General features: G+C 37.4%; 1 protein-coding gene across 1 annotated transcript; it reads left to right on the top strand.

Annotated features, from left to right (window-relative positions):
* The first annotated feature begins 19,591 nt into the window (after positions 1–19,591).
* Positions 19,592–43,788, top strand: CLDN16 (claudin 16). Its single transcript, XM_004713401.2, is given in 6 exon segments — positions 19,592–19,873; positions 19,875–20,006; positions 38,656–38,758; positions 40,654–40,818; positions 41,239–41,430; positions 43,162–43,788. Coding segments are annotated over 6 exon segments (924 nt in total). The 5' UTR covers positions 19,592–19,675; the 3' UTR covers positions 43,296–43,788.
* The last annotated feature ends 18,533 nt before the right edge of the window (positions 43,789–62,321 follow it).

Below are 62,321 nucleotides of genomic sequence, written 5' to 3'. Positions count from 1 at the left end.
GAATGTACAAATGTGCTTTACACAATTGATGTATGTATGGATTGTGAAAAGAGTTGTATGAACCCCCAATAAAATTAAAACAAAACAAAACAAAACAAAAAATCTATTAAAAGAAAAAGAAAAAAGAACGTGTTGATTTCAGGTAAAAAGATATTTCTTTGAGATCATCTATTTAAAGTTTTCTAAGATATATAAGGAATTTAGTTACTAGTCTATACATTAAAGGGAGCCCTGGTAGCATGGTGGTCAAATAGCTTCAAGTGAAAAGATCAGAAGTTTGAACCTCCAGCCATATGCAGAAGTAAGATGTGGCAGTGTGGGTCTCTAGAGCTTACAGACTTGGGAACCCTATGTGGGAATGCTACTCTCTCCTAGAGTGTCACAACGAGTCAGAGGCCACGTGATGACTTCAAACACATATTATGCCTGTTATTAATAACAGTGATGTTCTTTGACATCTCTGAAAGCTCTCATTAGTCACCTCTGATTACACAAAGTCCAATGAAATTTAATTATTTAAGCTTTTGCCATAAGCAAGATGTATGCGCAATGTTGCTGGTAATGAGTCTGAGACAGGTGCCTTCCCTGCCCTTGTGAATCAGACACAAGATGTGCAGCATGCGCAGTGTAAGAGCTTGGATCTTGACTCAATATTAGCTGAACCACACAAGACGTTTTCCTTGTGTGTTCTGTTTCCTCATCCATAAAATGAGGAGGGTGAGTATGATTACTTCAGGGTCCCTTCTAGTCTTAGCTGTGATTTTTCTAATGATCTAACAGAAAAAGTAATTGTGATAATACAAGGTAGACATTTATATCGCTTAATGACATCAGAATCACATAACCTGGAGTTCAATGGACAGGTTGAGATTATGAATCCATTACTTCCTGAGTGAATATAAGTTAAAAGATGACTCTCCGCATTTGTGCTTCATCCATAAAATGCCTGTTAATAACAATAGTAGCTAATTCTTATGATTGCCAGGATAATGAAAAGAGATACTACTGCATAAACAATTAGTGCAGTCCATGGTTAATTATAAGTGATGAGCACAAATGTCTTAGTCTCTTAATTCAAGGAGAGATTAGACAAATTTTAAAATCATAATGTGCCTCACAAAGAAAATAGCACCTGAGAGAAAGCTTAAGCTGAAAGACTACCACAGTAAGAACAAGAAATAAGAGACAAGAGACAGAGTAGATTTGTCTAAGAGAGGTTAGAGCAAACAAAGTTTCCACATAAGTGTAACACAGAACGTCAAATACAATAGAGGTTTTAGCCTTTCAGCTAGTGATGTCATTGTGTGTGATGTCATTCAATTTCACTGCCTCTCTGTAGACAAATCAGTTGAAATTGTTTCACTGAGAAATTCCAAGAAGTAAAGTGACTTGCTTCAGAGTTTCAGCAGAGAACCTTTGTAGTGTGATGATAATTCAAGTATTGTGTCATCCTCTTCAATGGTGAATAAGGACCTTACCTCGGAATCCTACTAGAGGAAAGTAGTGAGTCAGGATTGGGGGCAGGTGCTAGGTAGAGTAGCAGTCTGTCCCTGGATGTTTGCCAGTTTTCACCTCAGAAAGACGTTGATTGTCATGACTCACGGGCTCTCAGAGTTTCCATTGGACACTTGCCTGTGTAATGCTTTGTTTCGGCTCCAAAGCCTGATTCTTCCACTCCTAGCTCTGTCATGTTGAATACATCATTGAACACATGGTTCTCAGCTTTCTGTAAAAAGGTGACATGATGCCTTTGAAACTATACCTTTTAATAAAATTGAAGTAATAAATGATAATTAAGTACTATTATAGTGAAAATGTAAACAGAGAACTTTGTTAATTCTCAAAAATATGGTATATAGACATTTTATTCATTTGAAGTACTTGTTTTTAGATACTGTTGAGTTAATTCCAACACATAATAATTCTGCCTACAACAGAAAAAAACACTACCTGGTCCCGTACCATCCTCATAGTTGTTATGTTTGAGCTAATTATTGTAGCCACTGTGTTAATCTGTATCTTGAAGGTATTCCACCTTTTCACTGACCACCTACTTTATCAAGCACATCGTCCTTCTCCAGGGACTGGCTGTAATATGTCTAAAGTATGTGAGACAAACTCTTGTTATCCTTGCTTCTAAAGAAGCCTCTGGCTGTACTTCTTCTAAGACATACCTATTTTTCCTTCTAGTAGTCCATGATATTTTCAATGTTCTTCACCAACACCACAATTCAAATGCATCAGTTCTTCTCTGGTCTTTATTTTACTTTTCTTTTTTCAAAAATGTTTTATGGGCATATAATCCACATATCATACAAGTCAATAGTTCAATTTTAACAAGAATAATTGTCCGATTATTACTCCAATCATTTTTTTGAACAGTGTTCCATGGTTAAATCACTTTTTAAAAGTTGTATAATCACCATCAGTTCCATGACTGTAACTTTTTTTTAAATTGGGGTTCTCTTACAAATCTTATAATAATTCATTATTCAATTGTAGTAAGCACACTTGTACATATGTTGCTAACAACATTTCCAAAATATTTTCTTTCTACTTGAGTCCCTAGTATCAGCTCCTCTTTATCCTCTCCCTCCCACATCCTCCCACCCTCATGAATCCTTGATCAATTATATATTATTATTGTATTTGGTGTCCACTGTCCATTCGCTTCCTTCACCCACCTATTATTCATTCCCCTCAGGGGGAGGAGGCTATATATCCAACCTTATGATGGGGTCCCCCTTCTCCCCACAACCATTCCCCTAATCATGATATCACTACTCCCGCTACGGGTCCTGAGGGTTTTGTCTGTCCTGAATTCCATGTTTCCAGAGCTCTGATCTGTATCAGTATGTGTACTCTGGTCTAGCTGGATTTACAAGGTAGAATTGGGTCATGGTGGTGGGGGTGGGAAGCATTCAGGAACTAGAGGAATGATGTATGTTTCATTGGTGCTATACTGCACCGTGGTTGAATCATCCTTTCTTGTATCCATTCTGTGGAGGGATGCCCAATTGTCTACAGATTGGCTTTGGGTCTCCACTCTAATCCCCCTCTTTTACATCAATATAATTGTTTGTTTTGGATCTTTTGGATCCTGTCTATACCTCATGATCACACAGGCTGCTATACTTCTTGCATGTGGGCTTAGTTGCTTCCTGCTAGATGGCTGCTTATTTAACTCCAGGCCTATAAGACCCCAGACACTATATTTTCTAATAGCCAGGCACCATCTTAACCACATTTGTTTATGCACCCAATTTGTCTTCAGTGTTTGTGTTGGGAAGGTAAGTATCAAAGAGAAACAGGTTATTAAAACAAAGTGTTTTTGTATTTAGGGAGGCCTTGAGTAGAGGCCCAAAGTCCATCTGGTATCTTAATATTTACATATACATATATGTACATTGATCTCTATACCTCTATACCTATTATTATAAATTAATATATTTACATACATACATGATTATAGCTATACCTCTATAAATAGTTTTGGCATCCTGGTTCTTTCCTCTATTTCCTTTCAACTTCCCCTTGTCCCACTATCATGCTCACCCTTCATTTGTCTCTCAACAATTCCTCTTGGATACATTGCACTTGATCAAACCCCACCAGACATTATATGCCCTCCTTGTCATTGATTTTAGAGCTCTTGGTGTTCTCTTATTTCTGAGTTTGTTGGCACCCCGCTCCCCATTCCTGCTCCGTCCTCTCCCATATCACACCCCTCACCCCCCCCCCCCCCCCCCTGGAATGCCAGTCCTGTTGTCTTCTCCTCGTGATTGTTTGTCCTGCCTGGCTTATATAGATAGACATAGGGCAAAAGAAAAAACAAAAACAAAAAACCGAAAGAGAGTTCTAGGTCTGTCTGCTGACTCTTACAGGTATTTTCCAATTGGGTCTGCTGAGGTGCCAAGCCCTCCCCTGAGTCAGAAATCTGTTTTCAGGATTCCTCAGAGACTTGGTTACTTTGCTCCTCTTGCTGGCCTGTTGCTCTCCCTTCACGTTTCATCCCGCTGTGTGTCCACACACAGACTAGGCACATTTCCTGCCCAGTGTCTCCAGTGCTGTCCCCCGTAGCATTATGGGTCAGTAGTGAGGGAATGGGATGTTGTCCCCGGGGCTTGGTGGGCCATGATGACAAGATGAGATACTCTCTCTCCCTCTCCCTCTCCCTCTCCCTCTCCCTCTCATTCTCCCTCTCCCTCTCCCTCTCGCTTTTAGTTTACACCCTTGTGGTCTGGACAGACCTGCCAGTCTCCCCGGCTATATTCAGTACTGTCCTCTGTATTGCATTCTTCTGGGGAGGAGGTCAACATGGTTTGGGTTCGGCCTGGCGCAGTTGTCCTCTCTGTTGGTTTGATGCTCCATGCCTGTATGTTGCCTTCAAGACTTGGTGCTCTGGGATGGGGTCTGGTTTCTCTCTCCCTTTCCTGTGAAGACATAAACTGTAACATAAACATGGGGAGAGTTGGAGGAAATTATGCTAAGCAAAGTTTGCCAAGCACAAAGGGACAAGTATAACATGAGCCCACTGAAGTAACATCAAAAAGTACAGTGGGCATAGAGAATAAGCTACGTACTGCATAAATCCCGTGTCAAGGCCCAGGCACTTTGGCAGGGTCTGGTTGTGATAAGAGATGTAAGAGTCTCCAATAAAAGTATAAAAAACGAGGAAGAAAGCATATTTGTGATGAAAAAGTCATTAACTTTGAAAAATTCTATCATGTTATCTCCAGCTTCATTTCTATCACTAAGGCCATATTTTCCAACTATTGTCTCTTTCTCTTTGTTTCCAAACCTTGTATTCCAACTACCAATACTTGTCAATGAGTCTTGATTGTATATTTCATCAACCACAGACTAAAGAAGGTCTTAGAATTCTCCAATCTTTCATCACCAGTTTTTATTGGGTGATGAGCAAATTTGAATATTGTTAACTGGATTTCCCTGATGTGTATAGGTATTATCATATCTAGACAGCACTGTCCTTCTAGACAGATCTTGAAATGTTCTTTTTGAAAATGAATACAATGCCATTTTTCTTGACTTTGTCATTCTCACGATAGTAAACCACAGATAATCTGATTCAAAATTGCCAACACCAGTTCATTTCAGCTCACTGATGCCTAGTATTTTGGTCTTTATGTGTTCCATCTCATTTTTGACAACTGCCAATTTTTCTTGATTCATACTTCATGCATTCCATGCTTTGCTTGTTAACACACACATGCAACTATATATTTCCATTTTGAGTCATATCCCATCAGTAAATGACGGCTTTGTAAGCTTTAATCCAATAGAGCACAGTTCTTCCTCAGTGGTATATTGAGGGCCCGCTAACCTGAGGGCTCATGTTCTGGCACAATATCTGACAGTATTCTGTTGCTCTTTATACATTTTTAAAGTATATTTAACAATGTTCCACTGCTATTCATAAAAAAATCTTGTGGTTAATACAATGAATCATATTCCTTCTTTGTAATCTATTCTTAGTCTGGAAGCTCTGCTGAAAACGATTCGCCTTCATGGACCCTGCTGATATTTGAGATACTGGTGACATATTTCCCACTATTACCACAACATGCAACCATCACAGTGCAACAAACTGACAGAGAAATGGTAACTGGCTGCCTAGGTAATGGGGTGAATTTAAATTCTTCATTTGGGGGTCTGTATGTGGATGGTCTTTCCAAAATTGACAAATCCGTTGGACAATCTTTAAACTACCACCTTTTTTCCTACTATACTGTACAGCCCCTATTTCCCCCACTTGAAAAATATTTGAGGTGTACTTTGGACTATAGCCAGTTATCTAGGAAACCAATTCTAGTACTTTCTGTTAAAATACCTTGTCTCTGTAAAACAGAATATACATATTCCAAACAAACTATGTTAGTACTTGACAATATTAGAAGGACCTGTTTAGAATGCTCACAGTAAACATATATCTTTATTTATCAAAATAGATAAACAGTAAACATATATCTTTATTTATCAAAATCAATAAAAATAGCCATATACTCCCTATTTCCATGGGGATTAGATTATTGATAAAATTGGAAAATGAAAAACAACCTGGAGTGTAAGTCTCAACAATTATATCACCACAGAAGTTTGTCTTTTGTGCATTTACAAGTATAGTGGAAAAGTCAGGCCTTTGCTCCCAAGTTGCTTATTAGATGCCTATCACAAATGCTCATTAATGCAATATAATCTCATCCTGCCTTTACTTTTTTCAAGCTGCCACCCTGTCCCTTATTTAATCAATTTTTACTGATTGTTTAAGAACCAAATCAACCATTGTATCTTCCATTAATCCTTTTGTCATAATCTCACAGTGATAATAAATTCATAATTATTCCCCAATTAATGATTTTGAAATAATTTCCAGAAATATATATTTCAATATAAATATATGTGTGCGTATTCTCACATTTGACTGAAAACTTCTTGAATGATGTTTTTATTGCTATTTGGACCCTAACTGTCTAATCTTGGGTCTGACACATATTGTACTTTTTCACACAAGATATGCCCCTAGAAATAGCAAGCACGCACATTAAGTGCTCATGGCAAACATAGGGAGTTAATAGGTGAAAGGGTTTCACATTCTGCAAAAATCATATAATGAATGTGTAATTTGCATAAAAATATGGCATTGACTATTGATCATTTTGTTTGTCATGTTATGGATTAATAAATGTCAACTGATGGAACCAAACTATATGTATGTATACATATAAACATATTGTGATTGCTGCTACGTGCCACTGAGTTTGTTCTGACCCATAGCAACCCTGTCGACAACAGAACAAATGATTGTCCAGTCCTGTGTCGTCCTCACAACGGTTCCTATGCTTCAGCGCAGTTTTGCAGCTGCTTTGTCCGTCCATCTTGTTGAAGGTCTGCCTCTCTTTCCCTGCCCCCCCCTTTACCAAGCTCATTGTGCTCCAGGGAATGGTGTCTCCCGCACACATGTCCAGAGAAGGTAAGATAAGTTTTGCCATCCTTGTCTCCAACGAGCACTCAGGTACTCCTTCACCCAGGACAGGTCTTTGTCATTTTAACAGTCCATAGTACTTTCAGTATTCTTCTCCAGCACCTCAGTTCAAATGCATCAAATCTTCTTTGGTTTATCTTATTCTATACATACATATATATGTTACATATTAGCTGTGCATATATTATATATACTAGTCACATATATAAATAAGTACTACATATGTTTGTTAACAAATATAGATATTTGCTGTTGTTAAGTGCAATCTAGTTGGTTCTGCCCCATCGCAACTCTATGCACAACAGAACAAAACACAACAAACACTGCTTAGTCCTGTTTCATACCTAACTGATATGTCTGGCCCCATTGTTGCAGCCATTGGGTCAGTTTATCTAGTCAGTAGTTTGCCCCTTCCCTTCCAGTGTATATAAATACATTAGAGTCACACACACACACACACACACACACACATGGATAAATCAAAAAGTATTGTTACAGGATTCAAGTTCACACCTTGAATCAAGATTTGATTACAGACAAAATGTATTTAAATGTGTCTCTACAATCAGTGGATGCCTTTAGACAAGTTCTGAAAGGAAAACACTTATCCTGGGTTCCTTAAGATGCCTTCAAAAAGAAAAAAAATCCCAATCAAAATCGCGACCTCAGAGGGGAATTGTTGGAGTTTTAAAGGCCATGAATAGGGGTCAACTCTGAAGGTCACGATGACAGTTTTGGCTTCATTTTGTTTTGTTCCTGGGTGATTCTTCAGAGGGCATCTTGATAGCTTTTCTTTATGGACATCGGACAATCCTGAGGAGTTTTTTGAAGGCAAATGAAACACTGCATTGGTGATAAATAAACCAAGAAAATTGTGTCAAAGGATATTTTTCTATCACACTACACCTGCTTATTCGCTAGTGTACCAAGTGCTGTCCTATGAGAATTTCTTTAAACTTTTTAAGGTTTGCAATGAATGTGTATGGTATAGTAGACTCCAAGTCCACTTCAGTTTCATGTTTCCTCCTTTTTTAGCCACTCCGACCAAGATTGAGACCTGTGGGCTCAGGTCTCTAGAGGGTTGTCCTCTGAGAAATGTCATTGTGAAATCTACCCATAGCCATATAGCCATGATCTTTCCTCTTCAGACTTTTGTTGCTCCCCAAATTCACAGGACTTTTGAAAGGAACAAAACTTGTGTCCCAGCACAAACTCCACTCATGGGATCAATTTCAATATTCAGTGACCCCGTAGGAAATCCCCTTCGGCTCTCAAGACTGAATAAATCTTTATAGGAACAGAAAGCCTTGTCTTTCTCCTGTGGAGTGGCTTGGGGGTTCAAACTTCTGACCTTTGGATTAGTATCCCAACAGGTAACAATAGCAGTATCTATTGTCATGCAGAGCTTTATTTTTATTATTGTTACTATGTTTTAAACTACATTTGTGAGGTTGGTGCCAGATCGGGCGGTGTTTCATTCTCTTGTACGTCAGATTGCTATGAATTGGAACCAACTCAGTGACCGTATCCAAAACAGCCTTCAGGAACTGTTCACAAAGCTTCTTTTAATTTTTAAAAAGGAGTTGATACTTGCCCTATTAGAGAATATCTGGAGAAAAATCTGGAGAAAAAGCACTAAAAATGAAATGCAGAGTTGTTAGATAGCATTAATAACTGTCAGCGTACTGTGCTCCCAATCAACTGAAGAATGTTCACTTTGCAACATCAAACATAACGCAACATCAAACATAATGCAAACAAATGAGGGGCTTCAATGGGTTGATGGAAAAAAGGAGTTGAAAGATAATCAAATGTTCCTACAGTTTTTGAAGCTGCCTTGAAAGGGGAAGGATACAGACCATTCAAGGTAAACTTTCCTGTTAATATGGCTTGAAAGAGACTAAAATCCTAACCCTTAGCACAAGGTTTATTTGACCATCACTCTCCGGAAGCTCCATTGATGGTTCAGTCACACTATACAATGATGGACATCTTGTTTTTCCAGGTTAGAACAGCTGGAATGAAGTAATGGAGGTGGCACTGCTGCTTATTCTAAGGTATGAATTGTCAACGTAAGGAGTCCTGGTTGTTCTTACTTTTCATAGCCATCTAATGAGGCAGAATTCATAATTCCCATTTTATGGACTAGGAAACAGTCTCAGAATTATCAAGTAGTTTGCTCAAACTCTCACAGCTGTTAAATGATTCAACTTTCATTTGTACCTGGATCTTCCTAACTCTGAAATGCAAGCATTGAGCTGCCAATTTCTTGCACGTGGTGAATACACTCCGTAACTAACCAAAGGTCTGGAGCTCTGAGTGTATCCAGAGAGGTCTTGGAAGAAAAGCTGGTGACCGACTCAGGATAATCAGTCATGGACAACCCTATGGAATAGAGTTCTAGCACAGCACAGGTGGGATTGCCAGGAGTCAGAGCTAATTCAACAGCAACAGTTATTGTGCTGCTAGTTCTAGCAGATGCCCTTCCACAGCAACAACTCATTTTATTGTGTAAGGTTTGTCCAGTGAATACTGGACATCAGAAAGGAGAATATTTTTATAAGACTTGGTATACATTAGTTTATTCTTTCCAAGAGAATTAAAATTATCTTTATCTATACAGAAAGGACATTTTGTGACACTAGCAGACACAGGTTAACCCAAAGAAAGCATGTTTTAATCACCCGAAAGTGCAGGGCTGCTTCCATCTGCAGGCCGAAGTGACAACTGCATTCTTTCCAGTTAAGTCCTTTCATTGACTCACAGCCAGAGTGCTAGGCTGAGGTCGCCTCTCCCACCTGATCACCAGGTGGCTCTAAAACCTCAGGCAGGAGTAGTGAGACTGGGTGAGTGGGAGGGAACATTGGTAAGTATTTGTCTAAGGCAGTGGTTCTCAGCCTTCCTAATGCCTTGACATTTTAATACAGTTCGTCATGTTGTGGGGACCCCAACCATAAAATTATGTTCGTTGCTACTTCATCACTGAATTTTTGCTACTGTTATGAATAGGACAACCGCTGTGAAAGAGTCGTTGGACTTCCCAAAGGGGTCATGACCCACAGGTTGAGAACCGCTGATCTAAGGGTTCGTGCTAAACACACAGCTGTGGTTACAAAGACTATTGGGCCCCTTCTGCTGCCCTTGTAGACACCCTAAGTGTGTATTAGAAAAAGTCCAACATTCCATCTTTTTCTCTATAAAACGTTGGGTCTGTGAGGATTAAGTTAAATTATATATATATTTGCTATTGTCAGGCAGAATTTTAAGCACTTGAGATATAATGATGAAAAGGGACCTTACCCTACAATGCCATATACAGAGTAATAATGCTCTTCCATATTCTTACCAATTGGGAAAATGCAGATTTCTAATTAACGTGGCTATGGACTATTATTGGAAGTGGTACTTCAGCCAAAAGTCCCAAAGAAAACTCTTCACATTTTCCCATGTGCCAGGGTCAGGTCTGCTCACTGCAAGTGGGCTTCTCAAGGTCAGGGGCAGATCTTCAACGTTTTATTTGGCTCTGTATACCCGGGGTGGAGTCACACTATCGCTCTGGGTCAGTGTGGCCTCTCCAACAAGGTGTGCTGAGTTGAATGGAACTAAACTGGGGACAAGTTGATAACTTGGAGTCCAACACATGCGCTGAACGCATATCAAATGTGTCTGTGTTTCCTCCTGAGTGATTTCTTCTGCATTCTCCCCTCCAGACTCGCAGCCCATCATTGTCTTTCCTTACGTGTGCCTGAGCACCTGTGCGGTCTTTCCTACTCTTTTAATCTGAATGACTCTTTTATCTGATTTCCTAGACCCCTTAGCACATGCTTGACTTCACCACTAGAAATTAACATGAAGCAATAAGTCTTATGTGAGTCTCTAAAAGGAGCCTTGGTGGTGCAGTGGGCAAATATTTCATTGTTCTGGGAACCGGCTGCTCTGTGGAGGGAATATATGGTAGAAAGTTTCCCAAAGATTACAGACTTGAAACATCTATGGGCCATTCTCCTCTGATCTACAGGGAACTGTGAATCTGAATAGACTCAAGGAGAACAGGATATTTTCTGAAAATTGGAAATTTCTCAAAGTATGGAGTAGTTCTATTGTTTCTAAAACAATCTCTCTCTTGCTGTAAGCTCACATACTGTTCAGTACAGTATTGGGGGCAAACATAAATGATAGTCTAGATCTTTCCTGTGTAAAAGCCACAAAACATCCGAGATATGTGTGGATGTGAATGCTTGCATTTGGGCATGTGTGTATATGCTCAGTAGTTTTTCCTTCCTTATTTTTTCCATTATGTTTTCATATTTCAGTGTGGGACCTGTTATTGGTACTAGTTAGGGAAAAGTGAGTATTGAATTTGATCTTGATATTCCTCCATATCCATGGGTTAGTCAGGTATCTGTGGAATATTACTTGGTTGTTGTTTTTTTTGCCTTCTCTGAACTAGTGTCTGAAAGAATAGTGGCTTTTACTCAATCAGAATTTTATAAATGTATACATGTGATAAGATAATTCTATATGCTTAAAAGGGAGGCCAGTTAATGCAACTATTTTTCAAATTTACACACCAACTAGTAAAGTAAATGATCAAGAAATTGCAGAATTATACCAACATTTTTAGTCTGAAATTGATCAAATATGCAATGATACTTACTGCTGTTTGGAATGTGAAAATTTGACTGGAAGAAGGATCAGCAGTTGAAAAATATGATCTTGGTGAGATAAGCAAGAGAAGTTTAAAAGACAAACAATTTCTTCATTGCAAATAACCCTTTTAAAAAACATATACAGTAACATATACAGTGACTATGTAAGCGGGTCTCATCAGATGTAATGCATAAGAATCAATTGATTATATTTGTAGGAAGAGACAATAACATTCAGTGTCATCAAGCAGAACAAGTCAGTGGCTGACTTTGGAATAAATCATCAATTACTCATTATGAAAGTTCAAGTTGAAGCTGAAGAAAAATATTAAAAGTTCCTGAGGTAGAGACCCAAAGCCCATCTTAGGCAATTGGACATCCCCTTACAGAAGAGTCATAGGGAGGAGTTGAGCCAGTCAGGGTGCAGTATAACACCAATGAAACATACAATTTTCCTCTAGCTCTTTAATACACTCCCCCAGCATGACCCAATTCTACCTTACAAATCTGGCTAGACCAGAGCATGTACATGGGTACAGATAAGAGCTGGAGACACAGGGAATGGCACAGATAAACCCCCTGAGAACCAATATGGAGAGTAGCCACACTAGGAGGGGAAGGGGAAGGTGTGGGGAGAAAGGGGTAACTGATCACAATGATATACTTATAGCTCCCTGTCAGGGGGAGGACAACAGAAAAGTGGATAAAGGGAGACATAGGTCAGTGTAAGACATGAAAAAAAAAAAAAGATAAATTATCAAGGGTTCATGAGGGAGGGAAGTTGGAAGAGGGAGGGAAAAATGAGGAGCTGATACCAATGGCTGAAGTAGAAAGAAAATGTTTGAAAATGATGATGGAAACAAATGTACAAATGTGCTTGACACATGGATATATGTATGGATTGTCATAAAGTTGTATGAGCCCTCAATTAAAAATAAATTAAATTAAAAATTTTTTAAAGTTCCTGAAAGCCAAACACTACCTTAAGAAGGTCTCAAGTTTCCAGACCATCTAAAGAGCAGATTTGATCCATTTGACACTAATGATGAACAACCTGATGAGTTGGTGATGACAACAAGACTATGGTACAAGATGAAAGTAAAAGGTCATTAAAAAGAAATAAAAGAACAAAATGACTCTCAGAAAAGACTCTGAAACTTATTCTTGAATGTAGAGTAGCTAAAGCTACTGGAAAATGATGAAGTGAAAAAGATGAACAGAATATTTAAGTGGGAGCTGGAAAACATTAAAGTAAAAGATTATAATGCAATGTGTAAAGACCTCAAATTAGAAAATCAAAAGGGAAGACATGCTCAGCATGTCTCAAGATGAATTAACAGAAGGAAACATTTCAAGTCTCAAGTTGAAATAGTGAAGGATTCTATGGGCAAAATATTTAATGATACAAGAAGCATAAACAGGAATTCAGAATTACTGTTACCCAAAACAGTTGGTCAACATTCATCCATTTTAAGAAGTAGCATAGGACCAACTGATGTTATTGCACTTGATCTTAGCCAAAAGGCCGAGAAGCCATTACCAACTGATGTTATTGAAAGAAGTCCAACCTGTACTGAAGGTATTGATCAAACACAAGAATCCAAGACTTGATGGAGATTCAATGCAAATGTTTCAAGAAACTGATGTAGTGTTGGAATCACTCACTCACCTATGCCAAGAAAGCTGGAAGAATGGCCAACCAATGGTGAGAGCTCTATCTTTGTGCCCATTCCAAGAAAAATGACCATTGTAGCCACTGTTTCGATCTATCTCCTTGGAAGTCTTCTCTTTTCCGCTGCCCCTCCACTTTCCCAAGCATGAAGTCCTTCTCCAGAGACTATTCTCTCTGGACAATATGTCTAAAGTATGTAAGCGAAAGCTGGAGCTGTAGCATCCTTGCCTCTAAGGGGCACTATTGCTGTACTTCTTCCAAGACAAATCAGTTTGTCCTTTCAATGGTGCGTGGTACTTGCAATATTCATTCCCAGAACCTCAATTCAAATGCATCAACTCTTCAGTCTTCCTTATTCAATGTCTAACATTCACATGCATATGAAGCGATGGAAAATACCATGGTTTCAGTCAGGTATACCTTAATCCTTAAAGTAACATCCTTATTCTTCAATATTTCAATAGAGGTGTTGTGCAACAGATTTACTTAAAGCAACATATCGTTTGATCTCTTAACTGCTGTGTCCATGAGCATTAATCATAGATCCAACCAAGACAAAATTCCTGGGCAATTTCAACCTTTTTTCCATTTATTGTGATGTTATCTATTGGTCCAGTTGTGAGGATTTGGGTCTTCTCCACATTGCGTCATACTGTGATGGCTGCATACTGAAAGCTGCACCCTTGATCTTCAGCAGCAAATGCTTCAAGTGCTCCTCACTGTGAGCTAGCAAGACTGTGTCATCTGTATAGAGCATGCTGTTCATAAGCTTTCCTCCAATGCTGATGCTGTATTATTATTAATATAAGCCAATTTCACTGATGATTTGTTCACTATGCAGATTGAGAACTATTGTGATGGGATACAACCCTGATGCCCACTTTCTTGATTTTAAATCACGCACTATTCCATTGCTGTGTTCACACAAATGCCTCATGATCCATGACAAGTTCTTCATGAGCACAATGAGTGTTCTGGAATTCCCATTTTTCTCAAGATTGTCAGTCATTTATTATGCTCCACACAATCGAATATCTTGTCATACTCAATAAAACACAAGTAAATACTTTTGCAGGGTTCTCTGCTTTCAGCCAAGAACCATCTGACATCAGTAATGATATCCCTTGTTACACATCCTCTTCTAAATTTGGCCTGAACTTCTGAAAGATCCATTTCAGTGTACTGTAGCAAACATTATATGATCTTCAGCAAAATTTTACCTGTGTGTGATATCAGTTATATTCTGTTGTGTCACCGTTCTTCATGATGGGTACAAATACAGATCTCTTCCAATTAGTTGACCAAGTATCGATTTTCCAAATTTTCTGGCATAGACTAGTGAGTGCTTCCAGTGTTTCATCAGCTTGCTGAAAGATTTCAATTGGTATTCTATCCATGTGTGCAGCCTTGCTTTTGACTAATGCATTCAGTACCACTTAAACGTCTTTCTGCATTATTGGTTCTTGCTCATATGCTGCCTTCTGAAATGGTGGAATAGTTCTTTTTGGTACAGTTACTCTGTGTATTCTTTAGATTTTCTTTTGATGCTTCATGCATCATTCAATATTTTGCCCACAGAGTTTTTCAATATTACAACCCAAGGCTTGAAAATTTTCTTCAGTTCTTTTAGTTTCAGATATGCTGACCATGGCCTTCATTTTGGTTTTCTAAGATTTTGCTCACTATAATATTTGGCTTTGTTTTTTCAAGTTGTTCTTACAATTTTTTCAATTCAACCCTTTGACTTGTCCTTTCTACCATTTGCTTTTGCTGCTCTGCTCTATGATTAAGAACACTGCATGGTTAAAAATCTGAAAAAGCATATGTCAATATATGGATCGTTTCATTATATTTATTCAATCTCTTTGCTGAGCAAATAATCCAAGAAACTGGACTGCATGAAGAAAAGCAAGGCATCAGGTTTAAAAGAAGACTCCACACTAGCCCGTGACAGGGAGGTAACACACTCCTGCTGGCTGAAAGGCTAGAGGATTTGAAACATTTACTGAGGAAGATCACAGAATGAAGCCTTCAACATGCTGCACCTCAATGTAGAGAAAACCAAAATTCTCACACGTGGACCAAGAGACCACAGTTAAACAGAGGGAATATTGAAGTTGTTCAGAACTCTTCATTTTAGTTGGCTCCAGAACCAATGCTGATGGAAGACGTGTTTTAAAATAACATGAACTAATACTTTGGGAAAATCTACTGCACAAGACTTTTTTAAAGTGCTAAAGAACAAAGATGTCATTTTGAGGACCACGGTGTGCCTGATCTAAGCCCTGGTATTTTCAATACCCTCAGATGCATTTGAATGCTGACCAATGAATAACATACCCAGAAAGCAAGCTAAACTGTTTCTGGGGGTCCTACTGGCGGAAGACTGCTTTGAAGTAAAGATGAAGAGACTGTCTCACATATTTTGAATGTGTTAATAGAAAGATTCGTCTCTGGAGAAGGGCATCATGTTTGGTAGAGCAGATGGTCAGTAAAAAAGAGGATGTCCCTCCAGGAGACAGATGGCATAATAACTGTAACAATGGGCTCACACAGATAGAACAATCTGAGTATGGCACTGAGCCAGTCAGTAGATAAGGTTGTTATCAGCCAGAACCAACCTGAGGGCATTTAACAACAGTAACAAGCCACAGCAAGGACACAGGCAATGGCAGGAGGTTGGAGAGGCAGGCAGGCAGCAGACTATGTAGGGTACTGCAAAATATGGAAAGGATTGAGTTAAAGGAAACTCTCTATGCATGGTGTCCTATAGTTAGAGCCAACTCCATGGCACAAAATAAAATAATGTGAATGACTTACATCCATTGGCAACATCTTATATTCAAATCTCTGAGGATGAAGCGCTAGGGTCTACTGTGGCCTTAGATATTCCATTGTGTAGTAAGTTTGGGAACCACTGCTCTGGGGTATACTGTTAGCTGGAAAAGTGTGCTGTGGAAATTCCCTGGGTAGAAAGCTAGAGACTAAGCAGAGGCCTTTTCCTGTAATGGGTGTGTGCTTTTGAAATTAGGTTCCTTTCCCAGATCAACAGAGTATGAGCATTTCAGATTTTTGGACACAGGGAAAGAATCATTTGTGACTGAACAAAGCAGTATGCACATTTTATAGTTGCCTTATACTATAGGTGGCATTGAAGCTTAGTGTTTGAAACTACTAGCCACTATACAGGGGCAAAGATGAGGCTTTCTCCTCTGGTAAAGTGTTAGAGTCTCCTATATAAGTAGGCAAATCCACAAGGACATAGACCAAAAAGAAAAGAAAAGAAAACACAAGAGAAAAGAAAAACAACAACAAATACGCAATTCCAGGTCTGTCCACTGAAGAAAGCAGATGGTGCCCAGTTATCAAAAGATATAGCATCTGGGGTGTTGATGGCTGCTCGAACTTAATCAAGCAGCCATCTAACAAAGAACCAACATGCCCAAGTGGAAGAAGCACACCAGCCTGTGCGATCATGAGGTGTCGTCAGGACAGGGTAACAGGCATCAGAAGACCCATAACAAACAAACAAACAAATGAAAAACATATTGTTGAGAACAAGGGGATTCAGAGCAGAGACCCAAAGCCCACAGTAGAAAATGGAACATCCTCTCACAAAGGGGTCTCTGAGAAGAGATTAGTCAACCAGGGCACAGTAAAGCACTGATGAAACACACAATATTCCTCTGGTTCTTTGAGGCTTCCTCATCCCCTACTATCATGACCCTAGTACTGTCTTTTCCTGCAGGTTAGCCTGGAACATGTGCACAGATAAAGAATAAGAGATAAGAGTTCACAACATACAGAATCCAGGGACAGGAATGGGAACAGCAATACCAGAAGGGGAGGGGGAGGGAAAAAAAGGAGGGGAGGAAGGGGGTACCGATCTCAATAATCGACACATAACCATACACTCCGCCTCCAGGGGGATGAACAACAGAAATCATGGGGGAAGGGAGACAGTGGCCAGTGTAAGATATGAAAATAATAATAATTTATAATTTATGAAGGGGTCACAAGGGTGGCAGGGGGAGGGATAAATAGGAGCTGATACCAAGGGCTCAATAAAAAGTAAATGTCTAGAAAAGAATGATGGCAACATATGATACGATTGATGCATGGATTGTTATAACAGTTGTAAGACCCCCCAATAAAATGATTTTTTTAGTTAAAAAAAGAGAGAGAGAGAGAGTTAGTCTCAGAAACCCACAGGGGCAGTTGTACCCTGCACTACAGAGTTGCCATGAGCCAGGATTGACTCTGTGGTAGTGAGTTTGTTTTGGTGTAGATTTTACTATAGATAATTGCATTCCCTGAATGAGCACTTTAATCAAAATACAGTTTTTAATATTTTCTCCTTTCTTTTCTATTGATGCTTTTCTCTGTTTTACTTTGTTATCGTGTTTAAGTTTTTGTTTTTTGCATATATGCTATTCTGTATATGAAATCCAGAATAGGTAAACATTTAGAGACAGTAATTGGATTAATCGTTTTTGGTGGGTCTGGCAGAGGTGGTGAGGTAAATGAGATGCTAATAACAATAATCACACACACAAAAAGAAATGTTCTAAAATTGCAGCATTGATTGTACAATTCTTCTTAATATTATTGAACTATTGAATCTATGGTATGTGGATTATATGACAGTAAAACTACATTTTAAGTTGCTTTTCCAAGTTGTTAGGAAAAATAAACTAAAACTTTAAAAATGCCCTTTGTCGTGCAGTCATAGACTAGTGATCAGTACCATCAACATGGCATTGTTGCTCTGTGCCGTTGACTCACTTCCCACTCGGCAACAGCATATGGACAGCAGAGCAAACCACTTCCCAGTCCTGCAGTGTCTTCAAATTGTTGTATACTTGAGCCCGTTGTTGCCTCTGCTGTATCACACTATTAACATACATATTCTTACTTACGAGACTGATGGTGAGTCTGTTCTGACTCATGAGGACCCCGTGTGGGCAGAATGGAATTGTTCCATAAGACATCCAAAGATCGGAATATCCTTCAGATGCTCCTTCTCTGGCCTCTCTTCTAGGGCAGCTCTGGTGTGTCTGCCAGTCTTTCAACTGCTATTCAAATGTAGGCTATGTTTCACTCATAGCTTTTACATTCATTGTTTGCCTTTAAATTTACATTAAATCCCTTTGAATAAAAACAGATGAGAAAAAATCACATTTTGGTTACCAAAAGTTATTATCTTGACATGGTCTTTAAAAGATTTTATCAATAGTGCCTTTAGTCTTCTACCTTAAATACTATGATAAAATCATTAAAAGAGGGAACAAATTAATGATCCCTGTGATATGTTGCTACTCTGGCTGTCTTACTAGCTGATTTCTCCCATGGTGATGCCTTATCTAGAATTATTTTCTTTGCTTCTTTTTTTTTCCCTCTTTCATGCTCTCTGTGATTCGTGTTAAGTATTTTTATAAATACTATTTCAAATTATTTTAATATACACAAATTGGTCTGGTAATAAAATGAGGACAGACACACATAGTCTTTAAATTTTTGTTTTAATGAATGGTTATGAATCATTTATTCCCAAGATAGTCACCTAGTCAGGCATAGTTAAAACTCTAGTTGTTCCTGCTCTATCAAAATTCTTTATAAAACATTATTTTTATCTACTATGTAAAGGTGGTTTGTTTTTCCATTAGACACACTTTGAAGCATTTGCCCATGCGGGGAGGGGGTGAGTAATAATAAAAGGAATTATTGGTCATGTTAATATTTGCCATTTACTTATTACTGTAAGATACTTCTCTAAATGATTCAGATACACAACATCATTTAATCACCGCAAGCACCCTATGAAGAGGTATTAATAGCACCATTTTATAGAAACTGCACCCAACCTCCCACAGCCTGTAAGCTTCAAAACAAAGGGTTATGCCCAGAGCTGTCTAAATTAAAATGCACACTCTTTTCCACTCTGAGATGTCAAAAGGTTAAGAGTCAAGGAGCTACCTGCTTTCCAGGTGCTGGAAACCCTTCCTGGGGCTGCTGTGCCCAACACTTTGGAATGCAAACTCCCTTCAGCCAGCCCTGGTTTAGCATAGTTTCACTAGTGCCCTGTCTGTCTAAGGTAGTCAGCGAATATTAAAATAGTACTAATCATAAAGTAGCACTCAGTCAACCGTGCAGCCTTCTTACCGAGGGGAGGAGAATAGCTCACTTTCCCTGGAGGGCCTGAGAAAGAGCAGTGTATAGGCTCCCGCATGAGGTGGGACCCTCCTCTCCATCTTTGCACTTGCTCCTGGTGACCATCTTCTCAAATGAGCCACCCAGAACACAGTCCTTCCATCGGCCTGGCTTCGGATTGGAGGCTGGTGACTCGGGATAATGACCTTTAGGACCCCTCTATTGGTTACAGCCTGTTACTATTATTCCTACTACAATTCAGAATGCCTGCAACGGGGTGTGAGGAAAAGTAATCGACCAGTGATTTCACATCCTCAGGTAGCAGAAACACAGACGTCTCTGACAGAGCTCCAACTATCTGAGTGGTCCAGGGCTGACATCTGCTCATGTGTCCCTTCTGGACAGCGTGCTCACCGAAATGAGGGACCTTCTTCAGTACACTGCCTGCTTTTTTGCCTTTTTCTCTGCTGGGTTCTTGATTGTGGCCACCTGGACAGATTGTTGGATGGTGAATGCCGATGATTCCCTGGAGGTAAGAAGTCAATAAATTGTCTTTCTGGCCCAAGCCCACCCAAATTTTCTTATAGTTATTCTGCCATTCATTATATTTATTAGGATAAGCAATGAGAGTAGTAATAGCTAACCTAGACTAACTACTTAGTTACCTACTTCTTACTTCTCTACACTATTAGTTCAACTTCTTCCAGTAAATCTATGAGGCAGCTTTGTTTTCCCCATTTTACAGTAGAGGTTACCAAAAGACCACCCCCCTTTTGAAAATAAAAGCAAGTTCATAACAAGATAATTGCATATTCCTTATTTGTCATTGCTGCACCTACCCTTCTCTTAAATCGGAATTTGCTCAGCTTAGTTGAGGCTTTAAGAATAGGATGATGAACTTTCTTAAGAAATGGTAAAAGTCTAAGACGAGTAACTCAAGGCATATGGTTCAAGGCATATGACATGCACATTGTATCCAATAGAATAATTATATTTCAAGGACTTGCCATAGTCGCAGAAAATACCCCAAGAGAGAAAATATATTTCCAGTACATTTGAAAGAATAAGGGATATATCGGGGTTTTGAGAAATTCTCTCTTAAAAAAAGGAACTGCTCTTGGGAATTGACTACTATGAAAAAGGAAAAAAAATCACACTTGAGAATTTTATTTTTCTCACTCAAGAATCTCAGAGAGAAGTAGTTTTGAGTCAAAATCATTGCCTGTGGAGATAAGAATCTGAAAGAGATAGAACTGCATAAAAGAATAAATCATCAAAACCTGCTGCTATCCTATAGATATAAGGTTTAGGGAATTGTAGGTAGGTAAAAGAAATAACATATTAGAACTCAATAGATGTGTATATAGAGAACCTAATTTGCTCTTTCATGTATATCCTACACGTAACTATTTATCTGAACAAATGCTATACCATCGCCACTCTGCCATTTAGTCAAGATAGCCAAGAGGGAGTCTCTATCTGTCTGTCTGTCTATCTATCTATCTATCTATCTATCTATCTATCTATCTTTCCCCTGATTTTATTTAAGAGACTCGAGTTAGTGATATAAATGGTGAGTAATAATTTTTCTATAGTGCTGTGTATTATTTTTGCTGCTTATTGTTCTTGCTTTCAACTTCCTTCTGACCTACACATGGCATTTCAAAATCAATTGAGTTATAAATGCCTCTTTAGTGCTAGTGCTAGAAAATATTTCTTGAAATTGTGATAGATTGAAATACTGTCTAACATGCTTTTTATGAGTGAATCTAATCATGTATATTTTCTAGCATGCATATAAGTAGTGAATACACAAAAAAATTATACGTGGTGCTCAAATAATAGTGCAGATACAGCATTCTACTTCTATTAGCTTATGAGGGTCTAACTGCTAGTAGATTATGATTAATAGCAGAAATACGTTGGCTTTAAGTATAGTTAAATTCCATTTGTAAATTATTAAAGGATGCAAAATTAAATATTAAGGCTTTTTAAAACCTTTTCTAAAACAATTTGAAAATTGTTCTACTTAAACTGAGTGAATTGCCGGCTTCATTTGATGTGAAATGGAGTTCGGGGAAGGGTCAACACTGGCTGAGTGAGAGGTTGGATGTTCGGACCTTTGGATTGCCTTCTTGGTTTATTTAAGTACATCCAACCAATTTTCCACCTGCCTTGTGAAAGTACATTTCTAGTTAAAATGAATGAGATGTGCAGTTCAGGTTATTCATCTCAAGTAAATTCTTGTAAGACACAAGTTAGTATTTCTGAGCTTCTTTGTTATTTCTGGTACTTGAAATGTATTGAAATAAACATTTCCGCAGAAGCCTCCAAATCCTGTAAGAAAAAAGGTTCCCCATAAGAAAGTCCACCTTATTTGTAAGCAGTCTTTAATAATAAGCTCTCATAAGTCAACTGTATATAAAAAGATGAGATTATCACATAATAATTGCTTCTGGAATTGGCTGGAATATAAATGTATACTATTATTCATAACATTTGCATGTGCATAGAGTAAATGACTTAATTACATCACTTTCACCCTTTTTAACCCAACCACCATGTAAACATCGCCTCTTGTCTATATTAACCATCCACTTTAATCAACTCTTGAACAAAAATTGACACAACAAAGGTTTGAAACACAGGAAATTCAGGACCAGTGGCGATACTAGGAGGGTGGAGGAAAAGTGAACCGATTACAAGGATCTACATATAACCTCCTCTCTGGGGTATGGACAACAGAAAAGTGGGTGAAGGGCGATGTCAGACAGTATAAGATATGACAAAATAATAATTTATACATTATCATGGGTTCATGAGGGAGGGGGGAGTAGAGAGGGAGGGGAAAAATGAGGAACTGATGCCAGGGACACAAGTAGAAAGAAAATGTTTTGAGAATGATGATGGCAACAAATGTACAATTGTGCTTGACACAATGTAATTGTGTGTAGATTGTGATTAGCGTTGTATGAGCCCCCAATAAAATGATTTAAATAAAATAAAACAAAAAGAAAAGTACGCCAATGGAAAATGTAAACAAGAAGGGTGTTATAGGTTCCTAGCTTTGCTAGTACTTTAGAGGAATATAGGCATGAGAGTTGGAAGATGGCTTCTATTGCTCACTCAGAATAACACAATGTGAAATATACACCAGGTGCTTTGCTCATCCTCCGTTTTAAGAGGAATAGCAAAGTTAACAAACAAGGATAGATCTTCCTCAGAAGTGAATACTTAATCTGGAGGAAAGATGCATATGCAGCTATGACGAAAGAATGTTTCAGCTGTTACTTCGAGAAATAAGAGGCACGCCATGAAGGCCGAGGAAGCACGATTATTCTTTCCACCGGATATTTGAGGGTGCGTGTTGGAGGAAAAGACGTTTGAAAAAGACATTCTCAAGCGGCTGCAAAGGATTCTCCAAATGATCCCCAAAGTAGAAATGGCAGCAGATGGCGTTTACACACAGAAATTGCAGCATGGCCAAATAAAGAGTGAGGGAAAACCCAGGGTGTATTAAAAGACTGATATGAATAATAGAGTACACAGGCAGAAAGGAGCTCAAATTCAGGAAGCAGATGACTTATAAAGGAGGTATCATTTCTATTAGTCCATTGCAAGTCAGTTCTAATATAAGTCAAATACTTGAAAATTCTCATTCTTGTCTTTTGTTAACAGTATTCTTATAAATCTGACCTTTGAACATCTGAAAAGGATCAAAACAGAAAATTATATGATGCTACTTTAATATAGTATATATGACTAATAATTAGGTGTTCAAAAATAAGCCAGATTATTATTATAAGTGTGTTTCCTTATCATTTAAATGGGTTGTATGCTCAGCACTACTTCTTAGGACAGGCATGACTCAGGCCGGAGAGGTGTAGGGACTCCAACCACCAGAAGGCCAAGCATGGCAGTGCTCCGGGCCTATGGATGCTGGCATTTCACCCCTGAGCGAGCTTTCTAGGTGAAGAGGGACTATCGAGCTAGAACACCAAGGACTGGCTGCATCATCGGAGGGTTAGAAGTAAGCATGCTTGTGCATTTTTGAAAGATCAATAATTATGACCCTTCATGGAAAACAATTGGAATGAGGACGAAAATGAGATATCAGGAGAACTATTAGTTTGTTTTGGCGACAGCCCTGGAGGGACAGCATGGTGCCAAGCATGGAAAGACATATAACAATTTCAGAAACACAAAATAACCCAAATGGATATATTTGATAATTAATTGCATGTGGGGCAAGAGGGTAATGAAGAGGGAGAAGTCAAGGTTGATATCCATTTTAATGTTTTTAGGCAATAGGAGGCATAGTGGACACACTTACCTAGAATTTAAATGGAAGAAAATAAGCGACTATATACAAGTCATCATACATAACTACCTTCAGGCCATTCCCCCAATTGCCGTTTCTGATTTAACTTATTACACAATACCATGAGAGGTGTGGGAATATGATGATATTTACTGGGTATGCTCACAGATTGCACTTGGTGCAAGAGCAACCTGAGATTAAATTTACCCTTACCAAGCAGTAGGTGCATGGAGTTCGAGAGACTTTATAACTGCTATAAAGCACATTTCCTCTTCTGAAAAGAGAATAATAATATGTACATCATAAGCTTTTATATAAAGAATAAATGAACTTTTGTATCTGAAGCAATTACCACAGTACCAATCAAATACAAATATCCAAATATGTCTTTCTCTCCCCCCCTTTCTCTCTCTCTCTCTCTCTACACACACACACACACACACACACATATGCCCCACACTATAGCCTTCTCTCTTTTTTTTTGCTGTTATGGAGGAGGCAATGACATTTTGTGTAATGTTTGCTGAAGAGAAAGATATGAGATTGTAGTTTATTCCCATTTTCACTATTGATTCCTTTGAGGACATTTCATTACTGCTTGCTCTGAGCTTCAGTTTGCAATTTTTGTATTCATGACAGTTTCCTTTGTTTATAACCAAGAAGAAAAAATATACAGTCATAATACCAAGAATTGTGTGTTAAATGCTCACACTTAAATAAAATAAACTATGAAGTAACAATATCATTTATTTGTGAACTATATTGCAGTATCGGTAATTTTTAATTATTTATACTGAAATAGAAAAGAGCTTCTCAGATTTATTAATCTCTCAATTATAAAAAATAGAAGAATGTTTTCACACAATAATCTCATTTTCAGTTAACCTTTTTCTAAGTATTTACTGAGAATGTAAAGCTTGTATGATTAAAAATGTTTACTTCTAATGGTTTTCCCAAATTGAAATTAATTTTATTCCAATAATCTGAGTCTCCCTTGAGATGCATATTTGTATTAATGATGCTACAGTTTCCTCAGACATAAAATAAAAATTATTGTGCCAAGTATGCATTCTGATGGTACAAATTTTACTTCCGAATAGATTTCAAACATTTCTAAAAAACACTTGAGTTGTGAACATTCTCATTCATCTCATGAGCTATGGTACCAAACAACAATTTACGCGTGTTAGGGATTCCTGATGCATTTGTCAACATGAATTGATGGAAGACCTAGTAAGATGCTTGGCATATGTGTTGAAAGACTGAATAAATGAAGAAATAAGATGTAAGATGATCGTTGGAAGTTTCACTTTTAGGCCAAGAAGTATCTCTGTGTGGAGACCACTACTTTTTTTTTTCCTTTCTCATTTTTCAAGACAGGTCTTTTATCTTGCTATGGTTTAAATTATTTTTGGGATATGGATTTGGTGCTTCTTTTTAGTTGGATAGAAATAAAGTTCTACCCCTCAAAGATGCTTAGTAAAGTTAGTGAAGAATATATTCTTGTGCAGAGAATATAATTTTTTCACCCTCTACTTCAAAGTAGAGAAAGAACAGAAAATTATTATTTGTAGCCATTCACTCAATATACATTGGGATCTCTGCTGGATCATAATTATTGCAAAGCTGTAATACCAAAATTTTATAAAGAAAGCATTCTGAGATATTAAATATATGACATTAACAAAGAGTAAAATCATTGTTAAAGCAAAGCATTTAGATAGTTAAAAATAAAACAAAATGAATTTCACTGCTGTATTAGTCTGGGTGCTTTAGAGAAACAAATCCACAGAAACTCATGTATAAGAGAGAGTTTTATATAAAGGGTAAGTGCACATCAAGAAAACATCCCCACCCAGTGCTGCCCAAGCCCACAAGTCCAATATTAAACCATATGTCCGACAACAATCCACAAAGTCCTCCTCCATCTCACAAAACATATGCAATGATGCTGATTGCAGGTTGAAAGCTAAATCAGTGAATGTGTAACCATCTCAGAGCTGGCAGGGGTCTCCACACACCTGCTCCAGCACCCAGGGCTGCATGGGGTAGGTCAACGTGGTTTCTCCTCAGGGATGTCTTTCAGGAAGTGAGCCTTGCCAGCTGAAGCAGGCAACTGGCTAAGGCAGCTGCACCCTGGTCTGACCATCAGAAAGCAGAAATCCAAGAATTAGAAAGGTGAAGCTCACCAAGCCATTTATCCCTCCACCCTTCAGTTAATCCCACATGTGTTTATCAGCAAGGTTGGCACAATAAACTGTCTCAACTACCATCCAGTTGATGCGTGACTCATAATGACCCTACAGGACAGGGTAGAACTTCCCTGTATGTTTCTGAGGTTGTAACTGTTCATAGGAGTAGTAAGCTTGTGTTTATGTCATATAACTAGGAAGACTACAAAAATTTTGTAATACCTACTAAGTTTGCACAAGTAGTGTGTCCGTTTCTCATACCATGGTGACTCATGTGATTCTGTGATGCTGAAAATAACCCACTGGTATTTCAAATACCAGCAGGTCACCGATGAAGGACAGGTTTCAGCAGAGCTTCCAGATTAAACAGACTAGAAAGAAGTAAGAGGTGAATCACTTGTGAAAAATTAGCTGCTGAACATCTTAGGAATAGCTGGACATTATCTGACAGAATGCCAGAAGATGAACCCCACAGGTTGGAAGGACCAGAGTATAAGAATGGGGATGACCTCCTTGTTAAAGTGAGTCAGTCTTAATGGGATTGGTGAGATAATGCTCTTAAGAACATTATTTGCTGATGTCATCTCCCCTTTCCATTGAGTCAATTCAGACTCATAGAGACCTCATAGGGCCGGGTTGAATTCCCTCCATAGGGTTCCAAGACTAACTCTTTATAAGATTAGACAGTCTCTTCTTTGTCCCATGGACCCGCTGGTGGTTTTGAATGCTGGCTTTGAGGTTAGTAGCCCAATGTGTAACCCATTACAACACTAGGACTCAACTCAAAATGAAAAGAACAACAGTAAACATCCTTTCATCGTTGGAACATATACCAGGTTGAATCTTGGAACACTAGAAGTTAACAAAAATGCTATGAAACATATAAAACTTAATATCCTAAGCATTAATGAGCTGACATAGACTGGCCCCTTGTAATCAGATGACCATTTGGTTTACTGTGACAGTGAAATGAAGTGACTTATTTTATATAGATATTCTATCCGTAGCTATTCGCACCAAACTGGCTTAATTTACTGATGGGCCTGAGAAGAAGAGAGGAGAAGATAGTGATTGATTTATGTAATTCTGCTGTCAAGCATTATTAATAGAGCTCATTTTTAGTACCATTCTGATGGGTATAAAATAATCCAACGCAAGGAGGGGAGATTCTCACTAACAATAAAAATAAGAGTAGGAATGGAGTGCATCTTTTGGACATTGAGAACCCAGAGCATTGGAATTCCTGATCCAAGAGTCAGCTTTGATACTGAAAGAGTGGCAGAGGAGCAGCAGCAGTAGAACCAGGAGCCAGTGCACGCAGAGCAAGTAAAGCTGAGGGCTTTTGGATAAGAGTATGGTTCTGTGGAGGGGGTTGCCCCTGAACATGTAGTTTCAAGAGATCGTTTTGCTGACTCATGGAGCTGAAACAGGTTCTGGGAGTTGAGGTTGATAGCAGAGTAGCATGCCCTTTGCATATTTACTTAACTGATTCACTGCCATCAGTTTGATGCCAACTCATAGAAATCCTATAGGACAGAGGAGAACTGCCCTTATGAGTTTCCAAGATTGTAACTCTTTCGGGGGGAAGGAAGTGGGGGGCCCTTATAGCTCTTTAACAATCCATAGATCAATTCTGTATCAAGCACATTTGTACATATGTTGCCTTCATCATTTTCAAAACATTTTCTTTCTACTTCAGCCCTTGGTATCAGTTCCTATTTTTTTCTTCCCTCCCCACTGCCCACCTTTATGAACCCTTGATAAATTATTATTATTTTCATATCCTGGGTGTGTGTGGGGGGAAGAGAACAGGTGATACATGGATCCTTGCGATCGCCTCTCCATTTCTCCCCCATATACCACCATTCCTCTACCCTCATGGTATTGCTACTCCCATTACTGTTGCTGGCGGGAGGCTTATCTGTCCTGGATTCCGTGTATGGAGAGCACGTATCTGAACCAGTGTACATGCTTTGGCCTAGTTGGGTTTGTAAGGTAGAACTGAGGTCATGTTAGTGGGGGGGGGTGGCATTAAAGAACAAAAGATGTTGTGTGTTTTGTTGGTTCTAAACTGCACCCTGGCTAATTTGTCCCTTCTTTGTGACCCTTATGTGAGGGGATGTTCAATTGTCTACAGATGGGCTTTGGACGTCCACTCTGATGACCTAAATTTGCATCAAGACGATTGTTTGTTTGGGGTCTTCTGGTGCCTAAGACTTGATCCTGTTGACATGTCATGACTACACAGACTGGTGTGCTTCTTCCATGTGGGCTTATTTGTTTCCCTGCTAGATGGCCATTTGTTTAACTTCAAGCCTTCAAGCCCAGATGCTATTTCTTTTCATAGCTGGGCACCATCAGTTTTCTTCACCACATTTACTTATGCACCCATTTTGACTTCAGTGAATGAGAAGGTGAGCATCACAGAATGCCAGGTTATTAGAACAAAGTTTTCTTGAGTAGAGGCCCAATGACTGTCTCCTTCCTCAATACTTACATAAATATATGGACATGGGCCTATATCCTTATCTTCAAATATTAATATATTTTCATATGTACATGTGTATATTTATACCTCTATACATGTCTTTTGCCTCCTAAATTTTCCCTTTATTTCCTTTTACTTTCCACCTGCCCCAATATCATGTTCAACCTTCATTCAGCCCACAGTAATTCCTCTTGGCTACATTGCCCTTGATCAAATTCCACTAGGCATCCTACACCCTCCTTGCCATTTGATTTTAGATCTCTTGTTGTTCCCTTATTCCTGGGTTGAGATTGTAACTCTTTAGGGAGTAGAAAATCTCATCTTTCTCCAGAGAAACACCTGGTAGTTTTGAATTTCTGCCATTGCATTTAGCAGGCAAAAACATAACCACTATGATACTAAGGCTCCTCTTGAGCATTTTCTAACAGCCCTAAAAGAGCTGTATAACACAGCTGGAGCAAGGCAAAGGTCAGGCCAAAGGCCTGAGTGCTAAAGAGTGGCCTGTCTGAGGCCAAGCAAAAATTAAAATGTCCTAATGAATAAATGTATCCTGAGCATTTCTTACATGAATTGTAGTCTGTTAGCTATCCTATAGCTATGAGCATGTATGTGCGTTGGTGTGGCCCTTTCAATGAACTACTGAAAGCAGCTACAGATGTAGAATGCTGTGGGAAGGCTGCAGGTGTCCGAATAGGGTCAAAAGGAATAGAAGGTAGAGGCATGTCTGACTTCTACCATGTGATATTCATCCTCGGGAGCTAGAAGAAGTCAGATGTGGTTTCTAACATCATTTTTATAGCTAGAAATGACATATTGTAGAAGAATAGTGCCACGTTCAATGTTAAAAAGAACATTTCAAGATCTATCTTGAAGTTCAATACTGTTAGTGCTTGACTAATATCCATATGCTTACAAGAAAGACAGATTGAAATTACTATTATTCAAATTTATACTCTAACCACTAAAGTCAATTATGAAGAAATTGAAGAATTCTGACAATTTCTATGGTTTAAAATTGATCAAGTATGCAATAAAGATGCCGTAGTAAACTGATAAGAAAGTGTCAGAAATTCAAACTAGATTCAGAAGAAGACATAGGATCGGGGATGTCATTATTGATGTCAGATAGATCTTGATCAAAAACCGAAAATACCAGAAAGAAACTTATTATATTTTAACATCTTTTCAAGTACATTAAACTGTGCAGGTCACAACAAACTGTGGGTAACATTGTGAATAGTGGGAATTCCAAATCGCATAATTGTGTTCATGTAGAATGTGTACACAGAACAACTGGCATTCATAGGAACAGAACATCAGGATATTTCATAGTTCAAAATTAAGAAAAGTGTGTGGCAGTGTTGTATTCTTTTGTCATACTGGTTTAATCTCTACACTGAGGAAATAAGCTGAAAAATTGGACTACATGAAGGGCCAGAGGAAGGTTTATTAACAATCTGCAATATGCAGTTGGCACACCTTGCTTGCTAACAGCAAAGATAACTTGAAGCTCAAAGACAGAAATGGAAAGACTGCAGCCTTCAGAATGGATTATAACTCAGCGTAATGAAAGCAAAATTTCTCAAAAATGGACTAATCAACAACATCGTGGTACATTTACAGTACATTAAAGTTGTCAAGGATTTTTTTAAGCTTCCAAGTTTAGTTTAGTTGATATTTTTAGTATGAAAACCCATTCTTGGCTATTTACCATCATAGTGGTGTTTAACAATTTTCCTTTCATGATTGACTAATTTCCCACAGCATAAGGTCCCCCAAGTTTACCCATGGTATAATGTTTTTCACAGATTAATTCTTTTTTTATTATTGGCATATAATCCACACATAATACAATTTAATAGTTTGATCCTATTAAGAAGAGTTGCACAATCATTGCCACAATCAAAATATTTCTTCATTTCTTGTAGTTAATATTGTTAGCTCGTCATGTCCCCTTTTACATCCCTTGCCATGTCTCTGGGTAATTATTATCCCACAATACCACAATCAAAACATTTTATTCTTTCTTTTAGTTATTGTTATTAGCTCCCTACTTCCCCCTAACATCCTCTGTCATGCCAATTACTGTTTTTTTTTTATTAATCCAGTTACTGTTTCTATACATGTATGTATCCTGTATTACACATACAGAAAATGACATCGAAAGAAACAATGGGGGGGAAAAGACAACAAAATAAAATAGAAAAACTTCAATCAAAAAGGAAGCAGAAAATAGTGAAGAGTCAAAATGTGGTAAAGGAAACAGACGGTGCTTGCTATCAGAAAGAATAGTGTCTGAGATATTAAGAGGCTGTCTTTTTAAAACAAGCACCCATCTAAGTGAGGAGTCAACTAAGTTCATATGGAAAAAGCGCACATTGTGTGATTCAAAGACTATAAATAATAAAATCCAAATCTGGAGGAGGGAATAGTATCAGATCTCAAATTATGAACACCGTGTTTGCAGAAGGCTATGCATGGCAGTGGAAGTCCAAACTCCATTTGCAGCATCCCAATATCGACTAAGCCTCTGGTGAATATTCTCTGATCATAGTTCAGGGATGTGGGTTGCCTTGCATCAGACAGATAGCATTGACGTTGATTATGGTAGATACAATTAGGTTAAAATCATTTGATCTTCCTTTTGGGTCCATTTTAATACTTTCATCTTACTTACATCCACAATCAAGTCCAGGGGAGCATCAGTCAAGACATCAAATGACTTATTACAGTGGGTAAATTGACCCCAACAATGTGCATTCATTTTGAGGCATAAGTTGCACTGACCAAAGCCAGGATCTTTTCAATGACCTCATATGGATGTGAAAGCTAGAACACAAGTAGAGAATGTGTGAGAATAAACAACACATTTGAATGATGGTGTTGATGTAAAATACTGAATATATCATGGGCTTCTAGCACAATAAACAGATCTGTCTGTATGAAGCCAGCCAGAATACTCCTTAGAAACAAGTATAGACTTTGTCTTATGTATTATGGAGACTCCAAACCCTGAGAAAATCATCATGCTTTGTAAAGTATGATGTAAAGAGAGTCAGTAAAAAGGAGGAATGCTTTTATTGAGATGGAATGATATAGTATCTTTTACAATGGGCTCAGTCATATCGATGATTGTGAAATTGAACAGGATTGGGTGAGGGTTGGGTCTGCATTACATAAAGTTGCTATGAGCAGGCACTGACTCAAGGCAACAGAACAACAGGGTTTGCATTATATATTATTCCTTGCAATTTATACCGTTATCCCATTTTCTACAAATAAACAAAAAGAACTCTACCAGATAAGATTATACTTTATCAAATAAGCTCAGTTTCCTTAGAAGCTTATAAATATAAATCATAAGTAGAATAGAAAGGTCAGCAACATATATATCTTTATTTTAATATCAGTCCCTCAGCCTCATTAAGACTTACAGTAAATTCTCTACAGTTTTGAACTAGTGAAAAATATTAAAATATACAAAAATTTAGAAACTCTGGAATTTAAATTAAAGTATCCAAAACATAAGAAAATTAAAACATTTCAAATTTTGTATCTAAAACATCATTTACTATCATATTCTTAAGAGTTTTACATCGTAATAGATGTTGTTCTTAAGGGCCATCAAGTTGGTTCCAACTTACAGTGACTTACTGCCTAATCTGTGCCACCTTCACATTGGCTGGTGACTCCTTGTTTCAGTAACTGTATCAGTCTAACTCACTGGGGATTGTCCTGTTTCTCACTAACTTTCTACTTTACCAAGCATTTATGTCTGTCTCTGTGGATTAGTCACCCCTGATAACATGTTGAAAGTCCATGAGACAAAATCTCATCATCCTCTCTCCTCGGAAGAATTCTTGTACTTCTTCCAAGATAGATGGTTTGTTTTTGTTGTAGTGAATTATACTCTCAGTAGTCTTCAACACCATCATTCAAAGGACTCTTTGCCCTTCATCAGTAATTGCTTCATGTCCTCGTCACTTTCACTAAGCAAAGGTTTGTCATTTGCATATTGCAGAGTCTGTATTTTCCTTGTTCAGTTTATGGAGTCAAGTTGACATATGTATCCGTCACTCTTTGGTGGTATAATGTAAGCATACCCATTTCCTATTCCAAAGTTACAGTGTGAATTCTTGTTATGAATTGAAACCATCAAACTAGTTTTTCTCCTTCAGTAATGGTCTTTTGAGCACTTATGTGTGAAAAAAGAAGGGTTTGTAGATTCCTTGAAGGAAAACCCTACGTCTGTCTGTCCTGATCATGTATCTCCAAAAAAAGGTTTAGGTAGCGTGCTGCCCAGTACTTGGCAGGAAATGAATATAGTTGACAAAATGTTGCATTTCAGATTATAGACAGCAGACCTGGAAGATGGATGCATACAAAGGCCTATAAAGATAATGAAATATTTTATATGGTTAGGAAACCACGGGGAATGTGGCTTGTACATACAAACTCCACATAAAAGGACAGGCACTACCATTCAACTGTTGCAAATTGTTGCTATGTTACTGGGAGTAGAGATCCCTAACCTGATGATGAAATTCTAAGAGAAGCCAGAAATTGACACTTTTCTCTAAATCTCTAGATTCTGCCTTTTGGGAACTAAATGAAATAAAAAGATTTCTTCTGGTCTCATATTTGTTACTTTTACATTATTGTCATTCCCTGGTTAAACTAACTTCTCTATTTAGAAGATAATCCACTCCTTATCTCAGTATCAACAGATATCCATTGACATATAATTAGTATAGGCTGTATTATTTTATTAACATATAAGTCACATGCTCAAAGTAGAAAGATTGTATTTGAAATCTTTTGTTTTAAGTGATCCTTCGAGATAAAATATTATCCCTGAACTTTTAGATTTCTTGCCCTTTAAGAAAGGTTAGTCATAATATTTTAAGCACTGCTCTGCTTTGTGAAAACCTTGTCTTACTACTTCTTAAGAACTTAGGTTTGCCAGTCTTTTTGGGCGTTCCTACTAAGGCATTTTTCAGTAGAGCGGTAAGGAAATGAAGATGTATAGACAAGGCGGGCCTTTCATAAACTTCAATAACATAAAGCCTTTTTAACCTTGTTCTCTTTGCACAAAGGCACCTTTAAGAGAGTCTCTGTTAAGTGCTATATTAACATAGAAGTTTAGTTAATTAGAGCCACTATTGTCACGTACCTTAACTGAGTGTGAATTCCAAACAATCTAATAGTTAGCCCCTGAGCATTAATACCTAATGAAATTGGATTCCTTGTTTCCTCTAATGAGCTCATTGCTTTGCTAAATATGGTCATTGCAGGTAAATGATCAATAGCCTTGAAAACGACACCACTACTGGATTATTTTGGCAAGGTAGAAATGTTCTTTTAGTGTCAAATCAAAGTATTCATATAGGCATTTCTAAATAACTTCCTACATGACCTTAATGTCGTAGGTCTGTTATTTTGTGTGTGTGTGTGTCTTTCTCCTTCCCATATGAGGTCGACAGCAGGAAAATGTGGACACTGATTATAGAATAGTGGCCTCAAATCCACTTCACCTAGTTTGAGTTGGAATAAACTGGATTTCCTGTTTCTGCTAAGCGAGGGATTGAAAGTCTATGAGAAGATTTGTTTTCTGTTATGGTATAATAGTTCAGTACAAATCATCTCGACTGAATTAACTAGACCCTACAACAATTTACCACAAACTGGGTGACTTCACACAACTGAAATGTATTTGCTGATTAATATTCGGTTCTTGTAGCGGTGTCTCTCTCCTCTATAGAGTCGATCTTGATAAGCCCAGATAATCTAAAGTTCTTGAGAACTTTAAGGAGCCCTGGTGACACTGGGGCTATGTATTTGACAGCTAACCTGAGATGGGCAGTTAGAAACCAGCAGCTGTTCTGAGGGAGAAATCTGGGCCTTTCTACTCCCGATAGCAGGGAGTTTGGGGTTTAGATCATAAACCCTATTATCCCGCAGGATACATCTAGTGCTTAGCAACATTTTCTGTCGCTGGGGTTGAGTAAGAAGCTGCTGCCCTGACTTTAGTGACTAGAATAGACTCAACAACAGTGAATTTGGTTTTTGGGTTTGTCAGAGGGAGGCAAGGTTGACAGGGTGGGGGCTGTAGAACTGTGTAAATAGGAAGACGTGGGCCTCACCCAACAAACTGCAGCACCAGAGACCCCTGAGGCAGATGATTGTGTCAAAATTCATATCACCTTAATTTTTTTCATTTCATTCAAAATACCTTTCATTACTGAAAACGTAGTTTCAACACAAGTATTCAACCAGAAAATAATTCAGTCTTGAAAGAGTTAATTTAAGCACCAGGGATTAGGATAACTTTTGGGAAACTAGATGGAACCCACTATATACAATTTTTTCTACATTAGTTCTGATCACTGAAGTCTACATACAGCCATATTATGATTACTAGGATGTTTAAGCACTTTAATAAAATGATCATTTATTGTGGAAATCATTTATATAGTATATATATTTGTAAATTTTGATTCTGAAAAACAAGCCTTCATTATCTCCTCTATATATGTAAGGAAATTGGGGCTCTAAAAAGATAAGATCTTTCCCAGTGATCCAACACAGCTAATAAATTTGTATTAATCTACATTTAAAGGTTGTGATTTTCCTACATGAGCTTAAGCTTTGTGCATGTATACATTTAGATATTCATATATTTATTTATAAATTGATGTGCTAATGTACCGAGACTTGTTTTCCACATTCGCTATTTGGTCACTGCAGTTCTCTGGGTCTGAGAATTTGCCATTAATCCCAGAACGTAACTGCCAGATGAAGCCTTTGAAAGAACAAGACCCAGTGAAGCTTGGCTGGGGAATAGCTTTGGGTTCTACTTCAAGCTAAGGCTTACCTTTCCTAAAGTGACCTTTTCATGTCCAATCCTACAATATATTAACCTGAAATAGAGTTAGCCTTTTTAAAATGGCTTTTACATATTCTGTGATGTTTATGATCAGACAGATGTAAACTCTTTTCCAGCGTGTATTACATAGTTTCTTGGAGATAGCATTTAACCAGCTCTTGTTTCTTCATTTGTAAAGTGAAGCAAAAGAATAGTGATCATCTATTGAGTCTTTGTACAAAAATGAGAAAGTATTGCTGAAAAAGTGTCTGATTGATTGTATACACTCAATTTTTATGATCAATTATTACTAATTATACCATATATACTCATGTATAACTCGAGTTTTTCAGCAAATTTTTAAAGCAGTTTTTGTGGTAAAATTAGATGCCTCCACTGATAATCGGGTTGGCTTCTACTCAAGTATATACAGCAAGGATTTTACTTTAAAAAGGTACCACATTAAAAAATTGTAATGGAGTTAGCAGTATGAGAGTGTCATTTAACACACAAAACAGATTCAAAGTGAAACACGGGGCACAGAATTTCATGTCCCGAGCTTTCTCAGAGGCCTCTTCCTTTACCTTTCTCACTCCAGGTACCTCTCCCTCCCCTCTTCTGCCCCTTCCCCTCTCTCTTCCTATCTACTTATATAGACAGATGGAGAGATGAGGCTTTCTGCTCCCATAATGGATTACAGGCTTTTAAACTCACAGGTGCAGTTCTATCCTGTCCTATAGGGTTGCAATGAGTCAGAACGACTTCATGGGAAAAAATATTTTTTAATATCGTTAATATATATGGTTTATATATATAGTTTTGCAAGCAAAGTATTTATATTTTCTTTCCTTTCTTTTCCACTCCAATTATAACCTCATTGGTTGTAGAGTAGTTAACTTCTCAGCTGCCAACCAAAAGTTCAATAATTCAGGCCCACCAAAAGATCTGGTAATCTTCTCCAGAAAATATATCATCCTATAAAGAACTAGGAGGTAAAAACTACATATAGACGTATAAATATAGACATATATATGTAAATATATTGATATATGAAGATAGGGGCATCAGTATATAAATTTATATGTTATAATTTTAAAGTAGCAGAAAGACTTTGGGCCTCTACTTAAGTCTTCCCTCAACACAAGAACATTTTGTTCTAATAATGTGGCACTGTGTGATACTCACCTTCCTAACAACATCACTGAAGACAAAATGGGTGCACAAGCAAATTTGATGAAGAAAGCTGATGGTGACTAGCTATTAAAGGATATAGCATCTGGGGTCTTAAAGGCTTGAAGTTAAACAAACATCCATCTAGCAGGGAAGCAACAAAGCCCACATGGAAGGAGCACATTGGCCTATGTGATCTCGAGGTGTCTAACAGGATCAGGTATTAGATGATCAAACACAAACAAATTATATCAATGTGAAGGAGAGGGGTCACAGTGGACACCCAAAGTCCATTTGTTGATAATTGGACATTCCTCACAGAAGGGATGGATGGAAGGGACAATTCATCCAGGGTGCAGTATAACACTGATGAACACACAATATTCCTCTAGTTCTTTAATGCTTCCTCCCCACCCGCCCCCATGCCCACTGTCATGTCACCAGTTCTACCTCACAAATCCTGCTAGAACAGCATATGTACATTCATACAAATAAGAGCTTTTGCCACACAGAATCCAGGAGAGGTAAACCCCCTGAGAAACAGTAATGGGAATAGTGATTCCATGAGAGTATGGGAAGGGAGGTGGGGGGAAGGGGGGAAGTGACAGCAATGATGGATGTATAACCTCCTGCAAGGGGGATGAATAACAAAAATTGAGGTGAAGGGATACATCAAGCAGTGTAAGATATGAAAAAGCAATACTATGTAATTATTAAGGGTTCATCAGGGTGATAGGGATGGGGGAGGGAGGGAATAAAAAGGAGCTGATATTAAAGGTTTCAAATAGAAAGAAAATGTTTTGAAAATGATGATGGCAACATGGGTACAAGTTCACTTGATATAATTGATTTATGGATTGTTATAACATCTCTAAGAGCCCCCAGTAAAATGATTTTAAAAAGAAAAAGATTTCAGCCTAGGAAACACTAAGCTCCAAAGTCTATAGCCTATAAAGTAAAAATGAGTGGATGCTATACAACCACAGCCTTCCAACTAGGTTGTGAGTGACAGAAATAGTTCATGCTAGATTGCTAATACAAAGGTTCACCCACCCAGTGGCACTACGGAAGAAAGGCCTGATGACTTGCTCCTGTAAAGATTATGGCCCCCAACACCCTGTGAGGAAGCTCCATGTATAACACAGCGGACCCCCAAAGCCAGGATTTGCTTGATGGCAATGGCTTTGTACTTTCATATTCTCTTACCACCCTATTCTGTTATTTATTTGTTTATTTTTGGAAGGAAAAAAATTCAAGATAATTCTTGGTTAAACTTTACTAAACTATCCTAATATATTCAAGATAAGGTTGATTTATAATTGATACCAGGAAAACAATCATATTAGTTCTATTCCATATGTATGCATCTGTCAAGACTATTTTCAGTTGACATGTTTACAATTCTGTGAAATCCACTGTGATGTACAGTTTAATAATAAAAGATTGGAAGGCTTAAGGAATTGGTACCATTTATCTCCAAGTGGTCACTTGTAGTCCTCTGCCCGATATTTCCATGTAAAAGTTATTTACAGCTGTTATATTGTATGAAAGTAATGCTCAGTTGTTGACATCCAGTTTATAACTTAAGAATTTATAATCTGTCAGGGTAGGATGAGCCAGGATTTTAATATTTCATTTACAGGTGACTTTTTGTATGTCTTGCTTAGGTACTAATTGAAAATTTATACGTACTATAAAATAGTATCTTTCTTCTTGGAACGTAGTGTTCACAATGAAGAAAATGCATTAATGTAAATTCCTAATAGACTCAAGATGTCAACAGTTATTACGTATTGCTATATATTTTTAATGAGTAAATATCAGAGAGAAGAAAATGATTGGTCGCCAGGAAGAGAACTCAACGATGGAATTAGCCATTGCATCTGAATATATTTAGAGTTGAAATTACTATCATAATCATGACTTAAGTTCTGCCCTCCAAAATCAGTAAGTAGATTCATTTCCTGGTGGGGAATGCTCGAGGGAGAATACTGTAAATTCATTGTTTGTTGCAAATTAAATTCTGATCACGCTTGTAACCACTGTGCTTTGCTATCAAACCCACAATCGGGTTTTCCCTTTGATCCAGCAGAACTCAAGTGTGTCTGCACGAACCGTTTCACTCTGTGTCTTCTCCACATCCAGGTGAGCACCAAATGCCGAGGACTCTGGTGGGAGTGTGTCACAAATGCCTTTGATGGGATTCGCACCTGCGATGAGTACGATTCTATATTTGCTGAGCACCCATGTATGTATGCTGTACACCTCTGCTACCAGGGATGGCTGTGGTGAAATGGCCCGCCAGAAAAGAAGGACATAGGAAATTCAGCTTTTACATCGTGTGTTTTTATCTTGATACAACTAGGAAAAAAGGCTACAGTTTGTTTTAAAAGCTTCAGATGGAAATGGAATTCTTTTCTGAAATGTGAATTGAAGATTTATTTTTGTTTGTTTCTTTGTTTGCTTAACATATTTTATCTTTTAACATGTATCTCTAGATTCCCTAATGGTAGAATCTTTGCTATCCCCCAAAGGGCCTGACAGTTATGCACAGTTGGCTTCTAATAAATGCTTTCTGAATTGAAAGGAATTCTTTAGGGTTCTGTGATTTTATGATTAGAACTGACAGGTTCGATGAAAAGCAGTTTAGAGATTTCTTTCATTCAGGACCTAGTTCATACAGAAAGTTTACAGCTATTTCGATGGAAAATTTGCTAAGAAAGAGCAGGCTAGAGATAGTAGTACAGAGATTAAAAAGAGAAAAAATAAAACCGACCAGGCAAATAATCCAAGAAAAACACCCAGACTGTGGGGACCAGAGCGGCCAGTGAACAGATACATATCGTCGAACCATCTCCTTCATCTTTCTTCTTTCTATCCAGCTTTAAGTTCTTTACATTTTAATAAGCTGACTCATGTTTTTATGAATAGAAATATCTTAACCAAAAAACAAGACAACACCTTCTCAATCCTGCTCCATAGTTAAAAAAAAAATTAAAGACATCCCTCCAAGAAATACCAGCCCTGTTGTGAAAGGAAAGCTGTTTTAGCTTCTTTCAAAGAAAATGATGGGTGATGGCACCACATGGCAAATTCTTTCCTCAAGATAAATGAAAAGTAAACCCTTGGAATGTGACTTTTCCCGTATTTCAATAGCACTCTTTCAGTCCATAAAAGGCACTTAAAAGGAGCAGTGCTTTGAAATAACCTCATCTTCCATTAACTAGTTGAGTGCCTGAAACTTTTTAAAACATATTTTATTTCTTCCATTTGTTAAAAAAGTTTTCCTAAGGCCGTTACATTGTACTCTTTCCCCTCTGTGCTAACCTAGCCCTACCTAGCAAGTTGTATGATTTGGTCAATAGGAATGGAAATTCATGTGGACCTTAGGCCCTTCCAAAAATTTCATAAAGATATGACTCCCACCAGCTTGAACTGGCAATAAAAACAAAACAAAGCAAAAATCCTCACTGCTATGGAGTGAATGCTGACTCATAGTGACCCCTGGTGGGTTTCTGGGACTGTAACTGTGTAGGAGAGTAGAAAGCCCGGTCTTTCTCCCGAGGAGCTGCTGGAGGTTTCAAACTGCCGCACTGTGGAGATCGCAGCCTAACGTGTGACCACAACACTACCAGACGTCCTGAATTGGCACGAGCTCTTTGAATATTTTCTAGTGCTCCTTCATATGAAATTTTAGTAATGAGTCCTGTAATAATTTCTTGAATTAAGTTTCAAATAAGTATAGTGAACATTTAGACATTTAGTGATTCAGCATTTCTGCAGAATGGTCATCTATAACACTTGTAAGATGATTTCTGGTCAGGAAAACATTTATGTAAATTCCCACTATGTCCCATGCACTCTCCTTGTATAGCAATAAGATTACATAATAATCACCCTGGTGATGCAGTGGTTTAAGCACTTGGTTGTTAATCAAAAGGTCAAGAATTTGAACTCATCCTCAGCTCCATGGGAGAAAAGATTTCTTAGTTGTATAAAAAAACTCATTCTCATGTTCACACCAATGAACGATTTGACATCTAAGAATGGGCCTGTGTTACTGTATGTGATTCTCTGTTCATACATCTCTGTGAAGGAACAGGTTCCTTTTCTCTGTCATAACCACATGCCCTGATCTTCCAGTGAAGCTGGTGGTGACGCGGGCATTGATGATTACTGCAGATATTCTAGCTGGATTTGGATTCGTCACTCTGCTTCTGGGTCTGGACTGTGTAAAATTTCTCCCTGATGAGCCCTACATCAAAATTCGCCTCTGTGTCATTGCTGGAGTTACATTACTGATAGCAGGTACTGGTTGGGACTAGAGATGGGAATACAGATACTCATTTTCGGACTGGAGGTCAAAGAGAAGGATGCTGTGCAACACAGAACTTCATTTTATGATCATATGTAGCTTGCTAATCAAGATTAAAGAAGCTACGGACACCTCTTTCCAAACGACGTTTTTCAGTTCTTAAATAGTTATGATAAGATCACAAATCAAGGCTTACTGATGTCCTGGGGTGGTAGTAAAACAGATGACTTCTGCTCTCCCTTATTTTTGCACATCCCCTTATGTATATACTAAGCTATGATTTGGAAGAGAAACAAGAAGAAGGTCAAAGAAAGAGATAAAGGGAAACTGCCCCAAATTTAGCTGCTCATGAATTCTCAGTATTGTTATTGCCATGCTGAATGATGCCAGATGCCCTTTCACTTCTTTGTCAGGTGCCCCAGGGATCATTGGCTCTGTGTGGTACGCTGTTGATGTTTATGTGGAACGTTCATCTCTGATTTTGCACAATATATTTCTTGGCATCCAATATAAATTTGGTTGGTCCTGTTGGCTTGGAATGGCTGGATCTCTGGGGTGTTTTTTGGCTGGAACTATGCTCACCTGCTGCTTATATGTCTTTAGAGGTAAGAACAAAACAAAATAGCGCACACCCATACTTACCAACACAATGGAAACACATTTCACCAGCACAGAATAATGCCACTCATTTAATCCCTACTGAGTTCCATGGAAGATAACAATTGTTCAATAATTACTGAACAACTGAATTACAAGACTTGAGCCTCATTGCTCAGTCAGTGGTAAAAAGGAAACCAAGAGCTAAAATTCTCTCGGAGATTCAAATTTATAATGATTCTTTCAATGCATTATAATCTCATATATCTACTGTTAATCTAATTTGTTAAATTTACACTTTTGAGCTAAACATAGTGGGTTGAAAATAAAGAAGATAGCTGTTTTAAAGAGTTTAATGTGTTTCTCTTGAGTTTCTAAAACCATTACCTTAAAAAAGCTAAATCAATCTGCTGTGTCATTGAAAAGAATGGAAACTTTAACCAAATTTTCAAACAAAAAGTAACTTTAATGATGAAAACTCCTGGTACTTTTAAAGTAAAATTTCCTTAGAAGATTCCTATCTTTGTCCCCATACTTCTTAAACATTTTTATTGACATATAATTCATAGATCACACAATTCACACACAATCCATCTCTTGGGTTAAAGCCTATTAAAAAAACTAGTACAATAATCACCACAGTCAATTTTGGAACATTTTCTCCATTCTTACACTCATTATTAGCCCCTCATTTCCTTTCAACTTCCTCTCCCATAACCCTAAAAATCTATTAATCCAGTTACTGTATCTATAGATTTACCTATCCTGAATTTCATATACCGAACAAACATACCCTCAAAAATTCCAAAACAATAACAAAACAAAACAGAAACAAGCATTAATAAAAGTAAAGCAGAAAATATTAAACTAGAATATATTTAAAATAGGTCAATTGTAAGGTGTTTAATTTTAATCTAAGGTATCTGAATGAATCCACTTTCCAATTCACCCTGTCATGCACATCCCGAGTCAATGGTCAGAGGGGATTTCTTGGAGGCTTAGTCCACATGGGCACCCCGCAAGTGGACTTTGGACTTTCACTGTCATCCATAGTCATCTGTAATCTGGGTGCTCAGAATTTAAGCTCTAATATAGTCCCCTTCTTTGGTCTTGGATTTAAATATGCATAATACTTGGATCACACAGGCTAATATGCTTCTCCCATGAGGACTTAGTTGATACTTCACTTACGTGACTGCTTATTTTAATACTAGCCTTTACACCTCAGACAATATCCTCTCTGATGCCTGGGCATCATTTGATTTCTTCACCATATTTTGCTGCGGTGATATCTTCATGAGGGCAAGTATTCATTGGGGCCACATAATTAAAGCTATTGTGTTTTAGACTGGCCTACAATAAGTGCAAGCTCGAAATCCATTCATGTATCTGTGGCTTATATATGTCCCTGGTTTGTTTTAAAGACATCACTATCATTTTATTGGATAATATCAAAACTAATTCCCCTATTCTTACCCCTTTCTTGAGTGAATATATAAAATGACACTATGCCCCCACCACCGCACCTTACCCCTGATTAACGGGAAATATTTGGTGCTCTAGAGCTAATTCTGATTTTAAATCATTCTGTAAGTGAGCAGACGGTCACATTTTTGTCTCACAGAGTGGATGCGAGATGGAATTGCTGACCTTTTGGTTAGCAAGGGGGCAGTGGAGCATGAGGCCACCAAAGAACATTCTTACTGAACTATGTTTACTCTTGCACTAACTTCTTTCAGATGTCGAACCCAAGAGGAACTACCCTTACTCCATGAGGGAGGCTTATTCAACTGCGGCTGTTTCCATGGCCAAGTCATCCATAGCACCTCGGACAGAGACTGCCAAAATGTATGCTGTGGACACACGGGTATAAAGTACCGTGTACCAGCCTGTGTTTATGCACTGCTTAATGAATCAATCAATATATTCAAGTTAATAAACTAGCATAAATTCAGGACCAACTGTCATTTAGACTCTCTGTTTAATTAAATCCGTTTCTCAACTTAGTCAAAAGTCCATTTCTCATTACTTTTTTCTATTATTATCATATTTTTCCTCATTTTCTTTCTTTTTACACACCCAGTTTCTCCATCTCTCTCTCTCTCAGACACACATACATTTTAAAGATAAGATAAGATAAGATGGCTAGGCATTTGAAATGTTCATTTGTGATTTGTATGTTGCTGTTAGAAATTGTGACATGGTGATATTTTAAAATGAGACATTAATAAGAGAAAACGATTTTCAAAAGAAATGATCCTCTTAGTTTTTTCCCCAGCTTTGATTTACTTTTGTATTCTCAATTGAGAGAAATATTTAATAAATTTAAAGAAAATGATTCTAACATAATTAAACTACTATATGAAGTGTCTGCCATTGCTCTGATTTTGTTAAAACGGTAAAAGAAAATTCCAAGTTCATGTACTGACCATCAGTGGACATTGAAGACCAGAAACTGCTGTTCCCCTGTGATACACACACGCGCGCACGCACACACACACACACTAATTGCCAAAGGGAAAAGTTAAATTAATTTGGGAATCGATGGTGACTTTCTACCTCATTAACAACATACAGGATCTATGTACTATTTCACCACTGCTCTGCTTTTGTGTACATATTGGCAAATTATTACAATACAGTTGCAATAGCTAAATCAGGAAGTTGAATCATTTGTTGATTGAACATCCAAATATGTTTCAGGACTGACTAATATAAGAATTCACCACTTTAAATTACTACCGCTCATGATTCTTAGAAACCTCCAAAACAGCTGACATATGATATGTTTTCAGCAAATGCTTGTCAGATTAAAGAAATAAGTCTTCACAACTCTACTCAAAAAAATTATACATAAGAGAATGCGATTATATACACATTTAAGGAGGTCAATGTATTATTGCTAATTGGATTCCATTCATACTGAGAATGCAATAATTTTCCATTTAAAAATGGTGAAAATTTTAAATCTTTATTAGTTTCAATCTGAAGCTTTTCTTATTCCTTATAATTCACATGAATAAAATTAATGCCGTACGTTATAAAGAATATCAGCTGAACTGGAAATTCATTCTTTGGAGAACTGGAAATGAAATTGTAAATTACTGAAGACCTCAAAAGGAGTGTTTACAATATAAAAGGTCACTAATAATGTGAAAATAAGATGATGAAACCCTAATACTTTTACAAATGTTGTTGAAGATGCTGTTCATTACTGCACGAAGTATCTGAACTCTTTGCTAGTATTCTCAAGAGCAATTTTAATCTGATCTTTGTTTTTGTTTTTTTTTTTAATCTGATCTTTGTATCAAAAGCAGTTGATAAGATTTTAGCACTGATATCATTAACTGTCAAACATTTTTGTAGGTCATGTGTAAGGCCATTGTGGTTGTTATTTGCTGTTGAGTCAAATCTGACTCATGGAAACCTTATGTGTTGCAGAGTTGGACTACTCCATAGGTATTGTTGCCGGTTATCATAACACAAGCAGATTGTCAGTCCTGTTTCCTTGGTATCAGTGGATTGCTCACTTCAAACTAACAATATTTAGCTGACCAGCTGAGCAAAACTGTGTTATCTAGGGGCTGTGCTCTAGTTATGTAGGTGTTATTCTATGTACTTAATAATTTTGTTTTTGTGTTCTACATTTCCCCCCTCAACTTTGGTTATTTAAAAATTTTTAGTTGTACTATCTCTTTACCTTAAAAATTATATTGTCATATTTTAAGACCCATAATTTTATGGGGAAAGACAAGGTAAGATTAAATCATCTACAAACTTGTATGATAAGATATCAATTAATCCTTTCTAAAACTTAATTTGTATGAAGAAGTATTTCAGATGATTGTTGATATAATTGAAATGTATGACAGTTGGAATTTTTTGTCAATTAAAATATTTTGAATATTCCAAGAGAAATCTAATTTGTTTGCTTCTTTACCTCACAAAATTTAGTGATAATACTTTTGATTTTTATAATATACTTATAATTATTTCATTTTATGAAGCATTCCAAAATAAAACAAAAAACTTTATGTGCACAGCAACTAGTGAATAAACACACCTTATTGGTGAAGGAGCCATTAACATGATGGTGATTCAACAGACCAAGAATAAAATACAACTATTTCATTGTATAAAGAACACACACATGAGACTATTATTAAGCTGAAACATGAAAATAGCCAACTAAATTTTGGGTATTATAATTTAGTTATGTCATGGTAACAATAATAAAATTTAGTATTTTATTTACCTTTCTCTGTATTATTATTATTTTTTAAGATCATTTTATGGGTGCTCTTACAGCTCTTATAACAATCCATACATTAACTGTATCAAGCACATTTGTACATAAGTTACCATCATTATTTTCTAAACATTTACTTTCTATTTGAGTCCTTGGTATCAGTTCTTCTTTTTTCCCTGCCTCCCCCCGTACCTTCTTGTGATCCCTTCAAAAATTATAAATTATTTTTATATTTTACGCCAAACTTTGTCTTTATAACTAGTTATTTTATAATATAAAATTGTAAGTAAAAGTATCCTTATAAATATTGTATATGTGTATTGTAGAAAGTTACAAAACATAAAAAATTCATATTATGTATGTTATTTAACCATCAGAGCATCATATTTCCCTCTCCACCTAGAACATTACTATTCTTTTTTTTATGACAAAGTTTCATATTTTTGTAATTAGAAATAAACATTTCACAAAATATAATTACATATTGCTTTGTGATTAATCACTGTTTTAATTATGTTCAATAATTATGTTCAATTATGTTCAATTTCTAACAGTGAAAATACATCCTGAATTTCAGATATACATATTTTAAATCATTTTATTGGGGGCTCGTACAACTCTTATCACAATCCATACTTACATTCACTGTGTGAAGCATTGTTGCCATCATCATTCTCAAAACATTTGCTTTCTACTTGAGCCCTTGGTATCAGATACTCATTGTTTCCCTTCCCTCCCTGCTCTCCACTGCCTCATGAACCCATGATTATTTACAAATTATTAGTATATTGTCATATCTTATATTGTCCTATGCCTCCCTTCACCCACTTTTCTGTTGTCCAACCCCCAGGGAGGAGGTTATATGTAGATCCTTGTAATTGGTTCCCCCTCTCTACCCACGCTCCCTTCACCTTCCTGGTATCGCCACTCACAGCACTGGTCCTGAAGAGCTCATCTGTCCCGGATACCCTGTGTTTCCAGTTCCTATCTGTACCAGTGTACAACCTCTGGTCTAGCTGGATTTGTAAGGTAGAATTGGAATCATGATAGTGGGTGCGTGAGGTGGAGGAAGTATTTAGGAACTAGAGCAAAGTTGCATCTCATCGTTGCTACACTGCACCCTGACTGACTCGTTTCCTCCCCGCGACCCTTTTGTAAGGGGATGTCCAGTTGCCTACAGATGGGTCTTGGGTCCTCAATCTGCACTCCCCCTCATTCACAATGATTTGATTTTTTGTTCTTTGATGCCTGATACCTGATCCCTTCGGCACCTCATGATCACACAGGCTGGTGTGCTTCTTCCATGTGAGCTTTGTTGCTTCTCAACTCCATGGACACTTGTTTACCTTCAAGTATTTAAGGCCCAAGATGCTATATCTTTTGATAGCCAGGATCCATCAACTTTCTTCACTACTTTTGCTTATGCACACACTTTGTCTTCAGCAATCATGTTGGGAAGGTAAACATCATGGAATGCCAGTTTAATAGAACAAAGTATTCTTGCATTGAGGGAGTGTTTGAATGGAGGCCCAATGTCCATCTGCTACCTTAATACTGAACTTATAAATATATGTACATAGACCTATTTCCCCATCCTCATATATAAATATATTGACACATGTATATGCCTTTATTTAGATCTTGAGGTTGTTAATTTATTGTGCCAACCTGGCCGATAAACACATGTGGGGTTAATTGAAGGGCGGAGGGATAAATGGTTCAGTGAGCCTCGCCTTTCTAGTTCTCAGATCACTTGCTTTCTGACGGGTCAGACCAGGGAGCAGCTGCCTTAGCCAGTTCCCTGCTGTCAAGGCTCACTTCCTGCAAAACACCACCGAGGAGAGGCCACATGGACCTACCCTGATGCAGCCCTGGGTGCTGGAGCAGCCATGTGGAGCTGCCAGCTTAGATGCTTGCACATACACTGACTCGGCTTTCCTCCTGCAGTCAGCATCAATGCATCTGTTTTGTGAGATGGAGAAGGACTTTGTGGATTGGTGTCGGACATACGGATTAATGGTTTAATGTTGGACTTGTGGGCTTGGGCAGCACTGGGTTGGGATGTTCTCTTGATGCACACTTAACCTTTATATAAAACTCTCCCTTCTACATGAGTTTCTGTGGATTTGTTTCTTTAAAGTTCCCAGGCTTACACAGACCTCTGTAAATGCCCTTTGCCTCCTAGTTCTTTGATCTATTTTCTTTCACTTTCCTCTTGTCCCACTATCATGGTCAGCCTTCATTTTGGTTTCAGTGATTCCTCTTGGTTACATTACCCTTGATCAAGCCCTACCAGGCCTCCTACACCCTCCTTGCCACCGATTTTGGATCACTTGTTCCCTTGTCACTGGGTTTGTTAACACCACTTCCTTTCCCCCACTTCTCCCTTCCCCATGTCTCCCTGGAACCTTTGCTCATGTTGTTTTTTCCTCCAGATTGTTTAGCCAGCCTATCTTATCTAGATAGACCTGTGGAAATAATAACGAACAAAAACAAAACAGAACAAAAGAAAAAACATCAACAACAACAAAAAAGAAAAAGGAAAAGTCTGTAGATAGTTCAAGGACTGTTTGTTGGTCTTTAGGAGTGTTTTCCAGTTAACACTGATGGGGTGGCAAGCCCTGGTCCCAACATCTACTTTTTTTGTATTCCCTCGGGACTTCATTGCTCTGTTCCCCTTGCTGTTCTGTTGCACGCCCTTAGTGTTTTGCTTTGGTGTGGTTGTATCAGATCGGGTGCAATTCCCACACTGTGTCTCCAGTGCTGGCCCCTGTAGGACTATGGGTCAGTGATGGATGTCGTGTCTCATAGTGGGGCCCGACATATGGTCTTCTCTGTGGATTGGCTGCTCTGAGTGGGGATATGGTCCTCCAGGCCTGGTGGGCCAGGTTGTGCTCCACTCTCTCTTCCTCCCCCCTCATGTGCTCCCGTGTGCTCTGATGAGACATGTCCCTCTCCCTGAGCTGCATCTTCAGTGTTGTCCTATGAAGTGAATGTTTCTGGGGGGATATGTTGCCCCTGTATTTTACCAAACATGAGGTCCTTTTCTATGGGCTGCTCTCTCCTGACAACATTTCCAAAGCAGATGAGATGAGGTTTACTCGGAGTAGTTTGTTCCTTTGGAAGTCAATGATACATTTAATACTCTTCACCAGCACTATATTTAAATACATCAATTCTTCTTTGGTCTCTCTTAGTCAATGTCTAACTTTCACATGTATATGAATTGATTTTAAATACTATGAGAAGATTGAAAAAAGATTCATACATTATACACAGATACATATATGCAGTATACTATGATGAATATATCATAGAATTACAATATCAAAAATGCCTATAAAATATTTTAAAAATATTAAACAAATATATAAAGTTGGAAATGAATTACTATATTAATGAGTTAGAAGAATGTAATAATAAGGCTAGAATAAAATTTTCAGGGGAGAAAATATGCATTTATCTAGTTTAATCCATTCATTTTTTAAATGTCTTGGATGTTTTAAATACACTGTATAATAATGTGATAAAATAATTTTAAAAATTACATGTGTTGTCTCATATGCCCCATTTTTTAAGTAATATGATGACTAAGTCTATATGAATCTGTTCTTGTCTCATTTGAAACCAATTGTGTTGTCCTCCGGTGGCCAGCAGAGGCTTGGTGGTGTAGCAGTTAAGAGTTGGGCTCATAACTGTGAGATCAACCTTTGAAACAACCAACTGCTTCTCAGGAGGAAGACTAAGGGTTCTACTCCCATAGAGTGACAGTCTGGGAAACTCACAGGGCCTGTTCCACCTATAGGTTCTTCGGACATATATATTTTGCTTCTTCTTTTCTTTAATTCCTATTTCATTCTCAAAAAAGCTGTTGATATACTTTCACAAATATTAATGACAACGATATGGTAACTAAAACACCAGAAATGTTGGTAAAATCAGAAACTAAAAATCTGGCAGCAGTGAAAGTAATAGTGCTTGTAGTGCCTGCAGATGAAACTGTGTGTTTCGATGCATCAATGTAATTGGGTAATAATAAGCAGAGCACATTAGAAAGTTTTTAAAACAAATTAGCATAGTGTTTTAGCCTTGTGGCAATATTGATTCTGCTACACTGGGTTTATGAAGACTTTATTGTTATACTAAGTCCAGGGACATTTTAATAACAAACAATATTTTTCTGCTGAGATATTGCACAAAGGTTTTATAGGCAGTTATTATAGGTAGTGTGCTTTTTACTGCCCACCTACCCTAGTGAGGAAATGAGACAGATTCTATGCAAATGAACAACATGCATAAAAAACAAGACCAAAGAGGGCAACCGGTCTTCTGAAAGTGGTAAGGGTTTTCATGTCCCCGGAGAACAGCTGCGGGTAGAGGTCTGTGGTATTCACACTACACTTCACACAAGGAAACTAGAACTTTTGGGGGGCAACAAATATACAAATGTGCTTGACACAACAGATGTATGTATGGATTGTGATGAGTTGTACAAGCCCCTAATAAAATGATTTTAAAATTTTAGTCCAAAAATTGAAGTAAAGGTGTTTGTTGAAAAGTCCTCAATGCCACCACAAGAACTAGATTCATGAAAAACTGGTTTAGTTCACCAGGTAACTACCCAACTTTCCTTCCAACAGTCAACCTCTTTGGGAATATGAAGTCAGAACACGGTATTAAGCCAAGCTTCACCATCAAAGAGATCATGGTAATCCCCAAATTAATCTCCCTACCATTAACTCTCCTTGACACTTTAATCTTTCAAACTATATATTTTATACTTTTGATTTATTTCCCAAGAGCCTCATGCTACAGAGAATCAACCCAATTTATTTTATAGGGATACATTGATTATTAGATAGAAAATGATTCCTCAAACATGTTATTCTGAAATAAGAAATATTTTTCATAGATGGATAATATTGGCCTCTGAAATGCAGTAATCGATTGGAAATAAGACACTGCACAATCTAGGCTTGGTTCCCCTGTGTTTACATTCAGGAAAATGCCAAAAGAAAACAAGCAAACAATAACAAATGTAAAGACAATGTGAGTTAGTCTTTTTTTAAAATGCGTGCAATAATACTTGCTTAAAATCATAAAATGTTAAAAAAAATAAAATAGAAATGCCCACTTTTATAGCCCAGAAATGTTCTCTTACAGAAAAAAATGACATTGATAAGTTTGTTTATTTCATTAACAATGCACAAATGTACATAGGAAATGTCTCTCTAATGCATCCACATACTGTGTCTTATTTGCACTCATGGAGAGGTAAATGTATCGTTAATTTTTTGCATTCTTCTAAAGGAAAAACAAAATGAATGGCATGTGTATATTTGTAAAACACATCTACCATACTTTACAGTATAGTTTTTCTTTAAAAACTAAATTGTATTTAAATATTCCTTGGCATTATTTTAATAGTAGTAGATTATTTGTCATCAGAATCCACTTGATAGGCTGGGGATTTGGTCTGGTTTCCATGTTGGTACCCATTTCCGTCATTGTCAGGTTTCGTTCCTGATATGTTGCTTCTAAATGTGGACTTGAAACTATATCCATATTCCATTGGTGTCACATAATGTTTCCTTTTAAATACATTTAAATCTGAACTGAGTACATTTTAAAATGTACAAATATTAAATAAACATTTGTAAGTATTTATTTTTTCAGATATATTTCATATATAAAAGTGAAAAAGCTTATATGTGTGTGACTGAATATATGCTTGCTTAACCTATGAAAAAGCTTACAATAAAATGTATTCTAAGCAGAAGGTAAGAGATTGTTTATTACATTTTACTACTAATATATGAGAATCATGAACTAGGATTACAGTAACGATGGCATTATAAATTCCAACTCAACATATAGGTTCTATCGATAGGCAAATGATTATGCACATTTAAAATGCATTGTTTATTTTCTACAGTGTGTTAAATAAATTGAAAATATTTTATTACTTTTTTCATGAATACTTCAATGTATATGACTAAGATAAAAGGACTCTGTAATATGCACAATAACATCATCACACCAACAAGAGTAACAATCAATAGTTCTGTAATAATAATTTCCCCATATCTCAAAAAATGTCCTTTCAATTGACTACGCATTAAGAATCTTTTCAGTTGACAAGTTTCTTAAATACAAAACTGTAATTTTTATTTCCACATGAGTTTCTATGGATTTATTTCTCTAAAGTACCCAGACTAATACAGTGCATTATGTCCTTTATGAGTCAAATTGTAGGTATAGAGCAGTGTAATTGGGGTAGAGAAAAGCTATTTCTCAAACATACTCCTGTGGATATACATTTTGTATATAGACAAATCATTAAATTTGCAAAGGAACATTTCTTTTATTTTACAGAACTACAGTTTATAAGCTAACATGAAAAATAATATTTTGCTATGGGCTCATATCAAGTAGAAAATAAATTTGTTTTGTGCAAATCACAAAACAAAATGAATTTAAAAGTAAAATGTGGAATATACATCCAATTTCCTTTCTTTTTTCTGATATAAAAAAAATAAACTTAATTTTTTGTGGGGGTTTTTTTGGGTACTTTTTCTCAAGAATGGTGTCTCAGAGACTGCACATTTTCATCGTCTCATTTTCCCTTACTCATTTCCCTTAAATATAATATTCTGGGTGCGTTTCATTTCATTGTCCCCATGAATGACATTCTGTCCTCTCCCAGCTGTACTTCATTTCTGTGAAAGTTATAGTTGTCTTTTATAAAAGTTATGCCCTAACACAAACAAAATAAATTTGGAACTGCAAACATGAACATTAGGGAAGAACTTGAAGTCAGGGAAAGATGAAATAGGCCAGGCCAGTGGGGTCAGTTCTGACACACTCTGACACACTCACGTGGACATTGCATGCCCATCGGCACATGTCTTTGGATGCATGTGAGGATTGAGGTCTCTTCAGAAAACATTTTCTGGACTTGTCCAGTGACACCGTTTCACCTGAGATTTGGGTACATTTTGAACAACACGATCTAAAATATCATTATCCTTTTGAAAAGTCTCATTATCATTCCCTTTTGCTGGGGTCAGATGTACACTGGTACAGATAGGAACTGAAAATACAGGGAATCCAGGACGGATGAGCCCTATAGGACCAGTGGTGTGAGGGGCAAAACAGGGAGGGTAAAGGGAGAGTGGGTAGGAAAGAGGGAACCGATTACAAGGAACTATATGTGACCTCCTCCCTGGGGGACAGACAACCAAAAAGTGGGTGAAGGGAGACCTCGGACAGGGCAAGATATGACAAAATACCCATTTATAAACTATCAAGGGCTCATGAGGGAGGGGGGAGTGGGGATGGAGGGGAAAAATGAGGACCTAATGTCGGGGGTTTAAGTGGAGAGAAAATGTTTTGAGAATGATGTACAAATGCGCTTTACACAATTGATGTGTGTATGGATTGCGATAACAGTTGTATGAGCCCCTAATAAAATGTTTTTAAAAAATAATAAATAAAGGCACCATTAACAGTAAAAAAAAAAAATTTATATCAATAATACCCAAGCTTCCTAGTTTCAATTAGCCATTAAATCAAATCTAGCTCAAGAGCTGGCTCATAGATGGCTTTTTATGCCCTCTGCTGGATTTTCAAAGGAAAAGCAATGCACTAGTAGAAAGAAAAGAACTCATTTAAAAAAACAAAACAAAACGAACACTTTGATATAAGAAATGAAGTTCCAGTTCTAATAAAACTGAAATCAGAGATATCTGGTTAAAATCAAATTGCAAAGAGATATTGCAAGGCTAAGATGTAGGAAAATATTCTGGAGTGAGATGACAGAAAATGCAAATTTTTATTTCAACTTTTTCTTTTTACATATTATAAAACTCCAGAAAACAAACTCACTGTCATCACGTTGATTCTGACTGATAAAGATCCAATAGGACAGGTATAACTTCCCCTTTGGGTTTCTGAGTGTAACATTCTCTTTATAACAGTTGTATTGGCACATGATCCATGTATCAGATTGTAACTCTTTATGGGAGTAGAAAGTCTCATCTTTCTTCTGTAGAGCGGTTAGAGGTTTTGAACTGTTGATCTTGCAGTTAGAAGCCTAGTGAGTAACCCAGTATGGCACTAGGGTTCCAACTTTTATATTCCCTAGTAGTCATAAATTCCAAATTATTATTTTATTTTACTATTTACAGTAGTTTCTAGTGGATCACACATACACACATAACTTTTATACAACTTTGAAACCTCTCTCTACATATAAGAACCATCCCTACGTGCTACAAATGGTGAATGTACTTAGCTATCAAGGGAAATACTAGAGCTTCAAGGCTACCCGGAATTGTTGAACAAAGATCTTGAAAGCTACTTCTGAAATAGTCAGCCATTGAAAACTCTATGAAGCACAGTTTATCCGGACACATGATGTAATCAGTAGTTGAAATTGACTCAGGGCAATAAATTAGTACTCGTTCCTTACTATTCAAAAACAACTACAACAACAACTGATGGAGAAACAGGTTTTATTAAAATTGAATATTGGCCAACTTCGGTGCAGGAACATCTCTAGAAACTTGAAAAATATTTAACTTATAAAAATCATTCAACATTAAATGAAAACGTATTCTCTTGCATTTGATAAAAAATTGTCACTGAAAGTGGCCCACCCAGCTGCCTACACCCATTTCCTAGACTCTCCTTGTGACCTCTCCAAAATAAACAATCCAGCTGCTGAATCGTTATTTCTGTTTCCAGCTGGACTGGCTGGGAAGCGCATCAGAGTTTAGCCTCTTCTGATGTTGTTTGGTGCAATCAAGCTGGTTATGCATCACACTGCCTCGCAGTCATACGTGTATTTGAGTCTATCGTTGCAACCATGGTATCATTCAATGTCATTCAGTATCTTTCTCCTTCTTACTCACCTTCTCCTTTACCAAAAATGATATTCTTCTTCAGGGACGGGTCCCTTCTGAAAACCTGCCCAAGTGCATGAGATGAAGTCTTACCCTAATTGACTCTAAATATTCTGGCTTTACTTCTCCCAAAAGATTTGTTTGTCTTTCTAGCAGTCTGTGGTATAGTTACTTTTCTTCATGAATACTATAACTCAAGGCATACATTATCCTTCAGGTTTTCTTATTCATTATCCAGTTTTCACAAACATATGAGGTCATTGAAAATACCAGGTGTTGGGTCAGGTTCACCTGAACTTCGCTTTGGAGAGGTCTTTCTCGACTGCCGCTTTCATGACTATTGATTTTGGATTCAACTAAAGTAAAATTATTGACAATTTCAATATTGTCTTCATTCTTATGAGGTTTCTTGTTCCTCCAATCGTGGTTTTTATTTTCTTTATGTTAAGATGTAATGTGTACTTTGATCTTCATCACTAGTTACTTCAAGTGTTCTTTGTTTAAAAACAAGGCTGTACTTTCCACATATGACAAATAATTATGAATCTTCCTCCAACCCTGCTGTTGTGTTCCTCTTCATAGCCTTGCTTCTGACATTATCTGCTTTTCATATGGCTTTAATAAATATGGCAAAATCCCTGGTGCCTACCTTTCATGATTTCAAATTGCACAGTAGTTTTTGCTCTCTTCCAAAGATTGCCTCTTGGTCGAGTAGAGATTCTCTATGAGCACAATGATATGTTCTGAAATTCCTGTATTTTAAAGTGTTACCCATAAATTTTTACGATCCACACAGTTGAATGACTGATGATCTAATAAACCCTGATGCATGACTTTCTGGTATTCCTCGTGTTTAGCAAAGATCAGACATTACTACTGTTAATCCTCTGTTCACTGTTCTCTTCAGAAACCAGCTTGAATTTCTAGCAGGTCCCTGTGTACTGCTACAACCACTTTTGAATACTTTGCAGTAAAATTTATTGCATGTGATATTAAATTCAATAATTACCACATTCTGCAGGGTGACTTTTCCTTGGAAGGGACACAGTATTGAGTTTTTCAAATCTGTTAATTAGGTAGCTGTATACCAAGTTTCTTGACACAGAAAATGAGTCCCCACCATTGCTTCAATTTGTTGAAACATCGCAATTGGTATCCTATCAATTCTTGGAGGTTTGTTTTTCAACAAAGCATTCAGTGCAGGTTGCACTCCCTCCATAAATATTACAGATTCTTGATCTACTTCCAGAAATGGTTAAAAAACATCAACACCTTATTTTTTGTAGACAGTTTGCTTTCCTTCTCTCATTCTTTTTTGTTTCTGTTTTTCAAAATTTTAAACACTGTTGAGAAAAGGAAATTATACAAGTATAGGCTAGCTATGAACAGTATTACATGAATTGTTCATTCGTAAGGATTAAACTCTTAAATGACTAGACACTACACAAGCAACGGAGGTTAGTGACAACACAAAAATTTCAATTATATGTGCTGACAAAGGCATATGCAAGTTTACCTGATTAACATATGTCATAACAAAGCAAGGAGGGTGTTAAATTTGTAAATATATCATAGTCCCGGGCCACCATTTGTTGAGCATCCTCAAGCCAAGAGATCTGAACCCAAATTCAATGAACACCTTGTTTTTTTTTTTACTTTTATTGGGGGTTCTTACATCTCTTATCACACTCCATATGTTCATCCAGTGTGTCAAGCACATTTGCACGTATGCCACCATCATCATTTTCAAAGCATTCTCTTCCCACTTGAGCCCCTGATATCAGCTCCCTATTTCTTTCCCATTCCTCCTCCATCTGCCTTCCCTCATGAATCCTTGATAAGTTATAGATTATTATTTTCATATCTTACCTCATACTCCATCACCCCTCACCCACTTTTCCATTATTTGTCCCCCTGGGAGGGGGTTATACATTGATCCTTGTGATAGATTCCCCCTTCCCCCCACTCCCCTAATCCTCCTGGTATCCCTACTCTCATTGTTGGCCCTGAAAGGTTTATCTATCCTGGATTCCCTGTTTTGCGGGCTCTTATCTGTAGCAGTGTGCATGTTCTGGTCTAAACCTTGGGATAGTAGTTATCTGGTTGTGATTTTTTTTTTCACATTGGAAGTTTCAGGCTTAACTCCAAGGGTTATAGGTAAGTTTGAGGTATAGCCCAGTTCACTTAGTGGGATTTCAGCATCGAGTTCTTCTGGTGTGGCCTAGGAAAGATGTTGTGTGTCTCAATTTTCTATTTCTTGTGATGTTTTCTCTGTCATTCATTTAAGGGCAAGATTCAGAGGGTCTTCTCCACTCCATTTTTGGAATTTCTTTCTCTCCTATCTGTTTGATTACATTTTTCTTCATGTATGATGTCACCCAACAACTTTTCCAATTATTTGTGTTCAGTATTTCTAATCTGTTTTTGAGACAGTTTCAAAATTCAGGTAGGATAGACTTAAAATTATACTTTGGCTTTCATGGATTAGTTTTAGTTTTTCTCAGCTTCAACATAAACTTTCACATGAGCAACTGATGATTTGTTCCATAGTTGTCCCTTGGCCTTGTTTTGACTAATGATACTGAGCTTCTCCAGGTCTCTTTTCACAGATGCAGTTGATTTGATTCCTCTGTGTTCCATCTGGGGAAGTCCGTATATATAGTTGTTCGTATGATTGAAAGAAGTATTTGCAACAGGTAAGTCGTAGGCCTTGCAAAATTCTGTCATGTGAACTCCAGCTTTATTTCACTCACCAATGTTATACTTTCCACCTATTGATCCTTTATGTTTCCAACTTTTGATATTAATAATTATCAATGCATCTTGTTTGCATATTTGATCAATTTTAGACTATAGGAGTTGTTAAAAATGTTGTTTCTTCATATTTGGCTTTGTGGTTGGTGTGTACATTTGAGTAATAGTCTTATTAACTGGTCTGTCTTGTAGATGTATGGATATTACCCTATCATTGTCAACATTGTATTTCAGAGAGATAGGGAATGTTTCCCCCATTTAAAATTAATGTGATGCTATTCCTCCTCCATTTTTCATTTCTGGTGTACCCCACTTTCTTTCCATTAAATTCATTCTGACTTACAGAGCCTCTCTGACTATAGAGGAGAACTGACCTGTAGGGTGGCTGAGGCTGTAAATCTCCACTAAAGCAAACTACCTCATCTTTCTCCTGACAAATAGCTAGGCTGTTTAAACCACCTTCACTTAGCAGCCTAACACTTAACTCACCACAACACCAGGGATCTGTTTTCCTAGCATAACAGACTGTATAATTGCAGGCTTAGAAATGATCAGTACAAGTTCATTTCAACTTAATAATTATCAGCTCTATCTTCAAGCACCCCATTTCATTTTTGATAATTTCAAATTTTCCTAGATTTATATGTTATGGATTCTAATTCTATTTGTGTATGTTTAATCTCATTCACATGTGCCACATCAGCAAGTTAGGGACCTAAAAGTTTACTCCACCCACATCATAAAGGTCAACTCTATTGTGAGGAAGCAGCTCTTCCCCCAACAAATCATATTTTTAGAGTCTTTTAACCTGAGGATGTGATCCGCGGGCATGATATCAGACAATGTGCTGCTGCTCCTCTTAAGGTTGTCATTGGTCAATTATTTTAAAAGTCGATTGCCATGTACCTCTCCCTACTCTGTCTTAGTCTCTAAACTCTGCTGGAAGCTGTCCACCATAGATGACTCGAATAGTATTTGAAATCTGGGTGGCAGTTTTCAGTATCAGAGCAGCACCCCAGAAACCACAGTGGCAAACTGAGAGGTGAGTGGTGGTCAGTGTTAAATTAAGACTTTTCTCTGTGTTAATAAAACCAGCACTTGTTCTATTACACTGAATGAATTCCAGCAAATATAACTGCTAGAATATGAACAAAAACTCTTTTCTGAGTGTTACTTATTTGAGATCAATGTAATTAAACCAAAATTCACTGATCCTTATTTTAATAACCAATTTTGAAGTTAGAAGATGATAAAGGAAAAATACCTGGAATAAAAATGGAATGATCAAAATACCTAGTCCCTAGATTTGCTGCTAACACTAATTAACTATGCACTGTGAATGAGGTAATTAATATTCTAGAGCTTAAATGTTCTCATCTGCTAAACAAAGGCATTGATAGATATATTTTTTCTCTTGTGCCTATATTTTAAAACAGAAGTTTGCCAAGGTTTCCAATTATAAAATCAATATAAACACACTATATAACAATTGTAAATATCCAAATATGTGAATTTTAAAAATCATATAATAAAATCACCCTACCTCCTAATGACATTTGTACTTAACATTTTGTTTCTCTTTATAGTATACATTTCATTGTTTGCTTGCAGTTGTAAGCTATATCTTTTCCAAACAATTTGTTTGTTAGAATAACATTTGCTTTTAATTTTAAAAATCAATAATACTATTCATGACAAATACTATACAAAAAGATGCATAGCAGAAAACAAACAATATTTTAAATGAGAATTATCTCTTCTACCTCATTCCAATTTTTCTTGTAGCAAAATTTTTCAACTTTAATTTTTATTAGAATTTTTTTGTTTTCCGATACAGTTTATTATGAGAAATTTCATGATATAATTTCAAAATAAATGATTTGTCTCCATTACTTCATTATTCTCTTAATTCTAGGTATTCTCTTAATTCATGGAATTCCTATTATCTTTTGGAATTCTTTATGCTGTCATCTTCTATCACTCATATTACCCTCAGCCTAACGTGTCACTATGAATAAAGCACAGTTAAAATAAAAAATCATTATTTATTATACTTATAATTAAACTAGTTTTTATTGTTTATCTGACATTTTTTCATTGATTTAATAAGTGCCTTTGTTTCTGTGGTTCCTTGTCCATAACTGATTTGTCATCATATTTCTATTCTATTTTTCTGAAGTCGTTCTGTTCATCCTCTATTGGCCATCATGCTTTGATGGGAACTAGTTGTTCTCTGGATTCTTTCAAGGGCATCTTACTACAGTTCAACTTTTCCAGCATTTTCAGAATTTTCGTCACCTCTTCAGCATTATATTCTCTTTTCCTGGAGCTCATGCCAAATGTCTTAATTTGCTGGTGAGTTTTGTTACTTAGCTTGCAGAGGAAGAAGGCAAAGGAGGACCAGAGTCTGAGACTCATGTCAGAATAATCATTAGCTGAGTACAGATTCTTCATCGTGTGATTGCTTCACTCTTTTGAAGATGTTGCTTCATTATTTTCTCTTCTGGTGTTTTGCGCAAGTCCAATGTTTTCCTGTTTGTTCTTTTTTACATTTTTTATTGTTCTCTCCCTGAGCTCATCTCTCTCTCTCTCTCTCTCTCTCTGTCTCCCTCTGTGTTATACTATTTTCAGGAAATTTTCACTTTAGCTTGTTCAAATTTTTGTATCTGTTATATCATTTAGATTTTACAGTACATCTATATTGTTCTCCGAATGTTCCCTTTTGGAGCATCCTTTATATGTTTTTTTCCCTTTAACTTCTCAGAAAATATTGAATTAAAGTTTTGCTGTTCTCTTTTGCTATCTGCACTATCTCCTTTAAAGCTCCTTTTTGGATGCCTGACCATTTTGGTATCTAACACTAGATTTTTCTTTAAATATGCAGAGCAATCTGTGGTTGCTCAAATTGAGAACCTATGCACTAAGCACAGTCTTGAAAATTCTCTGTGTGTGAGAGAGAGACCTGTCCACCGACAGAGCACACTGTAGAAGAGAGATTCAGACCATAATTCAAGGGAACCTCACACATCTATAACTGAGAATTTTTCTTTCTGATGCTCAAACTCTTTAGAAAGAAATCTTTCCATTTTCTCTGTGTAGGTTGGGGTGGAGGTTGTGTGTTAGCTGGCATGTGACCATTCTGAGTCCTGGAAGGTCCAGCACAAGGTGTAGGATAAAGACTTTCATGTTAAGCCTGTTTTCACTACTATCTCCTGCTCTCTGTTCTGGTCTGGGGCCTCAACTCAACATCTGTCTGCCTAGATCTTCTGCATGGCCAGAGAAGGACATTTCCTTTGTTGCATGGTCAGGAGAGGAAATCTCTTTGTTCACATTTCCTTGTCTAAGCTTCCAACCATTTCTCCCATTTGTAGGCCCACTTTTCCCTGTTTCCATTTCTCTAATTTGGGGGCTGATCAGCATTTCTGTATCATGGTTTGCATGACTATTCTCAGCTTCTGTCCTGAGGACACTTAGCACAGTAGAGAAGCATGAAACCTCAGCCAATTATGATTTACTCATCTGCATTCAATGCACTAAAGCGTCACTGTTATTTTTCTGCCAGCTCCTCACTGCTCTCTCTCTTTTTTCTTTTGTATTAAAAATATTCTGTTTCTTTTATATAATCTTGGTGATGGATCTATTCCATTTACCATGCGTAACGTGAAATTATTAAGAGCCATGTCACAAAATTATCAGGAGGAAAAATCTTATAGTGTTTATAAAAGCATTTATATGCCATAGATATTTACACACATATCATGGATTATGTTAGTCCATGAACACATGTTTCTTCAGACATCTTTTATCAGTGAATACCAATGAGACCGTGTTTACATTTGTACTTGTCTCTGAAGCACACTTACTTCAAATTCTCATATGGATATTTTTGAGAATTCCAGGAAGTGGGGAGTGTTACTTACAAACTGTGTTTGCATATATACTCGGGTTATAAACATCAGTGAATAAGGCAAAATGCTCATCCCACCCCACTTCCCAAGAAAAGACAAGCACCAGACTATAAATGGAAGTCAACTTTGTAATGTAGTAAAAGGTGATAAATCTGGGAAAAGAAACCATGCAGCCGGGTTAAAGAGGTGGGAAGTATTCGTGTTGGGAGAAGTTGCCATTTTAATCCCGGCGGTCAGTAAGAATCTCATTGAGAAGTTGGCATTCAAACAAAGGCTTAAAGAAGGTAAGGGGTGAAACAACACTGATAATTGAGGGAAGACTGTTCTAGAGCTTAGGGCAGTGGTTCTCAACCTTCCTCGTGCCATGACCCTTTGATACGGTTCCTCATGCTGTGGTGGCCTCCCAACCATAAGATTATTTTCTTTGCTACTTCATAACTGTAATTTTGCTACTGTTATGAATTGGGTGACCCCTGTGAAAGGGTCCCTTGACCTCCCCCAAAGGAATTGTGACCCACAGGTTGAGAACCGCTGCCTTAGGGGAACCAGTGGGTGGGAACAGTTTTGAGAACAGTATGTCTGGAGCAAATGGTGAGGGAAGAGTAGTAAGACAAGTGATTTGGAGGGGTGTGAATGATATAAACTACCTTCAGATGGATTTAGAGTTTTCTACTAGTGTTTAGTAAAGGGGCATCATCTTCCATATATTGTAAAATGCCTACTTAAGCTACTCTGTTGTAAATGTTGTTGTTGTTAGGTGCCATTGAGTCAGCTCCTACTCATAGCAACCTTATGCACAACAGAAACCAACCATGCACGGTCCTGTGCCATCCTTCCAATTGTTCCTATGCCTGAGCCCATGAGTACAGCCTCTGTGTTAATCCATCTCATTGAGCGCCTTCCTTCTCGCTGGTCTTTCACTTTACCAAGCATGATGTCCTTCTGCTGGGACTGGTCTCTCCTGAGAAAATGGCCAAAGTATGCGAGATAAACTATTACTATGCTTGCCTCTATGGAGCACTCTAGCTATACTTCTTCCAAGATATATTGATCTGTCCTTTTAGCAGTCCATGGTACATTCA

Source organism: Echinops telfairi, unplaced genomic scaffold, assembly GCF_000313985.2.
Source record: "Echinops telfairi isolate 266 unplaced genomic scaffold, ASM31398v2 ScPeMD7_7407;HRSCAF=8445, whole genome shotgun sequence".
Taxonomy (NCBI): domain Eukaryota; kingdom Metazoa; phylum Chordata; class Mammalia; order Afrosoricida; family Tenrecidae; genus Echinops; species Echinops telfairi.
The sequence above is the reverse complement of the archived record's forward strand: the minus strand, read 5'-3'. Positions and strand labels throughout refer to the sequence as shown.